The sequence below is a fragment of the Lepidochelys kempii genome, chromosome 7 (genome assembly GCF_965140265.1).
Source record: "Lepidochelys kempii isolate rLepKem1 chromosome 7, rLepKem1.hap2, whole genome shotgun sequence".
In the NCBI taxonomy this organism is placed as follows: Eukaryota; Metazoa; Chordata; order Testudines; family Cheloniidae; genus Lepidochelys; species Lepidochelys kempii.
This window is the reverse complement of record NC_133262.1, coordinates 37386123-37448973: the sequence shown is the minus strand read 5'-3', so window position 1 is coordinate 37448973 and position 62851 is coordinate 37386123. Positions and strand designations below refer to the sequence as shown.

The window sequence follows — 62851 nt, the reverse complement described above, 5'->3', positions numbered from 1 at the left end:
GTTGGCTACTTGCATCACAGCAGCCCCCACAGCAGATTTGCCCACTCCAAATTGATTCCCAACTGACCGGTAGCTGTCTGGCATTGCAAGCTTCCACAGGGCTATTGCCACTCGCTTCTCAACTGTGAAGATTGCTCTCATCTTGGTATTCTGGTGCTTCAGGGCAGGGGAAAGCAAGTCACAAAGTTCCATGAAAGTGCCCTTACGCATACGAAAGTTTCGCAGCCATTGGGAATCGTCTCAGACCAGCAACACTATGCGGTCCCACCAGTCTGTGCTTGTTTCCCGGGCCCAGGATCGGCATTCCACAGCATGAGCCTGCCCCACTGCCACCAGGACGGCCAAATTGCTGGGGCCTGTACTTTGAGAGAAGTCTGTGTCCATGTCCTGATCACTCTCCTCACCGTGCTGCCATCGCCTGCTTTTGCAGGTTCTGGTTCTGCATATACTGATGGATAATGCGCTTGGTGTTTAGAGCGGTCACAACTGCCGTGGTGATCTGAGTGGGCTCCATGCTTGCCATGGTATGGCGTGAGCAGGAGAGCAGAGTCGCAGCGGAAGTGGCGGGGGGATGACGATGCTGACAGCAATATGGTGCCCACACAGAAAAAGGCACGAAATGATTGTAGGCTGTTGCTTTCATGGAGGGAGGAGTAAGGGGTAGGCTGGCAGCAGACGGTGCAGCACAACTGCTAGCCATTTTGGGTGCTTGCGGTGCTGCTGGCTGTGAGAGCAGCCTGAGGCAGAATGGCCCCCTCAAGGATTGAGCTCATAACCCTGGGTTTAACAGGCCAATGCTCAAACCACTGAGCTATCCCTCTGCCAATATTCCAGGTAGGACTGAACCTCCATTAGCCAAACTTAAAAGAAGAGAATGACCCGAGTCACTCCCATTTATGTCCAGGCGCTCCTGACAGACCTCACCAAGGCTGGCCAAGAGCACCCAGGAGACAAGGACGGCTACCAGTCGTACTGCACCGTCTGCTGCCATAAGGCAATGAGCTTCTGCTGTGTAGCAATGCAGTCCTGCGTCTGCCAGCACCCAGGAGACGTATGGTGACGATGAGCTGAGCGGGCTCCATGCTTGCTGTGGTATGGCATCTGCACGGGTAACCCAAGAAAAAAAGTGCAAAACGATTATCTGCTGTTGCTTTCACAGAGGTGGGGCCTGATGACATGTACCCAGAACCACCTGCGACAACGTTTTTTGCCCCATCAGGCATTGGGATCTCAACCCAGAATTCCAATGGGCAGCGGAGACTGCGGGAACTGTGGGATAGCTACCCACAGTGCAGCACTCCAGAAGTCGATGCTAGCCTTGGTGCTGTGGATGCACTCTGCCAACTTAATGGTCTTAAGTGGGGACACACACAATCGACTGTATAAAATCGCTTTCTAAAAAATCGACTTCTATAAATTGGACCTAATTTCGTAGTGTAGACATACCCTTAGTGTGTTTGGGAGGCAGAACAATGTGTGGAAGGTCTTACCTATGAATTCAGAGAATGGAAAACCCTACCTGTCTAAGCTCCAAGAGGTTAGAAATTTACTTAATAAACTTATCCTTCCAGGCTGCAAGTCTCATTCTCGAAAGTATACAACTAGCACATATAGTGCTCAGATACTTTGGGGTAATGCCAGTGAGCTACAGAGCTTTTCACTAGTAGGTCACCAGTTTGAATCCTGCTCAGCTCAACAGAGTTGAACAGTTGTTCCCATTTAATGGATGTTTGGTAGCCCCTATGTCATAAATATAAAGGGAAAGGTAAACACCTTTAAATCCCTCCTGGCCAGAGGAAAAACCCTTTCACCTGTAAAGGGTTAAGAAGCTAAGATAACCTCACTGGCACCTGAGCAAAATGACCAATGAGGAGACAAGATACTTTCAAAGCTGGAGGGTTGGGGGCGGAAACAAAGGTTCTCTCTGTCTGTGTGATGCTTTTGCCAGGACCAGAGCAGGAACGCAAGTCAGAACTCCTGTAAAGAGTTAATAAGCAATCTAGTTAGATATGCATTAGATTTTGTTTGGTTTAAATGGCTGATAAAATAAGTTGTGTTGAATGGAATGTATATTCCTGTTTTTGTGTCTTTTTGTAACTTAAGGTTTTGCCTAGAGGGATTCTCTGTTTTGAATCTGATTACCCTGTAAGGTATTTACCATCCTGATTTTTACAGAGGTGATTTTTACTTTTTCTTTAATTAAAATTCTTCTTTTAAGAACCTGATTGCTTTTTCATTGTTCTTAAGATCCAAGGGTTTGGGTCTGTGTTCACGTATGCAAATTGGTGAGGATTTTTATCAAGCCTTCCCCAGGAAAGGGGGTGTAGGGCTTGGGGGGGATTTTGGGCGGAAAGACGTTTCCAAGTGGGCTCTTTCCCTGTTATTTTTGTTAGACGCTTGATGGTGGCAGCAATAAGGTCCAGGGACAAAAGGTAAAATAGTTTGTACCTTGGGGAAGTTTTAACCTAAGCTGGTAAAAATAAGTTTAGGGGTTTTTCATGCAGGTCCCCACATCTGTACCCTAGAGTTCAGAGTGGGGAAGGAACCTTGACACCCTATACGAAGTGAGCGTGGAGAGTCCTATTTCCAGTTCCTGTGTCACAAATGCACCAATATGCTTTGCACTGAATAGTAAACTCTTCAGTGCAGGGGCTTTCTCTGTGTTGTATGGTGCCTGGCACAATTGGGCTCTGATTTTGGTTGGGTTTTCTAGCAAGACCTCCTGGAACAGGGGTTAAAAAATTGCCTCAGTATAAGTTTACAAAAGTTGGTGTAATTGTCTAACACACTGGAGGTGGACAGCAGGACCAAACCCACTTTTTAAAAAAACACAAGATTTTTTGGGGGGGTCTAAGTCAGACTTTTGAACTTTAGCATTGGCAGTACTCTGAAAATGGCATCTGAGCATTAGCATAGTATATATATTTAATATGCTAGGAAATGGAAGAAAAACTGTAACATAGATAAAGGAAAAGAGAGTATAAAATGGTTGGGAAGGATAAAATTGAAGAGGCAGAATCTACAAAACATCACAAAGTGAAGTAAGGTGGCAGCATAATGATGTGTGAAGGGTGGAAAAAGCACTTACAAATGTCAAAATGATTAAACAGCAATTAGACTATGAAGAAATCATAGAATATCAGGGTTAGAAGGGACCTCAGGAGGTCATCTAGTCCAATCCCCTGCTTAAAACAGGACCAATCCCCAATTTTTGCCCCAGATCCCTAAATGGCCCCATCAAGGATTGAACTCACAACCCTGGGTTTAGCAGGCCAATGCTCAAACCACTGAGTTATCCTTCCCTACAGAAAAGGCAAAATTAAAAAAAAAAATATGTACAAGTTCCACCATACTGTTCAGTAGTGAAAGGACTAAATAGATGTATAAAAAGCTGTGATGTGAAAGTGAAATGCAAATTGTGGCTGCTGCTTGAACCCCCTGTTGGGGAACAGACACCCTGTTCAGAAATTACTTGAGTGGAAGATCAGTTCCCACGTACTCGGATACCAGCCTTGGCTGGCACCAGCTGAGTTCTTTTAGGCTGAATGTTCTCTTAGCTGCAAACTCCATAGATGGTATTTACCAGAAGATACCAGTGTGGTAAAAATGCCTGTGTCCTGTTTGCGTTACAGCTCCACAGTTTTGCAACTGCTAGTGGCAAGTATGGCTGTGAAGTTAGTTAATGTATCCAAGGCCTTAGGGTAAACCTTTGCTTGAGAATTACACTGTTGCAATTTTCACCAGTGCAGCTGAAACAGTGGATAACACCCACAGTCTTGTTTTGGGTACACACAATTAACTGCTTCCACATGCAGAACTCCATGGAAGCCTCAGAAGGCTGTGCCTTCTTGGACCTATCCTACAGTGCCTAGCACAGCTTTCTGAAGTGAGTGTAGAATGTGGTTTATCATGGCGATTAGAGCCTGTTGATATGTCTGTTTTTGTTCTGTTTCTGTTTCTGCCTAGGTCGAACGGTTCTGTCCTGCACCTGATTTGTGCAGGAGCTGCAAGGGGAGAACCCCTGTTGTGCTGTCACACACAAGGGAGAGGTCACATTGATGAGTTTGCATCATATTTCTTGCTCTCACATACAAAATGCTATGGCCCTTGAGATGATGGCCTCGGGCAGAGTGTGTGTGTGCCCCGATGGTGTGACATCTGTGTGTCAGAGAGACAAGGTGGGTGAGGTAATATCCTTTATGGGACTAACTTCTGTTTATGAGAGAGACAAGCTTTCAAGCCACAAAGAACTCCTCTTCAGGTCTAGGAAAGGCACTCAGAGCATCACAGCAAAATGCAAGGGAACAGATAGTTTAGTTTAAATTTATTGTTTGACCCAGTGTCTCGCTCCCAGGTGCAGTGTTGTGTAGCTTTTCTTTGCAGATGAGGACTGATAGGTCAGATATAGAGTGATCGCTTTGTGAAAAGCATTCTCCCACAGTTGATGGGGTGTTTTGTTTTTTATCACTTTCCTGTGTGAGTTCATTCAAGTGATTAGTGATTGTCTTGTTACACCCACATAGTTGTTGTTGGACCACTTAGTGCACTGGTACACCACATGTGATAGGCCCATGGATCTTGAAAGGTGTGTTGTGAGGAGTGTTGATCACAGTAGCAGTGGAGATATGTCTGTAGGTTTTGCATCTGGTGCTGCTTTGAGTTGTTTTTTTCCTCACAAAATATTTTTTAAAATTTCACTAGGAGTTTAAATTCATTACTCTGATAGACACTAAAAGTCCTGGACTGAAGAGAGAGATTGGATTTATGGCTTATTACAACACTGTAACTAGCTAAGGCCAGGTTTATAGTACAGACTTACATGGGTGAAACTACGTTGTTCAGGGGTGTGAAACATCCAGCCGAATCCCCAGTGTAGACCCTGCTATGTTGCTAGGAGAGCTTCTCCCTCTCCTAGAGGTGGATTAAATATACTGATAAAATGTTGCATAGCAGCTTCTCCTAAATTTAGTCCAGGCCTAATCTCTTCTTTTTGTCCTATAACTACAGGAGTGGAAGCAGGCTAGTCTTCCTTGACTGGTCCCTTACAATATGTGCTTGCATGTTGCTCTTATGTTCGGAGTCCCTTTCCCTGAAGGCGAGCTGGTCCACCCACCTTGTTTGGCTAATACCCTGGGACCCCCAGGCCTCCACCTCCATGTGTGTCACACGCGAGGGGCGGGGTGGCACCCACCCTGAGCTAGGTGCATGGAGGGACTGGGCCCCCTGGCAGCACAACTCTCCCTACCCCTCAGCTGTGGGGCAGGGTCGGCTCCTGACAGGATCCAAGGTGGAGCCCACCTCCCCTGTGGGTGGAGCTAGGGGGCGTGACCCCGGCGGGGTTGCCGGCGGCGTCGAGGGAGGGAGGGGGGCGGTTACAGGCTCCGCCCCTTGGCGGCGGCGTGTGGGGGGGCGGGGCTAGGGGACCGAGTTCGCTGCACCGGCCGCTGCCGCGGCTCTTCGGCAGGGCCGGGCGGGCTGTGGGCCCCGCGCGCTCTTGGGGCCATGCGGAGGGGGCTGCCGCTGCTCCGCAGCTGGCTCGGGGGGCGGCCGGCCGGGCCCACGGGACTCCGCGGGCTCTGCAACGCCGCCGCCGCCGGCCTCGCCGCGCCACCCCCCGGGGAGAGCGGAGGCGGCACCAAGGTAACCGGGGTGCAGGGCTCCGGGGCGCCCCTGGTGCGGAGCTGGGTGCGGCGTCGAGGCGCGGGGAGCAGCCGCCTCCGCACCCCGGGGCAGAGGGCTCGTGGCGCGGGGACAGGCGGCAGCATCGCCCGGGGGAGCCGGGTCGGGGGCGGGGAGCTCTTCTAGCTCCCACCGGCTGAGCGCATGGAGCCGGGCGATCCCCGCGCAGCTGAGCGGTGGCCGGGAGGGTGCACGGGCCAGCTCTGCCCCATACCCCCCGGCTGCGCTTTATCATGGCTCGGAAGGGAACCGGAGTGAAACCGAAGCCGCTCGAATCCGAGCTGGCCGTGGCCGTGTCGCCTGTCCCCGCTGAGGTTTGACACCGTCCCGAGAACAGGGATGCTCGTGGGGTGCGCAAGTGTCTGGAGGGTTTCTTCTCTTTTGGCACGCTGTCATGTGGGTGAGCAGCTCTGTCCTGTGGCTATAAGACTGTAATGATTCATACTGGTGTTGTCAGGCACTATGTATGTTCGTGAAGCTTTGGGATAGTGCCTCACGGGTATATATTGCTGGACGGTGTAATTATGTGCATAGATAGTAGACTGAAGTTAATGTGAGTAGCTGATATGCAAGAACAACGGAAATCCTCTTTGCTAGTGCCTTCTTGATAGGGTTGGTATCGGTTATGGATTCGCAAAGCTATTAAGCATCTATTGTCAAGTGCTGCTAAAGTAAAAATGTAATTTTCAAGCAACAGGAATATTCTAATAATCTTTGTAACCATGAAATTGATGGACAATAACGAATTGTTTATATAGTAATTACACTAATGAGAACATTTTCTGTTGTACTACTTTGTGGTCCATAAATATCCAGGGAGTAAGAATTGCAAAGCAAAATAGTTCTAGTACTCAAAAGATTCATGGAAACACTTGGAAAACTGAGAGATGTACTCCTGTTCAAACACAGATATGTGGAAGTGAAATGTAAGTACTTGAGAGAGTCTTCTTTGCAAACGTTCACAGTCTGATCTTCCAGTATGATGCCAAACAATAATGTTATGCTATTGTATATAAACAGGCTTACACAGTGGAAATCACCCCTCTGCCCCTCCCTCCTGCCCAGTAACTATTAGCCTGGTGGTAGGTAAGTGAATAGTGTCAGATTTTTGTACAGATTCATTATGGCTTAAATGTAATAATAAATGGAAGTTGTCTCCAAAATCCTACTGTGAGCTGCAGTGGAACTTGTTTTAGAACGCTGAACAAAATATGTTCTTGTTCAAAATCTGAGGTAGAATGTATGCTGTCTGGCTATAGTCTTTGATCCATCTGTTATACAATCACAGTTTCAGTGGTGAGGACTTGGTTGTTACCAGTACAAATAGGCTTTTAAAAAAAAACAAAACCGGACATATTTCTTGAGCATTGGTCCAAAATTGTACTGTTTCAAAATATGTGAAAGCTCACTAATTAGTGCCATCTTGCAAAACTATATATACTAAGGGTAAGAAATGGTGTGTTTGGCTTTTTATTTTTGGCCAGAAGAGTGAAGTATTAGGGTTTTATTTTTTTATTGTGATGGGTAATAGGCAGGTGAGTAGACTTCTGCCTGTCATCATCTCCGGACTGTATTGTTAGTTTTTTCTTTGGCTCTTCTTGATGTTGATCTTGCATCTGAATGCATCTGGTACTGCATAGGTGTGTGCATGTCAGTAAGTTAGCAGCGTAGGGGCACTGGTGGCTATTTAATTCCCAGATACACATGAAAGTCTTTAAAAAGCCAATTTAATCAGATTATTAAGTGTTCTAAATATAAATGTACCACAATACAATATTTAGAGAATGTAAATAGTTAAAATTTAAAAAAAGCAGATGTGAAGAGTGAGACAAAACTGAAAAAAAAATTCACTCAGGATTTGAAAATAGATGGAAAGGTGATAGGACAGAGCTACAGAAAGGTTCAAGCAACTCAGATATTTTGTAAAGTATGGTTTTGAACTGACTGACAGGAAAGATTGAGGGTAGGCTGACATTTTCCGCGTATACCAAGGAAACAGGGTAGGTGACAGTGGTCTGCCCAACTGAGACCCTTGGAGGTCATGAAGAAGGGACAGTCATCAAGGGAAGAGGAGATGATGTGGATGAGCACCTCAGCAAATATTTTTTGTTTTAACATTGCCTTCAGCTTCTGGTACCTAAGCTAGAAATGTGACCTTTCAGTGGATTTCTGTTTGTAATTATTTAATTTTTAAATTGTGCCATAAGAGTATTTGTTCATTGACAGACATTTATAGGAATTGCTTTGTTACTTCCTGGGGGCGGGGGATGGGGAAACTGGGGAATTAAGGGATTTTGGGGTTGGGTGAGGAAGATAAGCTGTGTACAGGAGACCGAGGAAATGAAGAGCTCCTTCTCCAGCTGCCACCTTTTTCTTGATCTGGTCTGTGGCGCTGACCAGCAAAAGTAGCTCACCAGTGCCTGATGGACCACACTGAAGCTCCTATTTAAAATATTGACTTACGAAATTAGACTTTAGATCAGATAATTTTTATGCTGTGTGCTAGATCTCAACAAGCTTAATGCAATTAATTTAGTCATCACTCTCCTATTTTCTGTCATGCTGAAAATTGGTTTTAAAAAAAGTCATTTTTGGAATTCAGTCATCTCTATTTCTGAAGTTTTATGATTTGGAACTCTCACCTTCTAATCACTTCAGATATCTGAAGAAGAAAATCTACCTTGATCCAGCTCTGTTTTGAGGCTGTTCTTTTTTTTAGTTGGCGATGGAGGGCAGAAAAATCATGCTTATAATGGAAACTTAACTGAAACTTGTAACTGTGGAATGCTGCTCTACAAGGCGTCGATGTTCTGTATAGTACAAGGGGTTTTCAAATTTTGACCCTACAAGTTGCCATACATTTCAAGGCAATACCCCTGCTCTCCTTCCAAAACATTTAATTTAAATCGTTTGATATTTTATCTTCATTTTTCCTTCTGTTTGCTTACATAGATCTTGCTTTTATACCCTGTGCTTAACACAGTCACTCTTAAGTTATAGAGAGTGAAAGTCTTAAAACAGTAGTGAGAGGAAATGATTCAGCGACTTACAGATCGGTGAGATGGGGAAATACAAAGCAAGTGGTTATATCCTTTTTCAACATAATGGGGAGGAGATAGAGCAGGTCAGTCAATATTAGAAGCGGGTAGTGAATGGTCAGGACTGCTGAGTAGATGGATGGGGCAGAGAAGTAGGAAAGAAGTAGTCTATGTAGTTTAGTAAAGCTAGTAGATAGTTTTGCTATCATGATTGTGTCTGCATGGGCATTTTTCATGAACTTTTTGCTGTCACTGGTGGAACTGTACTAATGTTAGTGCAATGGCAGGAGATTTAAGAATATTGCCAGTGTAGTTGAGGCTAAGGGATCTAGAAAACCATTAGACACCGAGATGAAAATTTGAATTGCTATCTACTTCGCATTCACTAACTATCTTTAGAGCTACGTTTCTCAAATGCGGCCACTGGGGCCACCAGGGGCTTTTCTTGCAGCCACAGCCTCTTGGGCTGTGATTGGGTGGGGAGGGGGGAAGAGAGCAGTGGCCCCTCTCCAGGGGGAGCAGTGGGGGTTGGGCCTTGCCCCCCTTTGAAGAAACAAACACTGGAGGTATAGGCAGCTGGTGAATATCTCTCTTCACAGCAGCAGACTTACTATCTAGCAAGTTTTTTTTTTTTAAAAAAAAGCAACCAAAAAAGCAAAAGGCACAACAACAAAAAAACAAGAACATGCAAAGCACCCTATTTGTGTTTCTATTCTGTTTAGGTCCAGTAAAGAATAGAGACCACTGTACATTATTTTTATTACTGAGTCTGAAATAAAACCCTACATAAATAAATTACAATGCTTTGGACATGTATATATGCATATTTGTTTGTTTTTCCAAAGTTAATTAAGAATTTTAGGAAAAATTGTCAGCACAGCCACCAGCACGAGTTGGTGGCTGCACTCTGAGGCCACCAAAAATTTTGTTGTGAGAATCCCTGCTTTAGAGGCCCCTCAAAACAAAGCAAAAGAAACTGGTGCCTCTTTGAAATTTCAGTCTTTAAATGAGTTGTCAGGACCATACTGTACACTTGTTGAAATGTATTAGTTAATGAGCTGAGGAAGGCATGAAGAGAGGCTATATTTGGGTGTGTAGCCAGAAGCAGCCTTCAGCCAAAAAACTTTTCAGTCTAATCTTCAATGTTTTGGAGCAGAACTGGGATTAAGAAAGAAGCGTGTTACAGATTGAACCATCGGTGTTACCAACTCCAGCAGCTAATTTGAGTCTTCAGAGGAAACACTGGTTTTTAAATGCTGTATAAAATGGCTCAAATCAACTCCTCCGGTAACCATAACATTAAGTAGGTTGTGCTTAGTCAACTGTGCTCCTGTTGTCATCAGCGTACTCGGAGAAGATCAGTGCTTCAGCTGCAATATAATTCACTTTTAAAGTCTTGAGCCTAATTTATTTTAAGTATGTTCCTTAAGTCAAAAATATAATTTTCTTTTCCCTTGTCAATTGCCACAGTCGGTGAGTCTTCCCTCCTGAAGGAATAGCCATTTTCATCCACTGATGAGCTGCTATAGTTCTACCTGTCATAAACCAGTGATTGTCTAAAGCTTCCTAAAAATCTATCATGAGGTTTGGCAACCAATCTAATGAATAGATTAAGGATTTGCTAATAAAGCAGGCTTCTGTGTGCCAGTCTTATGACAGTGCAGTCTGTTTTTGCATCGTTCACTTGATCTTGCAAACAAAAGGAAGAAACTAAGAATTGTACTTACATTTTCTCATGCTGTTTGAGTATCATAGTCTGCATTTCCCCTCATTCTCATAGCATTGCTTGATGAAGTAGACATTGTCAGGAGAGAGTTCTTGTGTTTTGTAAAGAAAAAATTAAACTCATACGTTTTATAGTTTTACAGTCTTGAATATTCAGTACTTTTATATATGCTCTTTCTGTGTAATTAGCAGCAGGCTGCTTAAACAGCAAAATCTAACTTTGAATAAATCAAAATTCTTTGCTTTAAAACTGATCTTCCCCATTCTTCCCTTTCCCTTTTTAATCTTGTTCGGTAGGCACATTTGTCAATGATTTCACTTGTAAAATGTTTGACATGTTGATGTATTAAAGATTGCAACATTACTATCTTTATCTCATGCCAACACTTGTACGGTGATTGATTTGCCAAAACCCCCCCTGCAAGTTAAAGCATATTAAAGTGCTTTGAGGAAGTCTACTTGTATGATCCTGGAGAATATGCACTTTGAAGAGTACTAATTTACAGGCTAAGTGTTGTTTCTTGTAATTAAGGAAGTAATTACTCAAGCAGGGTGCTTTTGCCAAACCGGTTTTTAAATCAAATATTGGCATTTGCTCGGTGAAATGTTGCAGTTATCAGTATACTGAAATTAAAGTGGGCATTTTTTCCCTCTAAGGCTGTTAGTTTTTGACAGCAGGGAATCAGTTTCTGCAAACCCAGAGGACTGGACTTCATTTTCTTTAGAGTCTGGTGATTACAGCAAAATCTACAGAGAGAACCTAAATCCACAAAATCTCTAGAATTCTGTTGCGAGCTGTTTGCAGCCCTTGTGAAAGTTAATCCAGTTCTGGATCTGAATTAACTTTCAATTTGATACAACAAAGTAGGTTTTGAAATTATGGAGAGTCAATCTTTGGGTCATGCAAAAAGAGGTGCTTGTGGTTTCAGCAGTTTTTTTTTTTAAAAACAAACTTTGAGCTTGCACTTAGCTTAACAATTCTTGCCTGTGCTGTGACAAGGAATTCCTTCACTTACCTTCATTTCAATATGCCCTGGTCTACACTAGGACTTTAGGTAGAATTTAGCAGCCTTAAATCGATGTAAACCTGCACCCGTCCACACAATGAAGCCCTTTATTTCGACTTAAAGGGCTCTTAAAATCGATTTCCTTACTCCACCCCTGACAAGTGGATTAGCGCTTAAATCGACGTTGGCGGCTCGAATTTGGGGTACTGTGGACACAATTCGATGGTATTGGCCTCCGGGAGCTATCCCAGAGTGCTCCATGATGACCGCTCTGGACAGCACTCTCAACTCAGATGCACTGGCCAGGTAGACAGGAAAAGAACCGCGAACTTTTGAATCTCATTTCCTGTTTGGCCAGCGTGGCAAGCTGCAGGTGACCATGCAGAGCTCATCAGCACAGGTGACCATGATGGAGTCCCAGAATCGCAAAAGAGCTCCAGCATGGACCGAACGGGAGGTACGGGATCTGATCGCTGTTTGGGGAGAGGAATCCGTGCTATCAGAACTCCGTTCCAGTTTTCGAAATGCCAAAACCTTTGTGAAAATCTCCCAGGGCATGAAGGACAGAGGCCATAACAGGGACCCGAAGCAGTGCCGCGTGAAACTGAAGGAGCTGAGGCAAGCCTACCAGAAAACCAGAGAGGCGAACAGCCGCTCTGGGTCAGAGCCCCAAACATGCCGCTTCTATGATGAGCTGCATGCCATTTTAGGGGGTTCAGCCACCACTACCCCAGCCGTGTTGTTTGACTCCTTCAATGGAAATGGAGGCAATACGGAAGCAGGTTTTGGGGACGAAGAAGATGATGATGAGGAGGAGGTTGTAGATAGCTCACAGCAAGCAAGCGGAGAAACCGGTTTTCCCGACAGCCAGGAACTGTTTCTCACCCTAGACCTGGAGCCAGTACCCCCCAAACCCACCCAAGGCTGCCTCCTGGACCCAGCAGGCGGAGAAGGGACCTCTGGTGAGTGTACCTTTTAAAATACTATACATGGTTTAAAAGCAAGCATGTGAAAGGATTACTTTGCCCTTGCATTTGCGGTTCTCCTAGATGTAGTCCTAAAGCCTTTGCAAAAGGTTTCTGGGGAGGGCAGCCTTATTGCGTCCTTCATGGTAGGACACTTTACCACTCCAGGCCAGTAACACTTACTCGGGAAACATTGTAGAACACAGCATTGCAGTGTATGTTTGCTGGCATTCAAACAACATCCGTTCTTTATCTCTCTGTGTTATCCTCAGGAGAGTGAGATATAATTCATGGTCGCCTGGTTGAAATAGAGTGCTTTTCTTCAGGGGACACTCAGAGGAGCCCATTCCTGCTGGGCTGTTTGCCTGTGGCTAAACAGAAATGTTCCCCGCTGTTAGCCACAGGGAGGGGGGAAGGTTGAGGGGGTAGTCACGCGGTGGGAGGAGGCAAAATGCGACCTTGTAATGAAAGCACATGTGCTATGTATGTAATGTTAACAGCAAGGTTTACCCTGAAAGACTGTAGCCACTGTTTTATAAAATGTGTCTTTTTAAATACCGCTGTCCCTTTTTTTTTCTCCACCAGCTGCATGTGTTTCAATGATCACAGGATCTTCTCCTTCCCAGAGGCTAGTGAAGCTTAGAAAGAAAAAAAAAACGCACTCGCGATGAAATGTTCTCCGAGCTCATGCTGTCCTCCCACACTGACAGAGCACAGACGAATGCGTGGAGGCAAATAATGTCAGAGTGCAGGAAAGCACAAAATGACCGGGAGGAGAGGTGGCGGGCTGAAGAGAGTAAGTGGCGGGCTGAAGACAGGGCTGAAGCTCAAATGTGGCGGCAGCGTGATGAGAGGAGGCAGGATTCAATGCTGAGGCTGCTGCAGGACCAAACCAGTATGCTCCAGTGTATGGTTGAGCTGCAGCAAAGGCAGCTGGAGCACAGACTGCCACTGCTGCCCCTCTGTAACCAACCGCCCTCCTCCCCAAGTTCCATAGCCTCCACACCCAGACGCCCAAGAACGCGGTGGGGGGGCCTCCGGCCAACCAGCCACTCCACCACAGAGGATTGCCCAAAAAAAAGAAGGCTGTCATTCAATAAATTTTAAAGTTGTGACCTTTTAAAGTGCTGTGTGGCATTTTCCTTCCCTCCTCCACCACCCCTCCTGGGCTACCTTGGTAGTCATCCCCCTATTTGTGTGATGAATGAATAAAGAATGCATGAATGTGAAGCAACAATGACTTCATTGCCTCTGCAAGTGGTGATTGAAGGGAGGAGGGGCGGGTGGTTAGCTTACAGGGAAGTAGAGAGAACCAAGGGGCGGGGGGTTTCATCATGGAGAAACAAACAGAACTTTCACACCGTAGCCTGGCCAGTCATGAAACTGGTTTTCAAAGCTTCTCTGATGCGTACCGCGCCCTCCTGTGCTCTTCTAACCGTCCTGGTGTCTGGCTGCACGTAACCAGCAGCCAGGCGATTTGCCTCAACCTCCCACCCCGCCATAAATGTCTCCCCCTTACTCTCACAGATATTGTGGAGCACACAGCAAGCAGTAATAACAGTGGGAATATTGGTTTCGCTGAGGTCTAAGCGAGTCAGTAAACTGCGCCAGCGCGCCTTTAAACGTCCAAATGCACATTCTACCACCATTCTGCACTTGCTCAGCCTGTAGTTGAACAGCTCCTGACTACTGTCCAGGCTGCCTGTGTACGGCTTCATGAGCCATGGCATTAAGGGGTAGGCTGGGTCCCCAAGGATACATATAGGCATTTCAACATCCCCAACAGTTATTTTCTGGTCTGGGAATAAAGTCCCTTCCTGCAGCTTTTGAAACAGACCAGAGTTCCTGAAGATGTGAGCGTCATGCACCTTTCCCGGCCATCCCACGTTGATGTTGGTGAAACGTCCCTTGTGATCCACCAGAGCTTGCAGCACTATCGAAAAGTACCCCTTGCGGTTTATGTACTCGGCGGCTTGGTGCTCCGGTGCCAAGATAGGGATATGGGTTCCGTCTATAGCCCCACCACAGTTAGGGAATCCCATTGCAGCAAAGCCATCCACTATGACCTGCACATTTCCCAGGGTCACTACCCTTGATATCAGCAGATCTTTGATTGCGTGGGCTACTTGCATCACAGCAGCCCCCACAGTAGATTTGCCCACTCCAAATTGATTCCCAACTGACCGGTAGCTGTCTGGCGTTGAAGCTTCCACAGGGCTATCGCCACTCGCTTCTCAACTGTGAGGGCTGCTCTCATCTTGGTATTCATGCGCTTCAGGGCAGGGGAAAGCAAGTCACAAAGTTCCACGAAAGTGCCCTTACGCATGCGAAAGTTTCGCAGCCACTGGGAATCGTCCCAGACCTGCAACACTATGTGGTCCCACCAGTCTGTGCTTGTTTCCCGAGCCCAGAATCGGCGTTCCACAGCATGAACCTGCCCCATTAGCACCATGATGCATGCATTGGCAGGGCCCATGCTTTCAGAGAAATCTGTGTCCATGTCCTGATTACTCACGTGACCGCGCTGACGTCGCCTCCTTGCCCGGTATCGCTTTGCCAGGTTCTGGTGCTGCATATACTGCTGGATAATGCGTGTGGTGTTTAATGTGCTCCTAATTGCCAAAGTGAGCTGAGCGACCTCCATGCTTGCCTTGGTATGGCGTCCGCACAGAAAAAAGGTGCGGAACGATTGTCTGCCGTTGCTCTGACGGAGGGAGGGGCGACTGATGACACGGCTTACAGGGTTGGCTTCAGGGAGCTAAAATCAACAAAGGGGGTGCCTGTACATCAAGGAGTATTTCAGGCAGGACTGCACGGAGGGTTCCAATAAGAAATGGTGCACCTAAGTTATCGTTCTTATTGGAACAAGGAGGTTAGCCTGGCCTCTGATTGATACATGGCTAGATTTATCTCGCTGCACCTTCTCTGTGAGTGACTGCAGTGTGATCTAGAGGAATGAGTCCCCTAGACAGGGGAGGAGGCAAATGAGTACAAAACAAATCTGGTCTATTTCTTGTTCTGACCCACTCCATCTATCTTTTACATCTTTGGCTGTCAGCAGACAGTGCAGAAGGACTGCATGCCATCCACATCTCATGGCTGCTCGGCAGAAGATGGTACAGTACGACTGCTAGCAGTCCGTATCGCCTGCCCGCTCACCATAAGACGGTTCAATAGGACTGACTGCAGGACTAAAGAGAATGATCTGGTCAAGTCACTCCAAATTTAGTCCCTGCGCCCATGTCTGCCCAGGCGCTCCTGATTGACCTCACAGAGGTGACCAGGAGCACCTCGGACATGACGATGACGGCTACCAGTCGTACTGTACTGTCTGCTGCCACAAGGCAAGGGGTTGCTGCTACTGTGTAGCAATGCTGTACCGCGTCTGCCAGCACCCAGGAGACATAGGGTGACGGTTACCTGAGCGGGCTCCATGCTTGCAGTGGTATGGCGTCTGCACAGGTAACTCAGGAAAAAAGGCGCGAAATGATTGTCTGCCCTTGCTTTCACGGAGGGAGGGAGGGAACGGGGGCCTGACGATATGTACCCAGAACCACCCGCGACAATGTTTTAGTCCCATCAGGCATTGGGATCTCAACCCAGAATTCCAATGGGCAGCGGAGACTGCGGGAACTGTGGGATAGCTACCCACAGTGCAACGCTCCGGAAGTCGACTCTAGCCTCCGTACTGTGGAAGCGCTCCGCCGAGTTAATGCACTTAATGCACTTAGAGCATTTTCTGTGGGGGGACACACACTCGAATATATAAAACCGATTTCTAAAAAACCGACTTCTATAAATTCGACCTTATTCCGTAGTGTAGACATACCCAAAGTAGGATAGTCTGGGAGTAGGCCTGTTGTATAATCATTCAGACTAGATGTGGGATGTTGTTTAGGGGCAATTTAGGACTGGTAGGATGAGGTGTTGGGCAAGAGGTCCCCCTTCCCTGCAGGAGCAACTGCTTCAACTTTCATTATTTCAAAATAATTTAGAAGTTAACTGAAGAATCCTCACACCTGGTATCATTTTGGGGAAATAGTATGTCTTGGGAGAAAATTCAAGAGGAAGAGAAGGCAACACTTCATAGATGCCAATATATTACAGCAGCCTAAGCCTCCCCCTTACTCTTTTGCCTGCCTGTACAAATAGAAGGTGGTTATTACAAGATGATACAGTGTATTGAGCCTTGTGAAGAGTGTAAGTAGCATGACCTAGCTTCAGCCTGTCAGTTTCTTTTTCCTGATGATTATTGAAAAAAATTTACTCTTGAGGCTCTGGAAATCTTGTAATTTCATCCAGCCAATCTGAAGGGTTTTTTACCTTGGCTGCTGAAAGAATAATCTACTTGACAAACAGGGGACGCCATCATAGGGCCTAATCACATCAGCCACACTATCAGAGGCTTGTTCACCTGCACATCCACCAATGTGATATATGCCATCATGTGCCAGCAATGCCCCTCTGCCATGTACATTGGTCAAACTGGACAGTCTCTACGTAAAAGAATAAATGGACACAAATCAGATGTCAAGAATTATAACATTCATAAACCAGTCGGAGAACACTTCAATCTCTCTGGTCACACGATTAGAGACCTAAAAATGACAATTCTTCAACAAAAAAAACTTCAAAAACAGACTCCAACAAGAGACTGCTGAATTGGAATTAATTTGCAAACTGGATACAATTAACTTAGGCTTGAATAGAGACTGGGAGTGGATGGGTCATTACACAAAGTAAAACTATTTCCCCATGTTTATTCCCCCTCCCCCCCCCCCCGCAACTGTTCCTCAGATGTTCTTGTCAACTGCTGGAAATGGCCCACCTTGATTATCACTACAAAAGGTTTTCCCCCAACCGCCCCCCCCCCCCGGCTCTCCTGCTGGTATTAGCTCATCTTAAGTGATCACTCTCCTTACAGTGTGTATGGTAACATCCATTGTTTCATGTTCTCTGTGTATATAAATCTCCCCACTGTATTTTCCACTGAGTGCATCCAATGAAGTGAGCTGTAGCTCTCGAAAGCTTATGCTCAAATAAATTTGTTAGTCTCTAAGGTGCCACAAGTACTCCTTTTCTTTTTGACAGAGTACATAGAATCATAGAATATCAGGGTTGGAAGGGACCTCAGGAGGTCATCTAGTCCAACCCCCTGCTCAAAGCAGGACCAATCCCCAATTTTTGCCCCAGATCCCTAAATGGCCCCCTCAAGGATTGAACTCACAACCCTGGGTTTAGCAGGCCAATGCTCAAACCACTGAGCTATCCCTCCCCCCATAAAAACATAGAATCATAGAATATCAGGATTGGAAGGGACCTTAGGAGGTCATCTAGTCCAACCCCTGCTCAAAGCAGGACCAATCCCCAATTTTTGCCCCAAATCCCTAAATGGCCCCCTCAAGGATTGAACTCACAACCCTGGGTTTAGCAGGCCAACGCTCAAACCACTGAGCTATCCCTCCCTCCCCCCAAAAGGAGGGGGGAAAATGGAAAGTGACTTCAAACCCATCTACCTCTGTGGCGTGTGCATCCAACTGGTTGGTGCTTTCAGCAAAGCCGCCTTTATTGCTGCCCGCCCTGGGAGTTTTCCCACAGGCACAAGGTAAGCCGCTGGCCGCGCACCGGCGAATGCAAAGCGGCTCGCTGACTCGCGGGATTCGAACGCCCGACTTCCTGTTTCACACGGGAAGGCTCTTTCCGCGAGATCACGGAATCAGTGCTCTTCCAGTATGTATGGATTTGTTCTCTGGTTGTGCAGGAGCTTTAAAGTGTATACCTTTCTTACACATCAATGAAAGAATAAGCATATTCTCCATACAAAATAGTGTGTTAAGGTTAAGAATTTAAATACAAACAGGTCAAGAAATTCTCCTCCACAAACCTTACTGCTTAGGTTTCAGAGTAACAGCCGTGTTAGTCTGTATTCGCAAAAAGAAAAGGAGTACTTGTGGCACCTTAGAGACTAACCAATTTATTTGAGCATAAGCTTTCGTGAGCTACAGCTCACTTCATCGGATGCATGCCTGCTTAGATCAGTGAGGAATACCGCAATCTTCATTAAATTTCACAATGTTGACAATGTTTATCCTCTGCTTCTCATCCTTCCCCATCTACTTTTGCCTGCATTGACGTCCTTTGTCCTCTGCTTTAACTGCTTTCCTAACTCCTGATGTCCTCTTTCCAGTTGCCTGTTTCAGATTGATTGTGTGAGTGAATGGTAGCAAAGGGAGGGTAAGTAGCATGGAGATTGAGAGATTCCTGGTAGCTGTGAGGTGGAGCAGGTTAGGACTTCACTCTGTGCAAGAGTCCTGAATCCTGAGCTACCTTGTATCTCAGCTACTTAGGGTTCTTCCTTGCTTTCTGGATTATTACCCCTAAATGATCTCCTAAGCAGCTTTTTTCCATTATGCTATACTTGGGGACCAGTAGGTTTAAGAGGTAATGTCATGTATATGATTAAACTGATTCAGGCAATATAAAAAACTAAAACACGCTTTTGGTTTCCCCTTAAATTGAACCAGAAATCTTTTTGCCATTCTAGGTCCATATTCTTGAAGGCCCTAATCCTCATCTTTTAGCTCTTGGGGTTGGGATATAAGACTGCCACAGAAGTTCCTTTTTAAGGCTTTTTTTTTTTTAAACCAATGGTGTCCCATCATGCACAACATTCATGGAGAGACCCTAGTCCTGCACATTTCCAAGCCCTCCCAGATATATGGTAACACAGCTGTGAAATATCCTCCTCAAGGCCCCATGGGGAGTGTAGGTGGAACACTGAGAAGTGCTGCTACTACAGGAGTGAAAGAAGGCCCTCACTCACGTACAAAACGCCCTGTTACATAACTGAGCATACAGAGGCATGTACTGTACAATCTAATGAAAACCAAACCACTGATCGTAATGTTTGGTACTGTGTAAGTGCAGTGCCAAGTGCTTAACTGGATTCAAAAAGGGATTAGATACTTACATGGCTAATGAGAACATAGAATCATAGAATATCAGAGTTGGAAGGGACCTCAGAAGGTCATCTAGTCCAATCCCCTGCTCGAAGCAGGACCAATCCCCAATTAAATCATCCCAGCCAGGGCGTTGTCAAGCCTGACCTTAAAAACTTCTAAGGAAGGAGATTCCACCACCTCTCTAGGTAACACATTCCAGTGCTTCACCAGCCTCCTAGTGGTGGATATTTCCTAATATCCAACCTAAACCTCCCCCACTGCAACTTGAGACCATTACTCCTTGTTCTGTCATCAGCTACCAGTGAGAACAGTCTAGATCCATCCTCTTTGGAACCCCCTTTCAGGTAGTTGAAAGCAGCTATCAAATCTCACCTCATTCTTCTCTTCTGCAGACTAAACAATCCCAGTTCCCTCAGCATCTCCTCATAAGTCATGTGTTCCACTCCCCTAACCATTTTTCTTGCCCTCTGCTGGACTCTTTCCAATTTTTCCACATCCTTCTTGTAGTGTGGGGTCCAAAACTGGACACAGTGCTCCAGATGAGGCCTCACCAATGCCGAATAGAGGGGAACGATCACATCCCTCGATCTGCTGGCAATGCTCCTACTTGTACAGCCCAAAATGCCATTAGCCTTCTGGGCAACAAGGGCACACTGTTGACTCATATCCAGCTTCTCATCCACTGTAACCCCTAGGTCCTTTTCTGCAGGACTGCTGCCTAGCCATTTGGTCCCTAGTCTGTAGCAGTGCATGGGATTCTTCTGTCATAAGTGCAGGACTCTGCAGTTGTCCTTGTTGAACCTCATCAGATTTCTTTTGGCCCAGTCCTCTAATTTGTCTAGGTCCCTCTGTATCCTATCCCTACCCTCCAGTGTATCTACCACTCCTCACAGTTTAGTGTCATCTGCAAACTTGCTGAGAGTGCAGTCCACGCCATCCTCTAGATCATTAATGAAGATATTGAACAAAACCAGCCCCAGGACCGACCCTTGGGGCACTCCACTTGATACTGGCTGCCAACTAGACATGGAGCCATTGATCACTGCCCGTTGAACCCGACAATCTAGCCAGCTTTCTGTCCACCTTATAGTCCATTCATCCAGCCCATACTTCTTTAACTTGCTGGCAAGAATACTGTGGGAGACCGTATCGAAAGCTTTGCTAAAGTCAAAGAATAACATGTCCACTGCTTTCCCCTCATCCACAGAGCCAGTTATCTCATCATAAAAGGCAATTAGATTAGTCAGGCATGACTTGCTCTTGGTGAATCCATGCGGACTGTTCCTGATCACTTTCCTCTCCTCTAAGTGCTTCAAAATGGATTCCTTGAGGACCTGCTCCATGATTTTTCCAGGGACTGAGGTGAGGCTGACTGGCCTGTAGTTCCTGGGATCCTCCCTTTTTTAAAGATGGGCACTGCATTAGCCTTTTTCCAGTCATCCGGGACCTCCCCCGATCGCCATAAGTTTTCAGAGATAATGGCCAATGGCTCTTGAATCACATCCGCCAACTTCTTTAGCACTCTCGGATGCAGCGTGTCCGGCCCCATGGACTTGTGCTCAGTTAACGTGCATGGTTGGTTTAGATAAGAAAAAATGAGAGATGAACTCTCCTGCTTAACTCAACCAATGACATGGATTAGGAAGACATTTCCCCTATGGGCATTTCATAACTGTCTATTATGGAGTTTGTTGTGCCTTCCTCTCAAGCCTGTGTTATGGTCAACTGTAGGAGATAATATGCTGAACTAGATGGACTGCTGCCCTCATCAGTCTGAAAATTCCAGTCCATACTGGACAGTATTCTGTCTTGACCAGTGGCCAATTCCAGATGCTCAGAAGAAGGTGAAGGAAACCCACAATTTCTAAGAGGAAAAGACACAGTGTCTGTAGACCAGGAGGGTCCGTAGGTAGGCTAGTTTTCTATCCATCTGTGGGAGTTGACCTCATCCCTCCACCTTTGCATGTCTCTCAGGTTTTGACTCCTGATCCAAGATCAGCCCACCACGAATTAGGGAGTGGGTGCTGTTATGCTTCAATTCTAAAGTCATTGTCTTCCAATTTTCTTCAGAAAACAACCCAGTTCTTCCTTCCCCTGTTGTAGAATGTATAGGTTTCTAGGACTTGATGAAAACTGCCGTACCATACCTTGACCTACTTACTAGGCTTCTTTTAGTCAAGGAAAACTGATCTAGCATGGGACTCCTGACTGCATGGGTAGGTCTGTGGACATTTCTCCCCACGCTGTTTGCAGAGGATCAGACAACATTCAAGGTGCTCTGTGCAACTGAAGTGGTCTGAATGGAAGTTGGTTGCTCTCTTGCTTACAGTGTCTCTCAGCAATTCATTCATCTATTGTAATGTCCCTCTGGGAAAGCCCCATATGCTTTTGTTGCTCTTCCACACTTAGCCAGTCAAGCTCTCCAAACACCTCGAGCTCTTTAGGGAATGGATGGCCACTTCATCTTCTCTGGATCCCTTCGTAGATTTCTGCTGCAGGAAGAAAAGGGCTTTCTCCTCAGAGAGATGCCATAGACTTTGAGCAGGAAAAGGATCCTGAGCCAGAGGCATATTATCTGCCCCTCTCATAAGACCTGGAGTCTCTTATCTCCTATGACTTTATCACTTTGGAGTTGAAACACCCCTAGAGGTTTGCTGAAAAGAAATGCTTTTGCAGAGGAAGTCCTCTCATTTCTGTCATTCTGAATGTCCTTAGCCAGAAATAGGATAATTAATTGTGGTGGAATTTGGAAGCAGTTATCCTGTTCCGTCATCAGAGGGTAAACAATTGTATCTTTATTAGTTATGCGTAGGAGTCCTAGTCATGGGTCATGCTTTCATTGTGCTAGGCATATTACAAAAACATATCCATACTCCTGAGGGAATTCTGTGCCAAAAAATTAAAAATTCTGTGCACAAGATTTTAAAATTCTGCATATTTTGTCAAAATAGCACAATATAGTCACACCAGTTTCAATTATTTTGGTAATTTATTTCAAAATACCTGTCGGCAAATATGTCTGTAACAATACAGACAAAAAAAAAACCATTCAGGTTTTTGACAAATAGATTCCTTACTAGGCTTATTAATACAGAACTTTGAGTAATTCATTTAAACTACAATACAGAAATGTATTTCCCACACCCCACAAAAGCAGTGTGCAGGCTTGGGGGAGTCAGGGTAACAGAGGAGCTGAGGGAGAGGGAAGGAGCCTGGGAGTGAAGCTGGAGGGTTGTTGGGTGTAGATGGCAGAAGTATGGAATAAGTTTTTTTTGAGGGGTGGAAGAGGGAGTGTTAGGGAGTTGGGAAACCTCCCCCATGCAGACCCTGGCTGACCCTCAGCCTCTCCCATTCAATCAGGAACATCTGCCCCTGTCTCCATGTGGTCCTGCAACACCCTTCCCATTCAGTCCCTGATTCAGTGCTGTCACCCCACTACCTCCTGAGCCCATGTTCCAGTCTGTTCCCCGACTACCCTTCTGAACCCCAGTCCATGACCTCCTAGTAGTCCCAGGTGCCCCACTCTGTCTGTCCTGACCTGGCTTGGTGGCAGGGTGCTGTGATGAACGCATCCAGCTGCTGGCTGTTCTGGTGCCACAGCAGCCTCTGGTGGGTGAAAGGCAGAACTTCAGCACTTCTCAGGCAGAATGTATTTTCTGTGGGGGGGAAATCTGCGCTGGACATGAATTCTGCATGTGTGCAGTGGCGCAAAATTCTCCCAGGAGTAATACCAGAGAGACAGTCCTTGCCTCAGAAAGCTTATCTATTCCCAGCCTGCATCTGTTTGTCCTTTCACACACCATTTTTTTTTCTGTTCTTGCCACAGACACCATCAGCTTTTCTCCCTTTCAGTTTGAGAGAATGGAACCTGAACCAAAAAAGACTTCTGGATGCACTATCCCCTGGATCGCATATTGCTTGGTTTACAATTCTCACTTCTGCTTCTGGGTGTTCACCTTTAAGAGTAAAGGGTATAGGTGCATTCACTTGAGATGGGGTGAAAGAGCTGTGATATATTTTCCCTTTGTTTTTCCTTCATTTTCTAGATTCTGAAAATCAGTATTGCATTGCTGTAGTCCTTTCAGCTGGCAGAGGTGCAATATTGGTGATGAAGTGGCCAAGGCAGATGAATTTTTTAAAAAATCACAAGTTTGTGGTTCTATGCAAGGTGCTATTAAACATGCTTGAAACTTCTTGGTTCTCTGCATTCTTTGTCTGACAGAATGAAATGGATTCTTCAAACCACAGCTAATAGTGTTACTTAAGTCTTCTAGAATCCAAATTAGAGTCTTATTCAATGAATCTCTCAACAGTGATGTTAAAGGCTAATGTGTAGATGATTTTGGGACTTTCTTGTACCTGTGCTTGGCCAGTAATCCATTAAGGGAAGATCTGCTGGTTGACCTAAATTCTTCTTTTTGTAAATTACATAACAGCTGTCTCCCCTCCAAAAGAGTAAAATTGGCTTTAGGGAGTGTGACAAAATTCCTGCTCTACCTTGGTGGGTCTTGCGCTTATTGGTGGATTTGCTCGCCTTGGAGCTTCACGGCAGCCTTCAGCTTGGCCATTTTTCTGAATTCACAGTCCAGGTCGACTCCTCCTGTGTCTGACCAGGAGTTGGGAGGATTTGGGGGGAACCCGGGCCCGCCCTCTACTCCGGGTTCCAGCCCAGGACCCTGTGGAATGCAGCTGTCTAGAGTGCCTCCTGGAACAGCTGTGCGACAGCTACAACTCCCTGGGCTACTTCCCCATGGCCTCCTCCCAACACCTTCTTTATCCTCACCACAGGACCTTCCTCCTGGTGTCTGATAATGCTTGTACACCTCAGTCCTCCAACAGTCCGCGTTCTCACTCTCAGCTCCTAGTGCCTCTTGCTCCCAGCTCCTCACACGCACACCACAAACTGAAGTGAGCGCCTTTTTAAAACCCAGGTGCCCTGATTAGCCTGCCTTAATTGATTCTAGCCCCTTCTTGATTGGCTGAAGGTGTTCTAATCAGCCTGTCTGAATTGTCTCCAGAAGGTTCCTGATTATTCTGGAACCTTCCCTGTTAGGAAACGGAACGTCTTTTGCTTGCTCCTCAGCTATCTGCTTTCTGTTCTTTCCTAAAGCCCCCTGGCCCAGATTTTTCTTACTTTTTGCACCTGCCTTAGTTCCCCCCCGACCGGGCCAGACGCTTTTTTTGTTTTCTTTTCATTTTTTGTGGTTTTTTTCGTCTACGTCCTTCGCCAGCCATCCCCCCCCCCACGCCTGCTTTCGGGCGCAGCTATTTGCCTCAGCTGAGCCCCCGGAGGAGGGGGGGGAAGATTGCCGATTTTGCTGTCCGGAGGGGGGAGTGGAAACCCCCAGACCCAGCCGTTTTGCCAGCAGCTCGGACCTTACAACATTCTTAACATGCCGGAGGCCTTGGAACACAGCCAACACAGCCAACACAGCCGGAGAAGACGATTTCAGCAGACAGAAGAAATAATATAAATCATCGTGACGAGGGCCGTAAGATTGAGTAACTTTCTGAATTATACTCTCGTGGGGGGGAGTTTGACTGTAACTACTTGCGTTTGTGGCGGCACAGGGGGTGTGGCGTGGAGACCACCACCCCCAATCCATCGGTGCCCCTACTCCCCCATCGTTATTACAACTGTCACGGCCCCCCCGCCGTCTGTCCCTGCTGGCAATCTGCCATCTCCCTTCAGATCCAGCTGTTCGCTTTGAACTTTGCCTTCCGGACCGGACCTAACAGCCGACCAACCGAGACTCTTTGGACAAACGTGTGTGGGTCTGCACCCCCCCCGGATTGCTTATCCCACAACTTGCCCCTATTACTGTGCCCCGATTTTGTTCCCGCCCCTCCTCCCAGTCCCCCCCCCCCGGCATTTCTTCCCTTCCCGTCTGCAGCCAGCGGAAGGAGGGGCTATTCCGTTTTTTCCCCTCCCCCCTCCTTCTTCCGGTGTCTCCCTGTCTCTCCCTGCTCGCAATGGCGGGGAACGAGAGGGGCGAGACTGCTTTAATAAAATTAGTTGTCCCTTTCCCACCACCACCCCTGCCCGACCCCCAAGGTCCCCCCCCTACCACTATTGTTAGGATACTTGCCACCCCCCCGCTGGGGCACCGGTAGCAGGAGGCACCAGGGTGATTGCTGCTGCTGCTGCACCCACCACCCCCCCAGATTCTAGGAACCCCCCCCCCGGTTCGCAAGAAGGGCCAGGGCGGGTGGAAGGGAAAGGGCCCCGCTAAAACCACTGAGCCCTCCATGGCAGGGGCTGCCCCCACCGCTGCGGCATCGTCATCAACCGTGGCACCCCTCCCAGCGTTTCCCTCCACCAGCTCTGCGATTGTCCCTCCCCCGGCCCCCAGGATGTATGCCCGGGCGGCAGCGGGCTCCCCCCTGCCTGCCGCCTCGTCATCTCGCCCCCCCCCTGCCTCCGCCACCATCACCAGCGGCCGAGGCCCTTTCCCCGCCTTGACCAGGAGGCACGGCATCCGTTGCCTCCTGGTGCCCGCCTCGCCCCACGTGGAGACATACGTACAGGCGTTGGCGAAGGTGGTAGGACCGACGGCTATTGTGGCGGCCTCCAAGATGTATGGGAAGGTCGTTTTCTTCTTAGCCTCGGAGGATGCCGCCCAGGAGGCGGTGGAGAGGGGCCTGACGGTGGGGGGGGTGTTTGTCCCCCTAGAACCGTTAGAAGACCTGGGCGTTCGCCTCGTCCTTACCTCCGTTCCTCCCTTCTTACCCAATGCTGCCCTGTTACCCGCTCTTTCCACCCTGGGGAAACTTGTTTCTGTCATCAGCCCTCTCCCGTTGGGCTGCAAGGACCCCACCCTCCGTCACATTTTTTCGTTCCGCCAGCAAGTGCAGCTTCTACCACCGGCAGGGGCGCGTGACGGAGAGGCGCTCGAGGGGTCCTTTCTAGTCCCCTACGAGGGAGCCCGCTATCGGGTCTTTTATTCTACCGGAGAGGCCCGGTGCTACCTTTGCCGTTCAGCGGGGCATGTCCGCAGAGACTGCCCTTTGGCCCGGGGGGGAGGGGCACCCGAAACCCCCGAGACCCGGCAGGACATCGGCCTCGTCGCTGCCGACGCCCCTGGCTGCCCAGTACCTGAAACTAACCCTCCTCCTACTCGACCAATCGCTGCTCCCGTCCGGGCCCAAGAGATACCTTCCCTACAATGCCCGGGCGAGCAAGGGGTTTCCACCCTTGCTAGTACCAACCCAATAGAGCCCATGGAGGAGGGTGTGGCAAGGATATTATCGGGTATAAGAGAGGGCCCTCCCCAAGGAGAAGCCCCCGCCCCTCATGTTGCCCCACCGCTACCTCCCCGAACCCGTAAACCATCGCCTCCGCCCCCCGACACGACCCCTGCTAACCAGCCCCCAGATGATGCTATGGAGGGCTGGACCCTAGTCTAGGGGAAGCGAGGCAAGCGGAAGGCTCGAGCTCCGCTGCATCCACCCGACGCGGAAGCCCCCCGGAAGACCAGGAAAGGAGGCACTGCTATCGAGCCTCCCGCCACGGCCGCGAGCGAGATCCATCCGCCGGTGTCGGGAGGGGAAGACGGACTGGCATTGGAGGGCAGAATCCCCCCTCCACGGGAGACCCTCCCCTCCGAGACTTCTGAGGACACCCCTTCTGCCTGGACGCTACCCGAACCCCCCGCGGACCCCAAGGCGGCCGTTGAGGCAGGCCCTAGAGGAGAGGCCCCCGGGGTGGCAGGAGTTGGCCTCTCCTCCGTGTATGCGGAGATTGAGGCCCTAGATTTGACCCCGGTCACCCAGGGAGGGGATGATTTGCTGTCGGCTGGCCTTGAGCTGGGCAGCCTTACCCCAGCCTCCCTTTCCCCATGCTCCCTCCCCCTATTTGCCTTCCCGGGTGAGCACCCTGCAGAAGGCGGTCCACCACCTGATGCCATGGCCGCTAAGACCACCATGGAGCCAGCACCTAGCATTATTGGGAGCCCCCCCCCTTACCCCTTAACCCTTGACTCTGCTCAGGAGGCACTTTCCTTTAGCTGCTTGCCTCCTGCACCCCAGAGCCTTACCCCTGCCCCCACCCCTGCCCCTGCCCAAGGTCCCTCCTCCTGCAATGTTAATGCCGCCCCTGGGGTTATTTCCTTTCCGCCTTTTGCAGACTCCCCCCAGGGAGCAGTCTTTGCACTTTCTAGTCGCGACCCATTAGGAGTGGCAATTTTTCCCCTGCCATCCCCCTCCACCCCAAGGCGTGAAATGAATTTAATAACCCCAGCCTGTCAGACACCCCGTTGATGGTCCGCACCCTGTCTACCTGCTTTAGCGGACCACGAGGCTGTATTAAGAGGCCCATCAGGGAATACCTCGGGAATTGTAACCCCACCCCCCCATGAGCTGCGGCATGCGCTACGGAAGTTCCTAGAGCATACCCGTGGCGCCTGTGATAGGGCACAGCTGGCTCTTCAGCTATGGGGGGAGTTTGATCAACTCCTCCAGGCCACAAGGGCCCTTATAAAGGAGGGCAGGGGGCAAGGAAAGCGCGGTGCTGCGGCCTACGAGCGAGCCCGCAGCTTCCGACGCGATCTACTCACCCACGGGATGGGTCATGGGTTGCTGTGCAACCCGCCGGGGGCCCTGAACCCCACCGCCAATACGAGGCCCCCACCCCCCCAGCCCTCCGCATGAAGCCTCTTATTATTGCGACCCTGAATACCAGGGGCTGTAGGATGGCTCTCCGCAGGTCCCAGGTGCTCTCTTACCTTCGGGAGGGGAGGTACTCTGTAGTTTTCCTGCAGGAGACCCATACGGACCCGGCCGCCGAGGACAGGTGGCGGCTGGTGTGGGGGGATGGGGTATATTTTAGCCACTTTGCGACCTGGCAGGCTGGAGTGGCAACCCTATTCTCCCCCAACCTACGGCCTGAGGTGCTAGGGGTCAATGAGGCCATGCCGGGCCACGTGCTGCACCTTCGAGTCCGTATGGAGGGGCTCGTGGTTAATCTTGTTAATATCTATGCCCCGCAAATGAGCTCCAGGCGGCCACAATTTTATCAGCAGGTGTCCGACTTTCTCGGCACCCTGGATTCGCACGAGTGCCTGGTCCTGGGAGGGGACTTTAACACCACCCTCGAGGAACGGGACCGCTCAGGGGCCGAACCGAGTCCGGCCGCTGCGAATATTCTCCAAGGGATAGTCCACCATCACTCCCTAGTGGACGTCTGGCGTGACCATCACCCAGATGACATCTCCACGTTCACCTTTGTCCGAGTGGAGGCCCATCGGTCACACCACTCTCGGTTGGACCGTATTTACTTATCCCGTTTCCATCTTTCACAGGCCCACTCCTCCGCCATTCGGCCGGCCCCATTCTCCGATCATCATTTAGTCACTGTAACGGTCTCCCTCCGTGCAGAGAGACCGGGGCCGGCCTATTGGCACTTTAATAACAGCCTGTTGGAGGACGAGAGCTTTGTGATGTCCTTCCGGGAGTTTTGGTTGGCCTGGCGAGAGCAGTGGCGTGCCTTTCCCTCGGTGCGGCGATGGTGGGATCTAGGGAAGGTGCGCGCCAAGCTCTTCTGCCGTGACTACACTCGGGGCACCAGCCGACGGCGAAATGCGGCGATAGAGCAGTTGGAACGGGAGGTCTTAGAGATGGAGAGGCACCTGGCCGCTGATCCCGAGGACCCGTCCCTCTGCGGAGCATGCCGGGAGAAGCGGGAGGAGCTCCGGGCCCTTGAGGACCACCGGGCCTGAGGTGCCTTCGTTCGATCCCGCATCCGCCTCCTTCGGGAGATGGACCGCGGCTCCCGCTTCTTCTATGCCCTGGAGAAAACGAGGGGGGCCAAGAAACACGTCACCTGCCTTCTTGCGGAAGACGGCACCCCCCTCACGGATCCAGAGGAGATGTGTGGGAGGGCCCGTGACTTCTACACAAGCCTTTTCTCCCCGGACCCAACCGATCCTGACGCTTGCGAGGTGCTCTGGGAGGAACTCCCCACGGTCAGCGTGGGCGACCGAGACCGACTAGAGCTGCCTCTCACCCTGGCCGAGTTCTCGGAAGCCCTCCGTCGCATGCCCACCAATAAATCTCCGGGCATGGACGGGCTGACCGTGGAGTTTTACCGCGCGTTCTGGGACATTCTCGGCCCAGACCTAGTCACCGTCTGGGCTGAGTCCTTGCAGAGCGGGGTCCTCCCTCTGTCATGCAGGCGAGCGGTGCTCGCTTTGCTGCCGAAGAAGGGGGACCTCCGCGATCTACGAAACTGGCGTCCCGTCTCACTCCTTAGCACGGATTACAAAATCGTAGCGAAAGCAATCTCGCTGCGGCTAGGGTCCGTGATGGCGGACGTGGTCCACCCAGACCAGACCTATACTGTCCCGGGTCGCAGCATTTTTGACAACCTCTTTCTAGTCCGAGACCTTTTGGAACTCGGGCGGAGAGATGGTCTATCGTTCGCCCTCCTGTCTCTTGATCAGGAGAAGGCGTTCGATAGAGTAGACCATGGGTACCTCCTGAGCACTCTGCAGGCGTTTGGATTTGGACCTCAGTTTGTGAGTTTTCTCCGGGTGCTGTATGCCTCCGCGGAGTGTTTGGTTAGGCTCAACTGGACCCTGACTGAACCGGTCAGCTTCGGGCGAGGAGTGTGGCAGGGGTGCCCCCTCTCGGGCCAGTTGTATGCTCTGGCGATCGAGCCTTTTCTCTGTCTCCTCCGCAGGAGGATGACAGGGTTGGTGCTGCGGGAGCCGGAGCTGCGGCTGGTCCTGTTGGCGTACGCCGATGACGTACTCCTCGTGGTCCAGGACCCGGGCGACTTGGCGCGAGTGGAGGCATGCCAAGCCATCTATTCGGCAGCCTCCTCCGCCCGAGTCAACTGGGTCAAGAGCTCTGGCTTGGCAGTGGGGGACTGGCGGCAGGTGAGCTCCCTCCCACCCGCACTTCAGACCATCCGGTGGAGTGCGGGTCCACTGCTCTATCTCGGCGTTTACCTTTCCGCCACGCATCCTTCCCCGCCGGAGAACTGGCAAAATTTAGAGGGCGGGGTGATAGAGCGGATCCGGAGATGGACGAGGCTACTCTGATGTCTCTCCCTCCGAGGGAGAGCACTGGTGCTTAACCAACTAGTCCTGTCCACGCTCTGGTACAGGCTCAACACCCTGGCTCCGTCCCCGGGTTTCCTGACCCACCTCCGGAGATTGATTCTAGAGTTCTTCTGGTCAGGAATGCACTGGGCCCCTGTTGGAGTTCTTCATCTACCCCTGAAGGAAGGAGGGCAGGGCCTGAAGTGTCTGTACACTCAGGTCCGCGTTTTCCGCCTCCAGGCCCTGCAGAGGCTCTTTTATAGTGCAAGTAGTTCGGCGTGGAGCATACTGGTGCACGCCTTCCTGCGCCGTTTCCAAGGGCTTCGATATGACCGGCAGCTCTTTTATCTTTCTCCGAGGGGTTTTCCGCGAGACCTCTCTGGGCAGCCGGTCTTCTGCCAGGACCTCCTCCGGACCTGGAAATTGTTTCTAACAACCAGGTCCGTGGCGACCACCGTGGGGGCAGATCTCCTCACGGAGCCCCTGCTACACAACCCCCAGCTCTGTGTGCAGGTGGCGGAGTCCCGCTTGGTGCGCCAGAGGTTGGTCCTGGTGGAAGTTACGAGGGTCGGAGACCTCCTGGACTATGACCGGAGAGACTGGCTGGATCCCCTGATGCTCGCTCGGCGCATGGGGCTCTCCAGCCTCCGTACCCCCCGGCGCATACTTCAGGAGGTGAAGGCCGCCTTGACCCCCGCTGCTCGGGCTTATGTAAGCCGAGCCTTGTGCGAGGGCGCACCCTGCCCATCCCTTACCCCAGGCCCGCCGGACCTTTCCATCGGGCCCCCACCCCGTAGATCCCAACAAACCCCTCACCCTTTCACTGCAGCCGGTTAGCTTTCAAATTGCTTCACGGAAATACTTATATACACTTACGCTTCACACCCTTCACGCCCACACCCTGGTGTCCCGCCCCGATACAAAGTGGCGGGATCTCCTGCCACCTTTGGAGGGTGAGCAACCTCGGTGGGCCAGCCTGTATTCCACCCTGGTCCCAAGGCCCGTCGGGGACATCAGTTGGCGGCTCCTTCACGGAGCTGTGAGCACGGGCGTGTTTTTGACACGGTTTACCCCCATTTCGGACACTTGTCCTTTCTGTATTGTGAGGGAAACCCTGGCGCACGTGTATTTAGAGTGTGCCAGATTGCAGCCCCTTTTCCGGCTCCTCACAAATATTCTATTACGCTTCTGGCTTCATTTTTCCCCCCACCTTTTTATCTATACACTTCCCATCCGTGGCCCCACAAAGTCGCGGGATCTTCTGGTCAACCTCCTCTTAGCTTTGGCTAAAACAGCCATTTATAAAACCAGAGAGAGGAGGTTGGCCCATGAAACGTCCTGCGATTGTGGGGCCGTTTTCCGATCCTCAGTACACTCACGTATCCGGGCGGAGTTCCTCTGGGCGGCGTCCACCGACTCCCTTGAAGCCTTCGAGGAGCGGTGGGCGCTGTCTGGGGTTCTCTGCTCGGTGACCCCGTCCGGTTCCCTCCGTCTGACCCTTTGATTGAGGGGAAAAGCGAGAGACGCCAGCCCCAGCCGTTGCCGCTGTGGATACCATCATTCCTGTCATCTAGGAGGGGTCCTATAATACATGGGTGTCTACCCCCCCCTCCCTAAACTGCCCACCCCGCAGCCGTGCCCATCTTACCGGGCACTCTCAGGAGAGGGAGGATCAGTGACACTGGGCGCGGCACTGGGTAACTCGAGGGGGTGGAAGACCACGAGTGTCGAGGAAGCTCCCCGGCTCTGGGCCCAGGCTAGCCTGAACACTTCTCCCTCCTGAAAGCTGCTGTGTTATACCTTCTGATTGCGTTGTTTTGTTGCATAGTTGTTTTGTTTCCTTTGGTAATTCTGTAAGCGTTACCAATAAACTTTTTTTCTATTTCAAAAAAAAACAAAAAACCTTCCCTGTTACCTTACCCAGGGAAAAGGGATCTACTGAGCCTGGGGCTAATATATCTGCCTTCTGTTACCCTCCTATAGCCATCTGGCCCGACCCTGTCACAGGAGATAGAGTACATATTGAGATGAAGCAAAGGTTTCATAATTAATCTTACATAATTGAAAAAAATATGGCTCATAACTGAAAGGATTCTAACACCTTAGCTTTCAGTATTAAGATTGCCATTCACCAGAAAAGGTAAAGAACAGCCTATTAAGAAATACGACATTATTTATCAAACTACAGTATATTAGTTATTTAGTAAGGCTTCATGACTTCTTAAAAATACACCTGAAACCATTTTCTTTTTAGATCAAGGAATTATGTACTGAAATTTATATCAAATACAACAAATGCAGAATTCATTCAAGAACAGCACTGCAATGTGCTATGCCAATATTAGTTCTAGAATTTAACATTCCCATTTAAAAAGATGACAGTATGAGAATCAGAAAGTTTTGTAGTAGGATCTCAACAGATGTGGTTATCTAGGGCAGCATTTCCCAAATTGTGGGTCAGAAGCCCAAGGGAAGAGAGCATGGTATTGTAGTGAATGTCTCTGGGTGGAGAAGTATGAATTCTTAACAACAAGAAAATCTTTTGATTTTTTTTTTAAAAAATAAACAGCTCATGCCTAGTTAAATACAATTAACAAAAGAAAAAAAACCCCAAACCAAAAGCCACCCTATCTTAAAAGAACATTTTTTAAAGTCAAACCCTCAAAAGTTAGGAAATGCCTTCTTGCATGTGCATTTTGATTGTCTTGTAATTACATTATAAACTCCTTCCTCGTTCCGTGCAGAGGATGGACAGTGCTCATTTAAAGAGCAGGTGTTCAAAATATTGAATATCTTCATTGTTCAGTGTGTGGTCCTATGCCTTATTTACTGTATGATATTCACACTTTGCTTTACCTTCTCATGGGCTATTCTATGCTGCTTATCACTACAGTATCTGAGTGCTTCAGAAATGTGAATGAATTTATTTTCGCAACACCCATGTGAGAGGAAGGGGGTGTGTGGTATTATCCCCATTTTACAGATGAAGAATTGAAGCACAGAGATGAATGTAAAAAGTTTCCACTAATTTTGTTTGCTCAATTTTCAGATGCCTAGGACATGATTTTTCAGTACTTGGTATTTATATAGTAGTTCATATGTTCAGAGCACACTCCTGTTGACTTCAGCTGTGAGTGTGCATCACTTCTGCAGATCAGACCCCAGATAGCAAGTTTGGGCATCCAAAAAATGAGGAATGCCATTAGTGATCACCTGTAGAAAAAATTGATTTATGTGACTTGTCTTGGAGAACTGGATTCTAGACCTGCCTCTGCTATACAACATTCAGCTGCCTTAGTCATGAGACCATCCTTTCTCTTCCTGCAATCCCCTGCCTCATTCACGACATATCTTCCAATTTCTACAACAGATAAGGAAAGGATCCTACAGATAACGGCCTCCTTTGCTACATCCAATAGTATGATAGTCTTTAATTATATGATCATAATGCATATGAACTAGAAGGTGATGAGATACACACTTAGTCATGGATTTCACCCAGATTTACTGACAGCAGAGGAATCTAGAGACTCAGGAGTATTTGTTTCAGTCCCAGTCTAGTCTTTTCCCTTCCCTCTAATCTGGCTTCTTTCCCCTTTGCATTTGAATCAGATGCTTTCTGGGTGTCAGTGAGAGCACAGGATGAGACAGTCTCCCTGCTCTCAGTTCCTGTGCCCAGCCCCAAGCAACCATTTCAGAGGAAGTCTGGCTTTATCCCTATAGTCCTGGGCTGGAGGGAGTATGCTCCATCACTGTGTGGGGATGATGGATATGCAGTCATCTTATACACAGGCACTATGAGGGGATGGAGCATGCTCAGGGAGGACACTTTTCAGATTTTAGCTGCTAAAATCTGAGCATGTGTGAACTGCAGTTTTTCAAAAGCTTGTAACTTGGCCAAATTTGGACACTTTTTCAAAGAGACAGCAAAAGGCTCATCCCTGATACAACGGCCACCCCCTGCCAAATTTCAAGTCCCTGCTCAAAAGCAGGAAGGTGCTAGAGTTGTTCAAAGAGAGAGTCTTCAGAACGTTTTTAACATGAATAAAACATATTTTTCTCCAGCCTCCTCCTTGCAATGGCTGAATCGTTTTGTGTGAAATTTTCCAAAAGCTTCTGTCTGCAGCAGACACCCAGCATGGGAAACTTCAGCCCAAATGGTTAAAGGCTGGCAAAGTTATTAGCAATGGAAAATAGGGTCTTGTAATGAGAAGTGCTGGGCAACCTTAATAGGCTACCCTACTAGTTCCTCCTATAATACAGTATTTCTTGCATTCAGGAAGGTGAGCACTTGCTGGAGTGGGGTGTGAGAAGGAGGAGCCCTGTTAAGCTATAATTCAGTGGTTCTCAAACTGGGTCAAGACCCCAAAGTGGGTCCCAGCCCTGTTTTAATGGGGTCGTGAGGGCTGGTTTAGACTTGCTGGGGCCTGGGGCCAAAGCCAGAGCCCTAGGGCTTCAGGCCTGAGTGATAGGGCTTAGGTTACAAGTCCCCCTGCCTGGGGCTGAATCATAGAAGGTTAGGGTTGGAAGGGACCTCAGGAGGTCATCTAGTCCAACCCCCTGCTTGAAGCAGGTCCAATCCCCAATTTTTGCCCCAGATCCCTAAATGGCCCCCTCAAGGATTGAACTCACAACCCTGGGTTTAGCAGGCCAATGCTCAAACCACTGAGCTATCCCTCCCCCCGAGGTGGTGAGGTCCCCACTTCTGGGGCCATGTAGTCATTTTTGTTGCCAGAAGGGGGTCGCAGTGCAATGAAGTTTGAGAACCCCTGCTATAGTTTAATGTGCCTGGAAACCGGGTGTATCGAACATCACAAGGGAAAATTTAATATCTAAGTGTTGTGTAAAATGAACGCTCTGCTGCACTTGCAGTCACAGCCCACCCACCATGATAACCACATTTGCTTTGTATTATGTTTTGTTGGTAATGGAAAGCACCAGTCTTCTCATTAGACACACGTACAAAATACTGATAAATATTCAGATCAGGAAAAAAACACGGCTTCCACCACCACTCTACAGAGAACATATCTCTCCCTGGCACAAAAAACTAACTGACTCTGAAATGTGTACTTTACATCTCCTTGTACCAGTTTTGCTGAATTTGGGCCAATGTTCTGAAGTATTTTGAAACTTATTCTTATTTGTAAGAATCCCTAGGGAGGTCACAGTTATTTGGGCAGTAAAAAGGGGCTTGGGATAGGGAAAATTTTTTGCACCCCTAACTTTGGCAGTTGTGTTCCCATAACCATAAGATATGTTGCAGTGTCTGGTTTTATCTGTGTTGCACCTGGTGCATGGAATGAGATGACCCATTCACAGAACTCCAGGTGGTCTCACAGCTTTTCTTGGTTTGTATCTAAGCTTTATTGAATGTGTGCAGTGATGGAAATAATTACATATTTTTTCTTGTTACAGCCCAACATACCTACCTTTGGCTTTCTCTTCGACATTGATGGGGTACTGGTACGAGGAAAGACTCCAATTCCTGCGGCACAAAAAGCCTTTAAAAAGCTAGTTAATTCTCAGGGACAGTTATTGGTGCCTGTAGTATTTGTCACCAATGCAGGAAACTGCCTTCGCCAGAAGAAAGCTGATCAGTTGTCTCATATTTTGGGAGTGCCTGTGAGTAATGTAAACTTCTTTTAAAGGTTTCAAAATGTTGTTAGAGGAAATGTAACGGGGGGAGGATCTTGCATTAAATGCATTTCAGCGTTCAGTTAACCATCTTCTGGTTTTCTTTTTTGCATAAGAGAAAATCAGATATTTTGTAAAGCCTTTTGAAATCTTTGGTTGGAAGGAACTATAGAAGTGCAAAGTATTATTATTACTAACTACTCCCAATGGTATTTCTGAATATCAAAGGGTACGTTACTATTTTGGTAGTAATTATCCCCCTAAGAGTTCCACACTAGTAGCTCTATCTCCTGCTGGCATGAAATTCTGCTCATGCAAACTGGTCTCCCGCAGGGACATCAACATCCAAGATGATATCTTGCTCCTACCTCCTTCCTCTCTCTTGAATGTGAAACACTTCTGTCCTGGTATATGATACAAGAAGGAGTGGGCACTTTAAATAAGCTATTACCAGCAGGAGAGTGGGGTGGGAGGAGGTATTGTTTCATGATCTCTGTGTATATAATGTTTTCTGCAGTTTCCACAGTATGCATCCGATGAAGTGAGCTGTAGCTCATGAAAGCTTATGCTCAAATAAATTGGTTAGTCTCTAAGGTGCCACAAGTACTCCTTTTCTTCATGGGGTTAAAGTGCGTATTGTGAGTCAAGGGCTGGGTGTTTGAATCCTGCTAAGATCAATGTTTAAAGTTTAGAGCAAGATTTTTTCACTCTATAGTGATCCTCATTTCAATAGGTGCCATGGGCAATATATATTTACGAATAAAATAATATCCTAAAATATTACAGATCATTTAGTTAGAAATTCACTTACTCAAGGACAGGATATTGACACTAAGACAGAGTAGTGTAGTGACGTAGCATGGCCCACACAGCAATCTAGTGACAGATCCAGGATTAGAAATAAGGCATTTCTGAGTCCAGAGATTCCATGTTCAGTCTATTAATGGTGTCTCAATTTGATGATTGTGCAGACCCAGGAGGGAAAAATATGATTTGTGCCCATGCTGAATACAGGAATTCTGTACGCTAAAATGGAGGCTTGCTGTGTGCATTTGTAAGCTAAGACTCAGAAGGCTTTTTCCACCATGTATCATACACCATGTATCATACAGTATTCTGGCTAGGAAATTTGGGAACTAATTGAATGATGATTGTAGCAGAGGTGGGGAGGCATATTTTCTTTAGTGACTTTTGGTTAACAGACTGAAATACATTAAAAGTAGCAAAGACAAAGATGATTTGAAAGCAATACCAAATTCTTATTTTATCCCAAACAGATTTCACAAGACCAAGTTGTGATGTCTCATAGTCCTTTACGGATGTTCAAACGTTACCATGACAAATGCGTTCTGGTGTCTGGGCAAGGACCACTTCTTGATATTGCCAAATAGTATCCTTGTGAAAAGTACGTTTTCTGCTTTTAAGTACTTTCATTCAGCCAGTTCAGATTATCATGTAGAACAGGTAAAGGCCATCTGTCACTTGGGCAAAAGTACATGGTGTATTTTAGAGAGTGAGGGAATCCTAACACAATGTTCACCTCCTACATTGAAAAGTAATGAAATTGATGTTCTGGTGTAATACCCTCCAATTTTTTTTCCACTTACTATTGTATATGTTTAAGGAATATTTTCTCATCCTGGCCTAAAACTTAAATGAAAGCGACAAATCACAGCTTAAGGGTTTTGACTGCTTCAGGGATGAGTCTTGAGATGACATAATGCTATTTAACAGATGATGTAATATGTCTAAAATCAGTTTATAGAGCCTCACTTTACAGAGCCTAACAAATTTGCTGGGCCACTTGTCTCAGGTTATACCAGTTCATGAATGAAATTGTTTTTGTTAACTTGAATATTTTTTTTTTAAAAAAAAGCAGAAATGGGCTTTTTGGTGTGAAGTCTGCATTTTCAAATTTGAAACTGCCTCTATATTTTTTCTTTTCCTGGGAACCCATAGTTAATATTTAATGTAAACTGACATAATAATGAACACTATCTTCTATGTCAACTAATGTCCTGCTATAGTGTCTCATTAAAAATTAGTAATATATTAGTGTGCATTTTACCTGTTCTGTCATGAAGAGGTATAGTAAAACATGACTAATGCCTAACACTGTAAAGGTCAAATGTTTCTACAGATTTTGAGATGTGAAAGGTGTTGTAGGAGCAGCAGTGATCTGTATGCTCTGTGTGACTATGCTATGTATAACCTGTATGCTCAAAAGGTCTGTTACACTTCCCCCCCACTTTTGTCTCCTCTCCCTCTTTGAATACCTGTGAAGTGTCTTTCCCCCTCCTCCTCTCTCCTGGAATGCTTGTGGAATGAATGGGCTGCTTGAACAGCTGGAAGATCAGAAGAGCTCCCAGGTAGACAAGGTGTCTGGCACTCTAATTAGGCAGCGATCACACACCCAGTGCATAGACACTGCATGGACACTGCCCAAGGTGGAGTGTGACCAACCAGATGCGGACAAGTCATCTCTAGTCGCAGGCCATGAGGAGCAAGTCCTTAAAAGGGGAAGGGGCCATGTGCTCAGGAGTGCACTCACAAGCTTGTATCTCCCATGAAGGCCCTTCGCCCGGATCGGCTGGCCAGTGGTTCACCACATTGCATTCCATCGTGCCTTGGGAAGACTTACCTTCATTGCACCATCCATCGCTGCACTGTGGGACACTTACCTTGAAGAATCCTGACATCTCCAGTGCTGAGCTTGTCCTGGGAGCGTATGTGAGTGTGCCGCCCCGCCCCCATCGCCCCTTCTTTTGAGCTTAGCTATCAATATAATAAACGTACTGCTTTCTGCCAAACTCTGGTGGGTCATTCGTCCTCCCTAAGCTTACTAGCTGGCCCAATTTCGGGTAACAAAAGTTACTAATATTCAATTAAAATGAGATCTAATGGGGGGACGCTGAGCATGGATGTTTGTATTCTTTTTAGTACTTACTACAAATGTTGGGAAATATGACATGTACATGAGGGATTAGTTTACTTGTCTGGATCTGGCAGAGAGAGAGTAGATATTAAGAAACCATGCGTGTTGGATATTGTACAAGACTGAATTTGAAAATCTATGTAATCTACAGTATAAACCTCAGGTATGATTAGATAATATCTTTACACCGGATAGTATAACTTTAACATGTGACTGAGATGATAGTTCTGAAAGAAACAAATTCTGATCATTTAATTTTCAATTGTTAAACATTTTTATCACTTCTTCTGTGCTGTCACATGAATTATGAAAGGAAGTCCATTTAGTATTGAGTGTAGAAACTATGTGCTGCTTTTACGCAAATTAAACTTTGTTTTTGATTAACTAGGGTTGAAATTAATGGGATTTGTCTCCATTTAAGTGCATTGCTACACAAATTAAAAAAATTCTTTTTCAACATAGGTGACATTGCTCTTTCCCCTTTCTTCCTCCTTTCCATTCCTTCCTAAGAAGCAGTGAATTGCTTATTTTAAATACTTGTAGACGGTAATTTAACTACAGAAATAGCCAAACTGTTTTTGCAACTGATTAACAATTTTAGAATGCGTATTTAACTGGTGTTGCCTTGATTTTTGATTAACTCATTTATGTTTCTCTTTAAACAAAGATAAGAAAGATATGGCAAGTGTGGTGGTTTCTTTCCTTACCTGTGCTATCATTGAGGATCTGAACAACACAGGTTAACTGTTTTTACTAGGTGTGTTGAATAATCGTAGTTAACTCACGTGATTAACTCAAAAAAATTAATTGCGATTTAAAAAATTATTCGCAATTGGTCGCACTGTTAAACAATAGAACACCAATTGAAATGTATTAAATATTTTCGGATGTTTTTCTACATTTTCAAATATATTGATTTCTATTACAACACAGAATACAAAGTGTACAGTGTTTACTTTATTATATTATTTTTTCTTACAAATATTTGCACTGTAAAAATGATAAAAGAAATTTTTTTTCAATTCACCTAATACAAGTATTGTAGTGTAATCTCTTTATTGTGAAAGTGTAACTTACAGATGTAGATTTTTTGTTGTTGTTGCATAACTGCACTCAAAAACAAAACAAAGTAAAACTTTACATCCTACAAGGCCACTCAGTCCCTTGTTCAGCCAATCACTAAGACAAACAAGTTTGTTTACATTTACGGGAAATACTGTTGCCTGCTTATTTACAGTATCACCTGAAGTAAGAACAAGCGTTCGCATGGCACTTTTGTAGTCGGCATTGCAAGGTATTTACGTGCCAGGTGTGCTGAACATTTATATGCCCCTTCATGTTTCGGCCACCATTCCAGAGGATGTGCTTCCATGCTGATGATGCTCGTTTAAAAAAAAAAAAAAAAGCGTTACTTAAATTAGTGACTGAACTCCTTGGGGGAGAATTGTATGTCTCCTGTTCTGTTCTACTCACATTCTGCCATATGTTTCATGTTCTAGCAGTCTCGGATGATGACCCAGCACATGTTGTTCATTTTAAGAACACTTTCACAGCAGATTTGACAAAACGCAAAGGAGGTACCAATGTGAGATTTCTAAAAATAGCTACAGCACTCAACCCTAGGTTTAAGAATCTGAAGTGCCGTTCAAAATCTGAGAGGGACAAGGTGTGGAGCATGCTTTCAGATGTCTAAAAAGAGCAACACTCCAATGTGGAAACTACAGAACCTGAACCACCAAAAAAGAAAATCAGCCTTCTGCTGGTGGTATCTGACTCAGATAAGGAAAATGAACATGCGTTGGTCTGCTCTGCTTTGGATCATCGAGCAGAACCTGTCATCAGCATGGATGCATGTCCTCTGGAATGGTGGTTGAAGCATGAAGGGAAATAGGGATCTTTAGCACATCTGGCACATAAATATCTTGTGTCGCCGGCTACAACAATGCCATGCGAACACCTGTTCTTACTTTCAGGTGACATTTTAAACAAGAATAATTTGCAGCATTGTCTCCTGCAAATTATAACCAAACTTGTTTGTCTGAGTAATTGGCTGAAATAGAACTGAGTGGACTTGTAGGCTCTCAAGTATTACGTTGTTTTATTTTTGAATGCAGTTATTTTTTATTACATAATTGTACATTTGTAAGTTCAACTTTCATTATAAAGAGATTGCACTTCAGTACTTGTATTAGGTGAATTGAAAAATGCTATTTCTTTTGTTTTTTACAGTGCAAATATTTGTAATCAAAAATAGAGTGAACATTGTACACTTTGTATTCTGTGTTGTAATTGGAATCAATATATTTGAAAATGTAGAAAACATCCAAAAATATTTAAGTAAAAAAGCTATTCTATTATTGTTGAACAGTGCGATTAATCGCGATTAATTTTTTTAATCGCTTGACAGCCCTAGTTTCTACTATTACTTTCAATCTGAGAATTCTCACAGTAGATCTGAAGGACAAAACCCAGTTTTGTATATGAAATATTTTATCTATTTCATACACGAACAGTCAGGCTCATTGATATGTGACTTGCTTTGCCAGCATTGTAAACTTTATATGATAGAATTTATTGACTTCACACACTTTTAAAATCTGGTAAGCTGTACAAATAAGTATTTTTGGATCCTTAACTGGTGCTTTCCCAGTCTGGGTTTTTGTCAACCTATTACCATTGATATACTGCGTGAGACATACCCATTGCTGGATATGGTTGACCATGACAGACGGCCTAAAGTTTTGGTGAGTGCATGATTTATGTTGAAACCTTTCTGTGTCTGTTCATTGGCTGACATTCTACTTTTGAAGATTTCTTCTTAGTATAAAATCACAAAATTGGCTTTTTAGTTTATTCCATTTTGTAATATGTTTTTGACTTTGACTTCATGAGTTCTACTGATGTACTTGTTTCTCTGCAACACTTAAAAAAGCTATTCAGTATACTTGTCTAACAAGTCAGCTTGGCCAGTACTTTTATTGAAGTTCACATTGACTTTCCAGTATAAAGTCTAGGGCATTTTTTAATTGGTTGACTTGAAAAAAGTGTTGCATTACAGTCTTTGATCTATCTAATATTGAGGAAAACAGGCAAAACTTTGGATTTAATGCAGTTGCCTGACAAATCTGCTGCTTTGGAAAGTCTACCAGTTATCTAAGGGAGATGGAGAGGTAACTTCCCCCCCAGCTCCCATAAGAATGTGTCAGTAGTGGCAAGTTACTACTGCTAAGGTGTGGTGTTGCTTTGATTGTACATTAATGTTTTGCAAACAGTTGCATTCTCTCCAGAGGAACTGTTTGCTTATCTATCGTATTAACTAAAATATATCAAAACAGATACACAGGCATACATAAGAGTGTGTTTGTATTTCTGCTGAATTTCCCTTTCACGCTGAACTTCAGGCATTAGGATCCTAGGCTTGCTATATGAATTGTTTCTTCTTGTGGATTGCCAGATCCCTAGCTGTGACTGCATGCATAGCTGCCTCAGCACAGGGATCCAGCATTAAGCCAGTACCATTTCCCAAGATTTCTGAATTTGCTGCAATGGATTCTCTTCATAAATTTACTTCAGTGTCATTGCTGTAGTACAACCTGTGAGATGGAGGCACATTGGTAAGGAAACTTGTAGGTAAATGGAGCGCTGCTTCAGTTTGTAGTGCTCTCAATTCACTACCTTTCATAAGCTCGCAGAAGAAATCTCTTCTCTTTTTTTTAAATAGTATTCTTCTTTGTAGTTTCTCAGACTAAAGAATCTTTTTAGGCTAGTTCCTTAATATTTGGGGTACACTGTCTGAAATTCCTCTGTCAAAAATAAATTCCTTCTCTCCTTTCTTGAAGTTTCTTGGGAGTTTCCTTGTGTAACAGTGTTTCCCTTGCACATTTAATTGTTTGAAGTATTTTTTCTCTTTTAAAAAATTTTTTTTTTTAAACTCAACAATCTTACTTTAATTTTAATAGGCTGCGAATATCTAAATATTTACTTCTTTAGCAAAAATTGGAGCTATACTAACAGTTCTCCAAAATGTTCTTTTCAGGTGATTCTCCCTCAGTCTCCTCCTATTCATCCTGCTCGATCTGTTTCCTTTAAATCTAGGTTATGACTAGTAGAACTGGTCAGGAATTTTCCAATGAAATGTATTTTGTTGGAAAATGCAGATTTGTCTAAACCAAAACTGATAGTGGGGAAGGGTCATTTTGGATGAATCTCCCAATTTTATTTTTTGGCAAAAAGTACTGAAACTATCAAAATATCCCATTTTAACATTTTCTAAATGAAAGATTTGTTTTTTGTCAAAACTTTTGTTTTGAAATGTTAATTTATACTTGTTAGCGTAAATTAAAGGTCTTAATTAAAAGATTGAAACCAAAACATTTTGAAACTATCAACATGAAATGTTTTGATTGACCTGATCTGAAATTTTGTTTGGATTATCAGTTCATGAAAGTTTTTTTGAGATTTTTGCCTTTGTCCCAGTTTGGGTCAGGAATATTTTTTGAAATATCAAATTCTTTTGGGATTGAAAAACAGTTTCCCATCCAACTCTAACAACCAGTTGCCTAACAAAATATAGTACAACATATGCTCCTTTTGAGGCTGGTGTAATACAGGCCAAATGGTTGTGCCCTGAAGTCAAAATCTTTACTAACTGAGTAGCCAGTCAGCCCTTGTTTCTCTGATGCCTGCTCTGGAAATGCTTACCCCAAATCTGTGGTTTCCATTGGAGAATATACAGTATGGCTGCTCAGTAGCTTCAGTCATTTTGCGTGCACGCGTGCACACACACACTCTCTCAGCCAGTTTTCTACAGCAGGTGATGTTCATGTGGTATCTGTCAAAACAAACCAACAACCCAGGATAGCCTTTGTCTGCCCTCGGAATGGTGCCTTTACTGTATTGTTGACTTGATATACATGTGATACTAACTTAAGTACAAATCTGTTTGTCTGCAAATAAGTATTAATGAGAGTTAATTGAAGCATTTAGTTTAACTTCTGTCTGTAAAGGTACAGGTTGTTCTCAGTCACTCAGTATTTACTGATTACAGAATAAGTTTGAACAGTTGAGAACAGCCAACCACAAGAGCATCAGGAAATGACTGCAAGGTAGAATTTGTTAAGTGTAAAAATGCACATACAGTACTTTTAGCAGCCTGGAAAGATAGAGAGAAAAATAGTGTGACTAAGGAACCCAAAAAGGTTGTAAGAGCCTAAATCTTACCTGTCTCTAGGAAACATCTGTTGCATATCTCAAAGTAAACTAAATAATAGTAATTTTTACCCTTTAGTGACTTTATATACTTTAGATGAGAAAATAGCAACTGAATATTATTACATAATCTTTGACATTACTCATAGGTATGATGTACATTATTCAAAATCATTAGCCTGAAGTATGATGTTTCCATAATATGCAAATCTTCTAATGACATGGTTAGAAGCCCAAGTAGCTGTGTTGTAAAGAAGTGTGCAAGAAGAGTACAATGAGAACTAAAACACACTTTTCTTGCTATCGTATGATATGCTATTATGATAGCATGATATCGTGATATCATAGCAAAGCCGGTTGTGTCAGCATTTTGAACATAAATCTGTTTTATTGCGACAGTACAGAACTGTCATCAGAACTATCATGCAAGGTCTCTCAAAAAACCCACTGTCACCACCAGTGCCACTAATTGATATTCTTGTTGGCAGTCTCTATAGAGGTTGATTAACTCCACATGATTAACTGTTTGGGAAAACGAACACTTACCATATAGTTGATTTCCTTGTTATCAATGTGGGTTACTGATGGAGTTAGGAAGCTTGCACTGTGATTACCAGCTATGTGCAGAGAATTTCTAATATCAGTTATTTCATGATCATTACAGTTTGCTTTAAAAATGTACAGGAAAAATGTTTCCCCTTTTTCTATTTTGCGAGATTAAAAATAGGAGCTATAAACATAAAAACATTTTAAAAATGGCTTAGCGCTTGCTGATCATAAGCAGGCCAAATATATGCTCATACTGCGTAGAGAAATCTTGGGGGCAAAATAAACAATGAAATGACTTTGTTTAGAAATGCAGATTATTGCCCAGAGGCACCTGCTTCCCCCTCCACATTGCATTTTCCAAACAGATATTTGATAAAAGTATTGTGTGTGTTTAGGAACAGCTCTAGAGGGGTCACTAACAATCTATTTTATGGTTTCAGAGTAACAGCCGTGTTAGTCTGTATTCGCAAAAAGAAAAGGAGGACTTGTGGCACCTTAGAGACTAACCAATTTATTAGAGCGTAAGCTTTCGTGAAATTGGTTAGTCTCTAAGGTGCCACAAGTCCTCCTAATCTATTTTATGAGGAAAGAATTACACAAACTTCAGCTGCTCTTTTGGAGCTCTTGCAATTCTCGATTTTTTTTTTTTTTAAATTGAAGAAAATTCATTTTCAATGACATGACAAAATATGGACTTGGGCCAAAATACAGCTAATGGGTTAATGTGCATATGAAAAGAGAGCTAGAATCTGGTAGCAGATGCTTTGGAAAGTAACTCAATATATACCTATTTTGCGGATGAGCAAACTGAGGAACAGAAATTCTGATTTACCCAGAGTCTTGCAAATAGAGCAGAGCTGTGAATGTAGAACACAAAAATAGTCAGTCCCAACGTGTCCTTGCTGCTGGACCACGCTTCAGTGTTTGGAAATATTAATTTTTAAGCAAAATGACATCAAGAACTAGCTACATCCAAATGTAAAGTGCATCTTCTATCAGTTTTCCAAGGAACAGTTGTGGGAGTAATGCTTTGTATTTCTTTTTGTTAGTAACACCAGAGGATGTTTAACTTAGTGGAGAGTACTTTACTTTACTTTTTTCTTGTTGCAGCATTTGCCAGCTGTGGAACTTCCCAAAATTGAGGGTATGACTTCTGTTTTCCTATCTTGCAACTGTCCTAGCATATATTAAATGTCATCTCTTCTTCATTGTAAATTTTATTTACAGTTACAAATTCTTGAACCCCACATTGATGATTTGGACGGTTGGCAGAGGGAACCCTAGTATTTCTTCATAAAATGTATGCAAAACATGCGTGCGCAGTACAGTAACATAGTCATTTGTGTGTGTGACGGGATCCCCGCAGTGCAGCCTGGGACCATGTGTCCCCTGAGCTGTCTCTCACAATGCCTCGCTAGTGACCAGCAGCAAACCCCTCCAGGTGCTGTTACCACTCAGCACAACCGCATGTGGAGCCCTACAGCCAGCTATATTGCATGAATGCTCCCAGAGCCACTCTTGAATCACATAGAGAAAGGCACCAATGCAAAATCCTCCCAGCACTGTACCTCAGGAATTGCCTGTCTTGCACTGCTCAAGACGGGCAATGCAGATTTATTAATTTATTCACCAGTGGAAAATGGATATACACCAGCCTTTGCAAACCTGAGCACATTTGCCACACAACTCAGGCAAACTCACTGGTAAAGATGAACAGTAAAAGAAGTTTATTGACTACAGAAGAGAGATTTTAAGTGATATGCAAAAAGTCAGAGTTAGTTAGCAAAAGAAAATGAAATGTAACCACGCAGTCTAAACTCTCAACCCTATTAGACTGGGCAACATCTAGCTTAAGCAGTTTTTCTCACTGCACTGGATATTGCAGTCTAAAGTATACAGATTTCACCCTTGAAATCTGGGCCAGTCCCCTCAGTTGAATTCTTCAGAGTGTCCTTGTGGCTTGCAGCATAGATGGGTGAAGGAGAAAGGCCCAGCATGTGGCCTCTGTGTCTGTTTTATACCCTCGCTCCTATGTGCTTGGGGATCAGGAGTCCAGGCATGTCTGGAAGTATTGCTGAGTCTCCAGGCAAGGCTGAGCAATTCCCCTGGTGTGACCTCATGCAGGTGAATCATTGAATTGTAGCTCCCTAGCTGGACAATGGTTATTGATGGGTTGTTTGACATCCTTCCTGGGTGCTGGTTACTTTCCTTGCTGTTGCCTCTGGGGAGCTAATATCTGGCTGATTCCCCAACTTATAGCATGCTTTAGTGACCACCATACAACACAATTTTCATAACTTCACATGCATTAGTGATATACATATATGGATAGAGAAATTACTTTCAGCAGATCATAATCTTGCCCCTGATACCTTAAAAGGCATGCTTTATATTCAATATCACAATTATATACAGATGAGGAATATGGGGGCGTTACAGGATGCTTCCCCAAGGCACAGAATGTTCACCCATAGGCCTCTTAGGGGTGATAGAAGGATGATAAGGGGCTTGCTTTCCTTTTTGCCTTCCTCTAGCAGATTGTGCTTCCTTGTTTCTGGAAAGGAGGGCTGAACTGGAATCCCATTAGAGTCAATCAATCCTGCTCCTACACTGGTCAGCAGTCATTTGCAAAGTTGTGGCAAGAGGCATTCCTTCCTCTTCTCACCTCCATCTGTTTGAAATGTGGGGAGTAAGAAACTGGGCCTGAGAATGAAAGAAAAAAATTATGAGCTAGATCTTTCCCGTGACTTATTCCTAGCGTTCGGCGAAATCAGCTAGGAATATAAACATCCATACTGTATTTTGTCTAGAGACAAACAGATGGTAGTTCTGGTAGATCTGATTATTATTTACAGTGCTGTATGTTAATCCATGGCATTCACAATATTATAAATGTGATTAGACAGGTCAGTGCTGTTCAGTGGTATGGGGCAATTTAGTTAACACTGAAGATCAAGTAATTCATCTTGTAAAATCTGTGGATTACAGTATGAGGTTTTAACAACTTCTGAAATTTCCTCTGTAACAAGAGATGTGAAATTTAAGGTAGATTGAACCAAAATCATCATCTTATTATTTATTATTTGTATTATCATAGTGCCTCAGAGCTCTAGCTCATAGGCCAGGACCCCATTGTGCTAGGGGCTGTGCAAACACAGAACAAAAAGATGGTCCCTGCCCCATGTTGCACTTTGATCATTTTACTGAATTTTTAAATATAGAAGTTTGTTCAAATTGATTTAGGATATTTCCTTTTCTTTTATATCAAATTTTAACATGGGTGTGGTGCTGTTTAGAAATCTGAGAAAGTTATTGTACTATATCTACCTTTCATTTTTAATATTTCACAAATGTTTTCTTCTTCTTGCAGCTGTTGTTTTGTTTGGAGAACCAGTCAGATGGGAGACTAATCTTCAACTGATAATAGATGTTCTGCTGACCGGTGGCTGTCCTGGAAAGCCTCATCATCAAGCCAGTCACCCACATATACCTGTGCTTGCTTGTAATATGGATCTGATGTGGATGGCTGAGGCACAGTCTCCAAGGTAGGTGAAATTGTAGCACATACGCCATGTAATGTAGACAGTTTCACCATTCGGGGCTTCTCCACATTGCTAATAAAAGGGAGTAGTCAAAATTCAAGAAGAGACAATGTTTCATACTAATTTTTCATTGAGGTAGTCATTGCCATAGGCATCAAGACCCCAAGCAGAGCTGTGCAGAAGTAACACACCTTTGGCAAAACAGGCAAAGTGCCACATTCTGTTCTTGCAGGGTTTGCAAAAACACACATTTTTTTCCTTGCACCAAATTTTTCAGTTGTAAAAGTTAGCCTTCTTACATGAAACCTCCTTTTTCAGCCCCGAGCCATTTCTCTTCTTCCCCCAAAACACAGCATGAGGTTGCTGCTCTCCGCATCCTACCCCAAGTGCTTCCCAGTGAGTTAATGCAGTGTTCCATAGCATCCAACTGGCTTTAAAGCAGTGCTCAAATCTGCAAGTGGTACCAGTGTCCAGGAATTAATAGTATAGGTTTATTGTTTTAGTATCACCAAAAGTCCATGAAATTGAAACTCTTTATTTTATTTTCTTTGTGTAATTAGTGCAATTTGATTTGTAATAATCTCTTTTCCAGATTTGGGCATGGGACATTCATGGTTTGTTTGGAAAATATTTACAAGAAGATCACTGGCAAAGAACTGAAATATGAGGCCTTGATGGGCAAGCCTAGTGAACTGACCTATCAATATGCAGAGTACCTGATTAGGATGCAGGCAGCACAGAGACACTGGAAGAAGCCTATTCAAACTCTTTATGCCATTGGGTAAGGGTTAAGATCATCAAATATGCACGTTAGGAAATTGTTTACAACACAAATAACAGCACGGAAAATTCTGTGGCTCCCACTATTTTATTCCTAGTTTGTCCTAATCTTTTGTTTAAAAAAAAAATAACTTCTTTTATTTGAAAATCTGTTGTTTATGTGAAAGTTAGTGTTGTATTCATCTCAAATGGGGACCTCCAAATGAACCTTCCTTTTCCTGAACATTTTCCTTCTTTTCCTTTTTAACTGCATTTGGAATATAAAAAATGTAACATTGCCAGTAGAAGTTATATTTTCTGTTAAACCAAATGGCTGGCACACTATGAACAAACCTTTTTCTGTGGATCAGGGTCTTCCAGGGCACTTTCAATATTTTAGGGTAAACTGTGACATCTTTCTGAATGTTATAATTCCTCCTCTTTCCTTGTCGTTTAACTGGTGTTGCATTTCTCAGTATAGGGGGATTGGTAGCAACCCCTGTGTTAAGGTTGCCTAACAACCTAACACCATTAAAAAAAAAATGTTCTGAAGAATTTCTATAAAGCTTTGGAACCTCCATGGTTTACAGCAGGACTTTGAAATTTGGGAGAGGGATAGTCATGGACAGAAGGAGGTGCCTTGTACTGTCCACCTGTAAATCCATTCAGATTTGGCCAATTTATAAGATGTCAAAAATCACCATTTTTCTTCTGTTTTTTCCTCAGTGCATCATGTTTTGACAGCTTGCCAAAACCCCTCAATATTCCAATACATGGTGCATAAACCATCCTGGTGTTACTTCAGCATGCCATGTAGCACTTCCTGAAAAAGATTCAGACAAATTGGTGGGAGCAACTGCTTTCTCCTATCAAAATACCCTTGACCTATGGGAAAGTGCAGCGTGCTGGGAATGAGGAGACCATGAATCCCACACCAGTTCTAATAATTCTGTACCCTTCACAACCCTTATTTATTGGGGTTTTTTATCATATCCCACTGAAAGTCTGTGCAAGCTGGGAAGAGAACCCAGAACTCTGTTATGACAGGCCCAGGTCCCAACCACTTAGCCACAGTGTACCATTTCCAATTCTTTGTGCTTAGCTATACTGTCTGTAAAATGTGGCAACACCTGAATAATGGAACCCCCTGTTTGTGTGTTACATGTCATCTTGCAGTGGCTGGTCCATGGAAGATAACAGCTTTCTGCCACCAGATGTAGTTAGTTCTTTACTTCAGTTGGTAGAAGTCTGTGCCAGTGATTTTTAACCTTTTTTCATTTGTGAGCTCCTAAAATATTTCGATTGGAGGTGTGGACCCTTTTGGAGATCTTAGGCATAGTCTTCTGACCCCCCTGGGGTCCATGCGCTCCAGGTTGAAACCACTAGTCTATGCTGAAAGTTGAGGGTTCACCCTCCCGCAATGATCAGTCATCATGGGAAGGTTGTTAATTACACATAGTAAAATGTATTTTTTTCTTAATCTAGGAGAATACACTTACAAATTGTTAAAAGAATCTAGCTAAGGTTGCAAGTCAAGAACTCAAGTTAGGACATTACAGAATGAAAGTGGTCCTTGCAGCCTTAGTTCTGAACCCTTATGTGTATGTCTCAGTCTTTAATTGCATGACCACATAGTTTATTTTTTCCACTTGACTCCCTATTTCCTTAAGTGCCACAGGATGAATGCCACTGACAGAATGAACCGGGGCTGTGAAGTGAATGTGGACTCCTGTCTCACTTCCAAATGCTGGAAGATGTATGAGATGTGTGGAAAAACTTCATTCTGGCATTTCCCAACTTTAGACTGCTTGACTTTGAAAACCAATAACATTTCCTTAACTTTTTTTTATGTACTAATAGTTTCTGTAGAAGAATTTGGAGTAATTTATACACAACTCCTTTTTCCTCAATTAAAAGTTTCATTTTCTGAAGCAGGCTGTGCAAGTATTTAAGGAAAAGGTGTTTGATTTTTAGATTGTTGGTATATACTATTGGCAAGGACTGATAATAAATGCATGGTTTTTTTCTCGTCTGCTGTCTGCATTAGCAAGAATTATTCGTATCTATAATGTCTCATGAATAAGGCTGCATGTCTATCACGGAAGTCATGGATTTCATGACTTTCCGTGACTTCTGCAACGGCTGGTACTGGCTGAGGGACTTCCCGAGCCAGGCATGTGTGGGGCGGCGCATACCTGTGGGAGGCTACCCGGATCCAACTGGCATGTCCCTGTAGCTCCTAGGCGGAGAGGCCAAGGGGCTCTGCACACTGCCCACAGGCGCTGCCCCTGCAGCTCCCATTGGCTGCAGTTCGTGGCCAGTGAGACCTGCGGAGCCGGCGCTTGTGGCGGGAACAGCGCACGGAGCCCTCTTGGCTGCCCTTCGCCTAGGAGCTGCAGGGACACGTCGATCGGAACAGAGTAGGGAGCCTGCCATCCTTGGCAACCCCCACCCAGCATCAGCAGGAGTTCTGGGCCGTGCGCTGCCTCCCACCCCTCCCCCACCCAGTAGCAGCAGGGGGCCTTCCTCCCCAGCACCTGCAGCACCCCACCCCAAGTTTTAGTTAGTGGTATAGAGTAAAAGTTATAGCCAGGTCACAGGCCATGGATTTTTTTTTATTGCCACTGACCTGTCCATGACTTTTACTAAAAATACCCGTGACTAAAACGTAGCTTTACTCATGAATGATGAAAAAGATATAATAAAAATAGCTATTATTGGGCTGACTTTTTTCCCTATCTATCGTTATCAGATACTTCACATATTTTCATGTATTTGTGTGGGGAAATGGAATTCTGTTGACCAAAACTTTGCAAAAAATATTTTAGATACATCTGAAGTCTGCTAATTTGACTGTGCTTTGCTGATGAAACCATATTTTTGGCTTTCCAGGGACAACTTAATGACTGATATCTATGGTGCTAACCTTTATAATCGTTACCTTGAAGAGAAGAATTCCAGAAAAGGTTCCCAAGGGCGTATCCAGGCCAAAGTTGCTGCTGGGACCAGGTCTGCCACTATTTCTCAGGATGATGAAATAAACCACACTTGGCAAAACGAGCTAGCACCTGCTACTGTCACCAGTTGTAGGTCTGTTCTTGTTTGTACTGGGGTTTACAATCCTCACACAGAGGTGCCCTCTGATACCAGGGAGAGTATAACTGAGACTGTGTTCCATGGTCACAGAGATTTTAGATTTGATCCTGCTTTGGTAGAGCCAGACCATATTGTACCAGATGTTGATGCTGCTGTAGATCTGATCTACCAACTGGAGAATTTTGCACCTAATCAAGATACTAGAACTTTTTAAGGATTACACTAGGTAATTGTCTAAAAGCACATCAGGATTTTTACAGCACAATACAAAATTTTGGTTTCTAACATGTTTAACCCTTTAACCTCAATATTTTAAAACACTTTCCCGAACTCGTTTCTCCTACGTAGCACAGCAGAACTGACCTTGTTTGTCATAATTACCTCCTGACAGTAATGTTATGAGGAAAGTAGAATTTCCATGTATTTTAAAATTTATTAATCATGTTTCTGACATTTCTTCTGTCAATTGTATTTAACTGCAAACAATGCAGGTGGTACCAGAGAGGTGCAACAATGCATAGTTTTTTTACTTGAAACTTCAAACCAGTGTGGTCTCTAACCTGCCTTAGGTTTAATATGCAGCTGAGTTTGTCATGTGTCTAAGTATCTCATATTTTTTTAACAGGTGACTATTCCCATGGCTTTTTGTTTTAAACAGTGATTTAATTTATTTAGTCTGTTACCATTTTTATAAAACACTTCAGCTGTTTTAACACAAAGAGATTGTCTTCTGAAATATTATTTATAGCTTGCTCCAGTTATAACACTGTAGGTCTACTTGCAAAGCATGCTTTGCACATGTCCTATGTTGCATGAGCAAAAATAGCCAAACTAACTAGATGGACCAGTGATTCTATTCATGATTATATCATTGGACCAGTGACATAGAAACATCAGTTAATTGCAGGAAATGCAAGTTCAGTTGCAACTTCATACACAGAATCTTCTCTGGACTGGAAACTCTTTTTTTATAGATGAAAATCCCAGGATCTGCAGCTAACTATGTTTTTGTTTTGTTTTCTTATACGGGTGAGACATTAGATCTGCTCTCTTTAAATAGGAACCTGTTCAGTGAAAAGGCCTTCTGGCCAACTTTTCTTTTCACATCTTCAATTAAATTAGCAGCATGAAATCAAGAAAGCTGTAAAGTCATTGAGTGATGGGGAGAGAATATTTATGATGTCAAATATTTTCAAGCAGTGTTTTTATTACTCTTTACAAACTTTTTGAGTCCATTCTCTACCATCATCACTGCTGATTCAGTCATTCCTAATGTTGCCATAAACAGACTCTAACAAATATTAACAGAATCTAGTCTTCTAGATTTAATTATTTTGATTCGAGTCGAGTAGGTTTCCTGCTCCTTCACTGGAAAAAGCACAACAGCAATACTGTGTGCTTGTGCCTTGCCTTTACTGGTTCTTTCTGTTGTGATTAACCAGATGTGCCTCTTTCCTTAGCAGTATGCTGTGCCATCTAAGTGTACCAAATACTTATATATAAAGACTATGGTTAGGGAATTTTGAAATGCCAGGATTATACTAAAGCTCTGCCACATTTTAGTACTGAAGCGTGTTGCAGAATTCTTTAACTCCCAGTGCAGGAAAGTGGCCTCAACATACATCATGGAGAAGAGTGTGGCGGTTGATGAAGAACAACAGAAAACAGTCTAGTCAATGTTTGTTTTTGTGTGTGTGTGTGAGGTTTTCACATATTTAAAAGGAGCTCACACCTACAGAAGTACCTTCCAGCACCTAGTCTGATGTACAGCTTATGCAAGAATAATGTATGCAGCTTGTCCAAACCAACTAAAATATTAACTCGTGCTTCAGCTGTTTGGAAAACATTTAGTCATATTAGAGATGTAGCAAAATACTTAGCATAATACAGTTGCTAACAAAACTTTCTTCTACCTTTTGCAGTCAATTAAGCTTTAACTGAAAGTAAGGAATTTATTGGCATTGAAGCTCCTTAGCAGTTTAAATGTCTGAGAGAGGTCTTGTTTGTTCATTTGGATCTGTTTTTAACTTAGTGCACACGAAGGTGATACGCTAAGAAAAAATATAATCCTTTGACTTCTGTGGCTTCTGTTCATCCTGGGGAGGGTGCAGAATCCAAACTAGTGTGAAAGAAGTGTTGTACAAGCAATAAATGCCACCCAAATGCTCTGAAACCCTTTGCCAATTAACTACAATTGGGCAGTGTCTCAAGTACTGTAAATTAAACTAAAATATAGTGATCCCATGTTTGGGAACTGGATAACTAAAATCAAGATGCGGAAATCCCCAAAGGATAATCTCCAAATGGTCTTCACAGTGGAGCGAGGGCCTTAGTTTACAGGTCTGCATGGTAACTACATGCAATGGAGCATTGCTTTTAATTATTCCCCTGAGGACTCAAATTAATATATCAGACATAGGAAAAGACCAGGAACATGAGTTTAACCTTTTCTAGACAATTCCAAGGCAAGCACTGAAACTGACATTCTATACCTGTTGGGGCTAACCTTTGAGAGGTGCTTTTTCCTTGTTCTGCCCCATTATCTGTGTTTTCAGTATCTCTTTCTTCCACCTGTCTCAGGTTCCTACTCTCATTACACTGGAATTGGCAGTGTTTCACACGCATTGCTCCTATGGCATCTAAACCCTATGTTAAGCAGGCTACAGTGCAGTATAGTAGCATCTGCAGATTTAAAATTTAGTACTAAAACAGCTAGAAGAAGGTTAGTGTTTGAATTCCCATAAAGAACTTGCTCCTCATTTCTCTGAATGTTTTATTCTTCATCTTTGTACTTTTTGAAAAATAGTGTATCCTGTACTGATTTTTACTGAAATAAAACTGACAGTATTTTTAATCCCAAATTATGTGTGCTCTTCACTTTTGTAGAATCTGTGCTTTCTTTGAATTTGGAAAATAGCTCAAAAAGAGGAGTGCATCAGGATTTAAATATTTAAAACAAATATATGTGAATAGTTTTTGAATGTCTCCCTGTGCACCACCAGTGAAGGATTGGTTCATAAACTGAAAAATAAGAATTCTCAATTTGAAATCCTTGGCTAGATAAAATGATACAAAATAGATAATTCCTTTCATTGTACTTCCTACATTTGTTAAGCTAGAGTTGTGCTAGTTTTAAGAATAGCTGATACTCCTTGTCTGTTCATTAAGTGAAGAATTTCTTTAATTGTGGATAATTTGTAGAAAATTTTAATTTTTTTAGTTATTTTTTAGATCAAGAGAACTTGACTCTTAAGATCTACTTAGGTGAGCAAACCAGAGGTTTTTGGGGTTGTGGTTTTTTGTTTTTTAATATATTTTCTTTTCCCAGACTCCATGTTGGGAAAGTGTAATGAGAGAGGTCCTTCAAACAAAAGCCAAGTCTTAAGTGCTGCCCATGCTGTGATATATAGTAATCTAGTCTATTTAAGAGAATGAATGAGTTTCACAATGCAATCTTTTAAATTTGTCCATATTTTTAATGTAGACTTTTATGGTGAGATGAAAGTATACATAACACAATCTCTCCAGTGTTGGCGTCAATGGAAACTTTTGGGAAAGAGTGCTGATAACCACTATCAGGAATCATGCCCTTTTTTTGTGAAGCGTTCGGGGGGGAGTACCCCTACATGCTCTGTAAGTATATTCCTGAAATCTAACACTTGTAAGTCTACAAAATCTTTGCCATAAAGTGGAGATCTAAAACAGATCCTGAACCTTATTCTGCAAATTTTAAGAGGCTGAGTAGACCGTTTTTCTAGACTGACTTACTGCCAGATTTAGGAGCCATCACTACAAAGAACAGAAAGTAGGGATGCAGAAAGAAATGAAAAGTACAAAGCATGAAGGAGCTGATCTGTCTGTCTCGCTCTTAAATCCAAGAGTTAGGGCCCTGCTGCTTAGGAAACAGGTGAGGGCTCAACTTGATAAACTGGGTGAGCACAGAGAAGTGGGTTGTAGTATTGGTGTTTAGAAAGCAGTTAATGCCCAATTGGGTGAGACTGGCAAACTGGCTAATTCCCAAAGGTGCTACTGAAAGCAGTGTGAGCATGGGGAAGGGGATGTAACAGGGCTGTTTCTTTAGAGCCCTGCCTTGCTTTGCACACACTTTCCAACTGTAGCCTTCCCCTCCCCCCATTATTTGTCCAGGAAGCAGATTAGTGATGAAAATAAGTCAAGGACGGAGAACAGCTGGGGGCATGAAAGAACCACGGTGAAGTCCTAAATGATCCTGAATAGGAAGGTAAATGAAGCCTACTTGACGGGGGAGGTGTGGGATGCCTGTGTGTAGGGAAGGAGAAGGAAGTTCAACCTCCTGACTCAGTGGGGAAGAAGGGCTAATAAATTGCTGATTGCTGGTTCTTGATGCCAGCTTCTATCAAATTCACTCCCTTTCATTGCAGAACACTGAGGGTGAATATCCTCTGCTGTGATAGGCTGAAGCTTGCTGCTGAGCAGTGTACCTGTGCCAAAGCTGTCACTGTTCTGTTGAAAACTGCTGCAGTGATCTCCTTCAAGGCAAGCGTGTCGAAGTAATTGTGGGACTCTATAGGCCTGCTTTACTTAAAGCAGTTAGCATGGGTTGGTCCCAATGAGGACCTTGCACTTAAGACTGTACCTCCTTGAACTGAATGAGAAGTTCCGGATCACGTAGTGCCTGGAAACTTGGGCTTAAGTTCAAATGTGAATGCTGTGGAAAGCTGATAAGGCCATGGGAGGCTTTCTGGGTGGGTTTGCCCTGGCCCTGCTAACATGGAATTTGCTCTTTGGCTTGATAATGCCATAGAGACATTAGCAAAGACCATTAACCAAGCTTCCAGATGAGGTATCCGGCTGCCTGCACACATTTTTTAGGGCTGTAAGAACACTTGACAAGATGCTGTCTGCAGCTCACGCCCCACTGCATGGACTCTCGTGAGACAAGGGTATTACTACCTCAAGCTGAGTCAAATTCTCTGCTAGCACCTCCCTGCACTGATGATTACAGTTGGCAGCTGCTAGTCAGTTCTTTGCTGCTGCTAATGGAGGGCACTTCATGTTTTCCACCAAGAGTACAAAGAGCCGGGGGTGGTGGTGAGGTTCTTTGAGTATGCAGTAAACTGGGGGCTCCTCCTATTGCTGCTGCCTCTGCATTATGCAGCTGATGCAATGATGCTGGGGGGGAGGGCAGAAGGACCCTTCAAGTACCCATGCTATTGTGGCAAGGCTCTGGTCTTCCCTTGCTCCCAGGCTCTCACATGGCTCTCTGCCAAATCTCCTCTCCTTCAGCATGGTGCTGTCAATCATCCTGGCCCCTCCAGCCCTTGCTGACTCCTCACAGCCTCAGATGCTGTCGATGCTCCATCCCACAGCCCCTTTTCTCCTCTTCTGCACATGGTTCTCAGCTCTTCCCCTTTTGGTGGTGCTGCTGCTGCCTGGTATGCCTGGGTGCTGCACCAAGCCCTTCTGTCCCTGCACAGCGGCCTGTCTCCCTGCTCCCTTACAGCACTGCTCAGCTATCCATACCTGTTCAGACCCCCATGTTTCCTCCATGCCCCCCCTCCACAAACACACACCCCAGATCAATTCTTGCTGCCCACTCTGCTGAGTGAGCTGGAGAGTTACGTTCTTAAGGATGGGCTTGTTTCTCTGCCAAAGTTAGTAACTATTTTTTAAAGAAAAGATGATTGAGAATTCACTTGGCCAATGAAGGGTAAATCTGTTGAATTTGGAGACTAAATGTAAATATTGATGTGAAAGAGAGAGATGATATTCTTGCTCTAAGTGCAAATCTGAGCACAGCCTTAACTATAGCTCTTCTAGGAACCTCCATCACTCAATGGCATGAAATGTTTGTATAAGGTTCTTCTGCTGTCCTGTAGCTAAGAATATAAGAATGGCCATACTGGGTCAGATCAAAGGTCCATCCAGCCCAGTATCCTGTCTGCTGACAGTGGCCGAAGCCAGGTGCCCCAGAGGGAATGAACCTAACAGCTAATGATGATCCAAGTGATCTCTCTCTTGCCATCCAGCTCCACCCTTTGACAAACAGAGGCTAGGGACACTGACAGAGGCTAGGGACACCAGCTGTTTGAGGTCTGATAACACTTCTGCACAGTGACAAGTCAATTAATCAGTTTTGCTTATAAAAGTCTCATTCCAGTTGTCCTGTGTCCTCATCCCAAATTTATACCACACATGAGGTCCTGGAGCCTCCACCTGCCCTGAGCAGGGAGCTGGGGTGCCTGAGAGCAGCTCTGGCCTGTGTCCCCGCCCCCAGGGCATGCTGCCCAGGGCAGGTGGTGGGTCCAGGGCTCCCCACAGCGGCGCAGGCTTCTTGGGCAGCTCTTACTACTGCCCAGCCCCCGTCCTCTGGCCAGGCCAGAAGCTGGACCTTGGTGGGGAGAGGAAGCGGGGGGTGGGGCCTCGTGGTGGGGGCGGACAAAGGCCCACCTCAGCCCCTCCTGCCCCCACTGGGAAGAGGCTGGCGCTGCCTTGAGTCTCGGGCAGGCGTGGAGCAGCACCCCAGGAAATCTGTGACAAATGCTTCCCAGAGTTATTCATCTTGGGACTGAGATTTGAACTCTGCATTTTGGGACTTTCCCCCTCAACTTGGGACAGGTGGCCACCCTATTTCTTCTACACAGACGCTTGGAAACACAACATGAACAACCCAAGGACAAACCACCAGAATTTTTAAAGCGGACGTTGGCACAGCTAATTGCAAGCACAAAAGTTTTGCACTCTGCTGCTGCTGACAGTATGAAGGCCCTTGAAGTATAATACTTAGTGAATTACGGAGTTGCAAAGTTAGGGAAACCTCACACCATATCAGAGGAACTAATACTACTTGTGGCTGCAGACGTGGTAAGCACTATGCTTGGAAAGAAGGCACAAAAATTAATTCAGTTAGTGCCATTATCAAACAACACGGTGTCACATTGAATTGATGACATGGCCAACGATGTCCTAACTCAATTAGTTAACCGTGTCAGTGGCCGCCAATTCTTTGCTCTGTAGCTGGACAAATCCACAGATATGAATCATAGAATATCAGGGTCGGAAGGGACCTCAGGAGGTCATCTAGTGCAACCCCTTGCTCAAAGCAGGACCAATCCCCAACTAAATCATCCCAGCCAGGGCTTTGTCAAGCCTGACCTTAAAAACACCTAAGGAAGGATATTCCACCACCTCCCTAGGTAACCCATTCCAGTGCTTCACCATCCTCCTAGTGAAAAAGTTTTTCCTAATATCCAACCTAAAACCTCCCCCACTGCAACTTGAGACCATAACTCCTTGTTCTGTCATCTGCTACCACGGAGAACTTTCTAAATCCATCCTCTTTGGAACCCCCTTTCAGGTAGTTGAAAGCAGCTATCAAATCCCCTCTCATTCTTCTCTTCTGCAGACTAAATAATCCCAGTTCCCTCAGTCTCTCCTCATAAGTCATGTGTTCCAGTCCCCTAATCATTTTTGTTGCCCTCCGCTGGACATTTTCCAATTTTTCCACATCCTTCTTTTAGTGTGGGGCCCAAAACTGGACACAGTGCTCCAGATGGGGCCTCACCAATGCCAAATAGAGGGGAACGATCACATCCCTCGATCTGCTGGCAATGCTCCTACTTGTACAGCCCAAAATGCCGTTAGTCTCCTTGGCAACAAGGGCACACTGTTGACTCATATCCAGCTTCTCGTCCACTGTAACGCCTACGTCCTTTTCTGCAGAACTGCTGCCTAGCAGTTCGGTCCCTAGTCTGTAGCGGTGCATGGGATTCTTCCATCCTAAGTGCAGGACTCTTCACTTGTCCTTGTTGAACCTCATCAGATTTCTTTTGGCCCAATTCTCTAATTTGTCTAGGTCCCTCTGTATTCTATCCCTACCCTCCAGAGTATCTACCACTCCTCCCAGTTTAGTGTCATCTGCAAACTTGCTGAGGGTGCAATCTACGCCATCCTCCAGATCATTAATGAAGACATTGAACAAAACCAGCCCCAGGACCGACCCTTGGGGCACTCTGCTTGATACTGGCTGCCAACTAGACATGAAGCCATTGATCACTACCTGATGATCTAGCCAGCTTTCTATCCACCTTATAGTCCATTCATCCAGCCCATACTACTTTAATTTGTTGGCAAGAATACTGTGGGAAACCGTATCAAAAGCTTTGCTAAAGTCAAAGAATAACATGTCCACTGCTTTCCCCTCATCTACAAAGCTAGTTATCTCATCATAGAAGGCAATTAGATTAGTCAGGCATGAATTGCTCTTGGTGAATCCCTACGGACTGTTCCTGATCACTTTCCTCTCCTCTAAGTGCTCCAAAATGGATTCCTTGAGGACCTGCTCCATGATTTTTTACATGGCAGGCTTAGCTCACCTTCTAGTGTATGTGCAGTACATTTATGAAGGTGCACTACAGGAGGACATTTTGTTTTGCCTCTTGCTGCCTACCAGAACAATAGCTGAGGAGATTTTCTGGTTGCTTGACAGCTTCATAAATCAACTTATATCACCCAATGTGATGTGGTACATTGCAGCATACATAGGGAAGCACTTGCTGCTAAAAGCATGCCAATCAACTTGAAGGAGGTGCTGGACAATACGGGGAGGATGGTAAACTTTATAAAAGCTCGACCCTTAAATCCCAGAATCTTTTCTGCTCCATGTAATGAGATGGGAAGCGAGCACATCAATCTATTGCTCCACATGGAGGTTTGATGGCTGTCCCGGGGCAAGGTCTTGGCACATTTCTTTGAACTTCACTCTGAGATCAAGGTATTCTTTACAGACCACCCATTCCCACTCTTTCACTGACACGGCCTGGCTCTCACAACTGGGATACTTGTCAGATATAGTCTCTTGCCTGAATGAGCTAAATTTAGGATTTCGAGGGCTGAATGCAACCATCGTCAATGCCCAGGACAAAAATGAGTCAATGACAAAAAAGCTGGAATTCTGAGGTCGCTGCATGGAGGAAACACTGAAATTTTCCCAAACATGCATGAATTCCTGACAGTGAATGAACTACAGTTGCAGGACAGTGTTAAAGGTGATATCAAGCAATGTCTTACTGAACTGATGAGACAGTTATGTGAGTAGTTTCCCTCAATGGGAAATCCAAACAGATGGGTCCACTACCCTTTCACAAGTTTTTCTGTAGTACTCATGCTGCAAGACTTGTCAATAAAAGAACAAGAGAATCTCCTGAACATCTCAGCTAATGCCAGACTCAAGAGTGAGTTTGAACAAAAGCAGTTTGCTTGCATTTGGATCCAAAATTAGCCGAGTTCCCCGAATTATCAGACAGGGCTGTCAAGGTTTTGATGCCGTTTGCTACAACTTACCTGTGTGAAAGTGGTTTTTCATCACTCACTGGATAGAAATCAAAGTATCGTCAGCACCTTTGTGTAGAAAACAATTTATAACTCAAACTATCACCTATCACTCCAAATATTATAGGCCTGTGCTTGGACAAACCACTTCAGCTGTCACATTAATGGTGAGTAGTACTAGTAAGCCATTTTTAAGTTGGTCAAAAGAAAGCATACATTCAAACTAAAACCATAAATTTATATGTATTATTATAGTCCTATATATTGTGTATATATGTGTATTATAATTTGTACATTTTGTACAATGCTTGGGCATTAAAAGGGTTAAAATATAAAACCTGTATTCTACTAGCGGTATGTGGGCAACTGGTCGATCCGGAAGTGGGTATGCAATATGAAAAGTTTGGGAACCTAGAGGATTACTTCTGCGTTCACATCAGTTGCCCTCTTCCCCAGAGATTTAGCAGAAGGAAGTGAAATGGCTTGAACAAATGGTCTGACTTTTTTGTGACCTCAGCTCTGACTGTTTAGTACTGCGAGAAGATCCTTGTGTGGCTGCAAAGGGCACTGCTTTCTAGAACATTCCATAAACATTCCATAAGCTTAGCAACACTGGCAATGAGCGTGACATAGATTACTGGGTAGTTATAGGGTGACCAGATCGCAAGAGTGAAATATCAGGACACATTGGGTGAGTGGGGGGTGGGGGGAGAGGAAGGAGGAGAGCCACAGGTGCACAGCCCCGACCGGAGCCATGAGAGGGGGCGCACAGCCGTAGGAAGCTGCAAGTGGGGTGTATGGCCCCTGCTGCAGCCTGCACCACAAGCCACAGGGCAAGGACTCATGGCCCCAGCTCCAGCTCCCAACAGAAGCCATGGGGCCAGGGGCACAGGGCTCCAGCTCCAGCCCCCGGCTGAAGCTTCAGGACAGGGGCCCAGGATCCTGGTTGCAAAGTCAGACCCAGTTGCAGGGCAGGGGAATGAAGGGTCTCAGTTCTAGCCGTGGTTCCAGCCCCAGCCACAGTCACAGGGGGGAGGCCCACAGTCCTGCCTTCAGCCCCAGCTTCAGCGTTACACCTGAAAACAACCTGAAAAACCAAAATTGCCAGTAGATAACAGATCACAATCGGGTTTAATGGGACATTTCCAATTGACTAATTTTCTATTTCACTACCAAATGTTAAAATGTTACCTGAATTTCGAGACAAATGGCGTCCCGATTGTACATCGAGCAGATGTCCGCCACCAGGTGCAATCCCTGCTTGCCAATGTGGGTAAGTGAACTGGGCAGCAGCTTAGCAGTGCGCAGCCCCGGCCTGTCCTGGGGGGAATCAGCACGTGCAGAGGCAGGTGCCTCCTTTCCTTGGCTCTGCAATGAGCTAGGTGGACCAGTCTGCAC

The 62851-nt window shown here is 45.3% G+C and overlaps 1 protein-coding gene across 1 annotated transcript; it reads left to right on the top strand.

Moving 5' to 3' along the window:
* The first annotated feature begins 5443 nt into the window (after positions 1-5443).
* On the top strand, positions 5444-54999 carry LOC140914442 (haloacid dehalogenase-like hydrolase domain-containing 5). Its single transcript, XM_073352225.1, has 8 exons — positions 5444-5640; positions 35837-36043; positions 37333-37445; positions 41641-41734; positions 45858-45891; positions 48118-48292; positions 48882-49070; positions 51941-54999. The coding sequence occupies exons 1-8, from the start codon at positions 5503-5505 to the stop codon at positions 52356-52358; spliced, it is 1368 nt and encodes a 455-aa protein (XP_073208326.1). The 5' UTR covers positions 5444-5502; the 3' UTR covers positions 52359-54999.
* Positions 55000-62851: the final 7852 nt, after the last annotated feature.

Coding starts and splice junctions, on each gene's coding strand:
- LOC140914442 (XM_073352225.1), top strand. CDS start 5,503: ATGCGGAGGGGGCTGCCGCTGCTCCGCAGCTGGCTCGGGGGGCGGCCG. Junction 37,446..41,640: donor CTTCTTGATATTGCCAAATA/GTATCCTTGTGA, acceptor GTGCTTTCCCAG/TCTGGGTTTTTGTCAACCTA. Junction 49,071..51,940: donor CAAACTCTTTATGCCATTGG/GTAAGGGTTAAG, acceptor TTGGCTTTCCAG/GGACAACTTAATGACTGATA.